The following is a 50814-nucleotide window of genomic DNA, read 5'->3' on the forward strand; positions in this document are numbered from 1 at the left end:
CAGTTGTTTTAAAGAAAGTTGAAAAGTATGAGATCCAAATTTGATATTTAAAAAGATACAAAACTAAAATGATGTCTAATATTTAAGTCATAATTTTTTTTAATTTTAAATTATAGTGGTAACACTCTGCAAACAGTCTTTAATTACTTTAAACATTTATTGAGTTACTTTATCTTTTAATTTTTGTATGTATATTTTAACATACAATAAGTTCAATCTTAGTTTTAATATGTATTTTTTACCATTATCGAAAAACGTGATTTTATAACGCTACATTTCAAACACTAATTTACTATAATTCCAAAATACTAATTCCAAAACTTATTAACTCAACTCATTTCAATTCTCCTAGCACGTGAAAGACCCCACCAAAACCTTCTTCTAAACCAATTAAACAACCACAACCATTAACTAAAATCACAACAACTACCTCTCATTCATCATTGATTGTGTCTTTGATATAAAAAGAGATTTGTTACGTGTGAATCAAAACGTTAGGTATAATAAACCTTCATTCAATCTACTGAAGGTCTTAATGACTTTCTTACAGTCCAAAAAGCCTAATTATATCTAGCCAATGTAGATCTCTCATCACACTAGTGTGGTAATTGGATGGATATATTATACATAGAAAAATTAGTTTTAACTTGAAGTTTTTGTGTATTTTGTATTTTTTAACCTAATGTGTTTACTGCTTTTGAAAAGTTAGAGATAACTTTTGAAACAAAAAGCTAGAGATGACATTTGCGGCGTTGAATTGGTTGTTATAGTTTGTAAGTTATAATAATCTATATTTTGGATGCAAATTATGTTGGTTTAAATTATAATAGTTTGTGTTTGACTGTATACTATTTTAGTGTAGATATATAAAACAATAGAGAAACAGTAATAATTAGGAAAAGACATAATATGCATGCATAGAAAATAATTAATACTACAATAAATAGTAAACATTGTAACAAATACAAAAATTTGAAATTTGAAATATTGTAATTAATTATTAGTTAGAATAGTTAGAAACATTAACTATATATTATTATAATTTTAACCTTAAACACTAATGTGAAGTTGATGCATGTCGTAAATACTTATTAATTGTTTCTATTTAAAACTAACTGTGTAGTAGTATTTTTAAACATGTAACAACATTTTTTACCCTTTAAAAAATTCAATGATATTTTAAATCAAAAATACTGAAACAAAATAGGAATATATACATGTGTCTATGTACCTACATCTACGTGTTTATAGATATACAATTTAGTGGTTTTTTTAACACCACGAGTTGAAGATAAGTAGATTAAATCCTAACAATAGTTAAAAATAATTTACCCAATATAACAAAAATTTCAAATTCGGTAAACAATAGATCTAAATAGAATCTAAAACTTTGTTAATCTCTTAGTATTTTAGTTCATTGGACTATATTTTGATTTCGGAACGTGAATAAAAAACTTACTAAAGGTTTAAAATTCTTTTTTTATTTGTTTTTTTCTTTTTGTTAAGAGGAAATTATTATTATTATTATTATCATTATTATATATATGTGTATGTACTTTGAATAATTTAAAATAGAGAGGGAGCATATAGTAAAAAACCATTGGAATAAAAGTCAATAATAATTAGAATAAACAACAAAAATTAGGGCACATAACTTCGGCTTCTCCTACCTACCACCGGTTCACCGGTTCACCACCACAACCCCAGACCAACTCTTCTTCAACTATGTCTCTCTTTTATCACATTGTGTTCCCATTTCACTCCCAATTCAAAATTTTATAATTAAATTTTAATTATATGTACCTTCTATAATTTTATTCATCACATGCATAACTCGTTTCTTTTTCTAACTTCACATTATTATTTGTCGTTTCTCTACATCACACCTTCTCAACAAATTAATTAACTATATATGAAGGTATCAGTGCTATATATGTTCAAATGAGATAATATCCTACTAATATTGAAAATGAGATTCACGTTATTGTCTCTTGTTCAACAAACTACTCTATCTACCACACTATTTTGATTTTGTAGGTGCGATGAAACTGACTCTCTCCTTACTACACACTCCATATGACCTTAATGTGTTTTTTACCTCATGTTTTATTGAGGCTAACATATACTGACGTTTCTCTCTAGTTAAAAATCTTATTATATATTGTCATGTTATTTTACTCAATCACTAATAATATATCTACACAATCGAGTCCACTATTTGACTGACGACTACTAAATTGCCTTTTTTGCTTGTTTAACTTTATCTCCTTTCGCTTCTTTTGTAAGTAAAGATTTGTGGTTAAGATGGATGATACTTTTATGCATGTTTTTCTTTCATCTTTTCACACATTTTCTTTATTTTGTTTTTAAATACTTTATCGATTTTCTTTCAACGTAGAGGAAGTTATTCTTACGACATAAATTTGTTCCTTACTGAAATAAGTGGTAACAAAAAGTTAAATGGCAAAAACCTACCAAAAACACAAAACTCACGTGTGAACTTTGTCTTTGGTTTAAAAGAAACCAATTCCTTTCAAAAGTTTTAACATTATGGAGGCTTTCCATAAATGAATCTAAACTAATATTGGAATATATATAAAAATTAATTAGAATATTGAACTTAGAATTTAAAAAAATGGAAATGGAAATGCAAATTAAACACTCACATTATTCCACAGTTCATTCCCACACACCTTTTATATCTCAAATTGGTATAAAAAAAATGTAGATACGCTTAAAGGAATAAAAGTACTTTTTATAACAAATAATAAAGTTTAGCAATGATTTATATATTATTTATAGTTTTGCCGAGTAAAATACTTTAACTAATTTTCTTTTCAACCATTTCCTATATACGAAATCAAGGTGTAACTTATGATTTAAATAATTTGATGTGATGCATAGAAGCAAATATTGAAATGCCTTTTAAATCTATATCTTGTTGCTTTTAACTTACAAAAAAAAAGATTTTGTTATACTCACACTTGTAGACATAGTTAATAATACATTGTTAATAAACTATGTAGTTTTAATTGATTTTTATTTGCTTTAAATTTTCCTTTTCATTTATTTGTTTTATTGGATTGTCTTGAATTCGTTGGAGGGTGCTTTGAACACAATCCATTAGTCTAAAGAAAATTGGAGTTTAAAACTCTCTAATCTAGTGAGGTTTATACTGTATTATGAAAAAAATATTCTATGTAATAATACTGTTATTATTTTGTTCGACACGTAAATTCGTGTCAATCTTTAATCACTATTAGTCTTTTTGTCATTGCTTAAGAGGCGATTTGGTAACGTGTTTAATTTCGTAACATTTTTTTTGGAATTGCATGAAAGCAATTTTTTTATTCGATTTACCCTCAATCATCTCAACCTACCACATCCAAGGCAATATATATACCACATTCATATACAACAAAGTCACACCCATAACCTCTTGTTTCTAATTATTACTCATTTCTCAGTTCTTCCTCTGTCCATGGAATCCGCAGCTCATGTTGCTCTTATTTCCAGCCCCGGAATGGGCCATCTTTTCCCCGCACTCGAGTTCGCCACGCGCCTCTCCACGCCGCCACCGTCTCACCGTCACTGTTTTCATCGTCCCCTCCCGCTCCTCCTCCGCCGAAAAACAAAGTCATCGCCGCCGCCCAAGCAGCTGGTCTCTTCACCGTTGTCGAACTTCCTCCCGCCGACATGTCTGATGTCACTGAATCCTCCGTTGTCGGCCGCCTCGCCATCACCATGCGCGCCGCCATGTCCCGATACTCCGCTCCGCGGTCTCCGCCATGACCTCCCCTCCCTCCGTCCTCATTGCTGACATCTTCTCCATCGAATCCTTCGCCGTCGCGGACGAGTTCGACATGAAGAAATACGCGTTCGTTGCCTCCAATGCATGGTTCTTAGCCGTCATGGTTTACGCTCAGGTGTGGGACAGGGAGATCGTTGGCCAGTACGTGGACCAGAAAGAACCGCTTCAAATCCCAGGATGCGAATCGGTTCGGCCATGCGATGTTATCGACCCACTTCTGGACCGGACCGAACAGCAATATTTCGAAATCTTGAAATTGGGGATGGGGATAGCATCGAGTGACGGCGTTTTGGTTAACACGTGGGATGAGTTGCAAGATCGCACGCTCGCATCTTTAAACGACCGGAATCTGTTGGGTAAAATCTCACCGCCGGTTTACTCTATTGGACCAATCGTGAGGCAGCCCGGTTCGAAGAAAGGCGGTTCGAGTGAGTTGTTTAATTGGTTGAGTAAGCAACCCAGTGAGTCGGTGATCTACGTGTCGTTTGGGAGCGGTGGAACGCTGTCGTTTGAGCAAATGACAGAAGTGGCTCACGGCTTGGAGATGAGTCGGCAGAGATTTGTTTGGGTGGTACGCGCCCCAAAGGTAAAATGTAATTAAGAAACTAATCATGTTTTATCACGGGGTTTTATTTTTTTAAAAAAATAGTTCTTTATAAAATATCATTTTGAAAGACACATAATAATTTGTTCCATATAAATTGTATTTGGCTAAGCTTTGTTGTTTAAAACAATTTTTTTTAATTAATTATTTTTACAAATTAATTAAAGAAAAATATTTGAATAAAATATATTTTTTTACAGAGAAGAATAATGTGTAAATATTATTATTCTTAAAAAAATACTACTCTTTATAAAAGCAAAATTTATGGAATATCAATTTGTGGTTGAATATTATCTGTCAACTGCACAGATATGGACAAACTCGAAGAAAAGTACTTAGTGTTACATCTATTTTGTGCAACTTATGTAGTTGTTCAAGTAAAATTTATCACGTATCGAACCATTGTTTTGTTTCAAGAAAAGATTTAATAGTTAGTTTGAAAGAAGTGAAAAGGTTGGATCAAAATTCTCGTTTTGTTTTATCTTTCCATGCGGTAAGAAAGTAGGCATACGAATTGGTGTGTGCCTAATTCTTGTTTTGTTTTATCTTTCCATGTGGTAAAAGAGTGGGCATATGAACTGATGCCTATTTTTTATTCTCATTTCCACGTGATGGGTTTGAATTAATTACCCACATACATCATTAAAAAAAAAACTATTTTTGATCATTAGAGTTTATTTAAATAAAATTTAATCTATATACTTTCAAATTAATATATAAATTTAACATTTTGTAATCTTATAGGTAAGATCGGACGGTGCATTTTTTACGACGGGAGACGAGAGTGAGGAGCAATCGTTGGCGAAGTTTTTGCCAGAGGGATTTTTGGAACGCACGAGCGAGGTGGGGTTCGTAGTATCAATGTGGGCGGACCAGACAGCGGTGCTAGGGAGTCCAGCGGTGGGAGGTTTTTTCTCTCACAGCGGATGGAACTCGGCGTTGGAAAGCATTACAAATGGAGTACCAATGGTGGTGTGGCCATTGTATGCAGAGCAACGAATGAATGCCACAATGCTAACTGAGGAGATCGGAGTGGGTGTCCGATCAAAGGAGCTACCAACGAATGCATTGATTGAAAGAGAGGAGATCGCAGCTATGGTAAGGAAGATAATGGTGGAGGAAGATGATGAAGGGAAAGCCATTAGGGCAAAGGCTAAGGAACTTCAAAGGAGTGCTGCGAAAGCGTTGGGAGAAGGTGGTTCATCGCACCACAACTTTGCTCGTGTTGTCAAATTGTTTGGCTGTTAAGTATATATATATATATATATATATATATAATTGTCTCTCGAATTTCACTGTTTGATTGCTAGTAAAAAAGTATATGTGGTTGTCACTAGTGAGAGTAATGTTTTAGAGTGGTTTTTCTTCTAATTGACTCTTTTGGTTTAATAACGTCGGGTAAAATTTCATAATATATAGTTGCGTACTGTTTTTGTATATGTATCACTTTAGATATATTTATATAAATTAATAATTTATTTTTAATTTGATTCTCACTTTAAACAATCTTATTCACTATTTGGAGTATTAACTTCAAAATCGTTTATCACCACACTTACTTAAAAAGATGAATAATAAATTGACATTTTCCTCCCAAATTTTTCCCACTTTCCAAAATGTTAATCTCTCATATTTATATATATATGTATATGTGAAGGTATATATATTTTGTCCATCACTCTCTTTTGACTTTTCTTATAACTTTAATTTTTAATCCTCGAAATTTGAAACTCATTTAAATACAAATATTGATGTAAGTTAGTAATAAATGCAAGAATTGATTTACATGGTATTGGTTTTTTTTTTTTAAAAGGAAAAAAAAAAGTATTGGAAGACATTTCATCTACTTGTTTTCCTCTATTTTTCTCAACCTATTCAGAAACTAGAAAGAATGACATGAGACTTGTTCTTGCAACTTCCCTAATGTTTTTTTTAAAGAACAATTTTGTAATGTTTTTTCTTAAAGAACAACTTCCCTAATATTTAACTTAGTTTTATATCAAACTATGTAAAAATAGGTGTAAATCATTATTAAACAATTCAAATTTATTTCCTAATTGAATAGGTTGAGAAAAATAGAGGAAAAAAAGTGAATGAAATGTCTTCCAAGTTTTTTTTTTTTCTTTTGAAATAAAAAAAAAAAAACCAATCCTATGTAAATTGATTCTTGCATTTATTATTAACGCACATTAATATTTGTATTTAATGAGTTTCAAATTTCGAGATTAAAAATTAAAGTTTTGAAAAAAGTCAAAAGAGAGTGAGATACAGAAAATATGAGAGATTCAACCTTTTGGAAAATGGGAAGAATTTGGGGAGTAAAATGTCAATTTATTATTTATCTTTTTAAGTAATGCATGGTGATAAATGATTTTGAAGTTAATACTGTAAACATTAGCTATAGGTTAGGTTGACAATCAAATTAAGAAAAAATTATTAATTTATAATAATTAAACACTCCTAAAGTCAAGAAAAGACATAATTAAAAAGAAAATAAAATAAAAATCAACTTTCTCCTCTCGACTTGTGCATTCAATTTATACATTAAAGTTTCAATTTCACATTTTAGGTTTGGATAATTGAAAAATACTTTGTTATAATAAAATAAACATTACAATTTTAACTTAAAATTATCATCATTTCAAAGGTTTTAATTTGCACTTGAAGATTAAAAAATAAGTATATCTCGTAAATTATAAAACACAATTAGTGCAGGGTATAGAATTGGCAAGATTTCAAAGAAAAATGACAATAAACTTTCATCTTTTTGTGTTAAAATTTGAAGATTTAGGTAAAGCTTTTGCCTGGTTAATTAAATTATTCATTATTGAAAACGATAAATTATTATGAACCTAAAAAATAAGTTTACGGTTTCATGAATACTTATTTTTATGGTAGGTATTTTTGAGCATCCATAATTACTTTAATTGAAGTGTGGAGATAGAATGTATTTTCTCACACACTCACTTTAAATTGAAAGGATCCATTTTTAATTAAGATTTAGGTGAAAATGGGGTAAAGAATTATTGGCATATTTTTCCCTATTGGAAGTAGCAGCAATTATATTCTTTTATTTGGGAAATGAAGAAAATACACCAACTTGGTGACTCTCCACCATTGTTCACTAGCAAGATGTAAAGAAATTGCAAAGGTTTCAAACTCAGTTGATGAATTTTTTTTTTTGTTCTTTCGCTAAATGCATGGTTTATTTGCTACGTGTTTCATTGTCTAATTTTGCTTTTTTTAAGTTCAACAGTAAGAATGAGATAATTTAAACTTTTAACCTTTTTATTAAAGGAATATTCGTCCTTCACCTGTTGAGCTACTTTATGATGTTAATGAGACCAAAAAAGAAATTCTCAATTTTCTCATTTAAAAGAATTTAAAAAGAACTACATGTTAGATAAGATTGAGTTAAGTTTATTTTGACAATCATTTAGAACAAAATTTAAAGATGAATGGAGCAAATTAAATTACACTACTTTTAGTCTTTGGGGTTTGAAGATTGATATTGATTTGGTCTCATTTCAAATGTGACATTTTAGTCTTTGAGATTTGTCAAATCATTCTAAATGGTATCTGTGTTAAATTGATCGTTAAAAAGTAAGATGACAATAATCAGTTTGGTAAAATTAAATGAATTCAAAATATTTATTAACTTCTATATTGAGTAATATTTTCTTCAACTTCTCTCTACCTCCTCCTATCATTTAGAACGATTTTGCAAATCTAAAAAACTAAAGTGTCATTATCAAAACTTCAGATACCAAATAAACATCAACTTCAACATTAAACATCCTATTAACTAGCCGCGTTGATTTGGTAATAAGATAATAAGGAATAGAAAAAAATTAATGGCTTGGATCGTGTATCAACAATCAATCCCCGGTCGAGGTAGAGGATAAGGTTTCATGGGAACAATTATTTATTTCTATTTCAGCTGAAAAGTAAAAGATATTATGTATTTAAATTCTTTTAGAATAATGAAATACTCTGCTTTGAAGCAGGTTACTTTCTCATTCTTAATTTTTCCCATGTCTGCTTATCAACAAACTAGTATTAGCCTCTACTTAATTTTTTTCTTAAAAAAATAAAATAAAAATTAAAAATGATAAACTTTTTAAGATTTATGAAAAAAGATTAACAAAAATTGTAAAAAAGATAACACATTTGACAATAATTACCATTTTTATAAAATGGTCTCTATAGAGATTCTCAAATGATTAAATTTAGATTTTAAGTTAAACCAGTATAATTCAACTTGCATAGTACTCTAAACTTCAAATCCATAAATTCGATTTCACCACCCTACATACTGTAATAAAAATATAAAAAGAAAAAACGAAACAAAATTTAAGATTTATCAAGAAATTAAGCTCAAAGTTGATTGAAAGTATACATAAAAATTCAAAAAATGAAAAAGTACAAAACTAAAATGAAACCCAAAGCATGAAGAGCTACATAATCTTTCCTTTTGATTTTATTCAGAATTTTATAAATGCTATTCTTTTATTAATAACTTTTGTTTCCATTTTGCCTTTTCCAAAGAAGGAAAAAACAGCAAAGAAAGAATTACTTGATTTTATCACATTATCAATGAGGATCCTTTTGCTTTTTCATTCATGCTGAACTTGCAATATTTCACAAAGCAAAGTAGATATACATATAAAAGGTAGTAATCATAACCCTCATATAGATACAAACCTCACATATTTCACCCAATTGCAAAACAAAAAATTATATTAAATAAATACACCCAAAAAGCCAATCCAATGAATGACAAAAAAAAAGAAAAAAAAGCAACCCCTCCAGGCCAGTTTTCCATGTATTCCTCATCCTTGTCATGAAAAAGACAGACTTCCCTTGACACACCTGAGTTTGTTAGTTTTCTTTTTCCCTGTTAAAGCCTTTCATTTTTGTGTTTGAAACCTAAAAATGGAGAAACCATCACCTTGATTATTATGTACGCCTTCTTATGGGTGAATCCTTAGACACAGCCTTCATGTTCTGTGAGTCTCTAAAGCATACAAAGTGCACAAGTGTTTTCCCATTCGGATAGACCGCGAAAACGCTCGTCCCTATTTTCTTCTTACAGAGAGAGCACATGCTATCACTGGTTATTTTTATAGCAGGTTTCCTTTGGCTATAGAGTTCGTCTCTCACCTGTTCCACATCAAAATAATCTTAGTATGTGAGATGATATCGTGGTTTCACATGAGACATTGTTATAATGAAGCTCAAATAGCGTAAGGATGAAGGGAATTCAGCAGACGAGTTATGGGTTGTGAGGAAGAATCTTGATTTAGGTTGGCTGATGCTGACAATAACTTCGTGTCACTTAGTTGTGGATGTAGTGTAAATGTGCAGCAGTCGAGACGTATGGGGATGATCATTGGGCTCATGTTTCAGGTAGTATGAAATTCGCTAGTGAAGGTGATTTTTCTTTTTTCTTTTTTCTCTCTCTAAAACGGAAGGTGTCGACCAAGTATCAAAATGGTAATAGATCACCATTTGAATGTCAATTGGAAGTTGAGGCTAATATCTTCCCAACTTCAAAATAAAAGCATATACCATGTTACAATAAGGTTGCGATCAAATCCAATGGATTACCATATGATTTGAAGGGTAGTAAGTCAATCAAATAATGCAAGGACATAAAAATGATGACATCAAGATATCCAATCTGGAAAAAAAATTTGATTTGCAATGGAATCACTCATAAACTTATTTTGATTTTTGTTCAGTGCATACCTGTAAGTTTTCACTTTGTCGCAAACTCTTTATCACTGAAGAATTCCTGTACGCCTCACTGGATTTCCTTAAAAGTGGTCCAATAAATTGTAGCAAGTTCTGCATTTTAGGATTAAAGAAGACGCTAATAATGATGAAACTAGAAAGAGACTTAGAAGCATAACTATCTGTAAAAGATATATATATGCATATAATAAGTTTAAGGAGAGAATTTGGTCTCTTAGATCTTCTTTTAGTTTTAATCAATTACATTCTTACTATTTAATTAATTCAAATTATTCAAAATCTGTATGAAGTTTAGAAAAAAATATTAACAATCTACATCTATAGTCTATAGTCTAGATATTAAAGAAGGCTTAAATGGTTCGATTTAAATCAGAGACAGTAACATCCAGAAGTAATTTGAGACAAGATTAGATAATTTAGGAGTGCACGCATAAGCATGGGGTGAGTTCTAGTGTTTTCTATTCAATCTTTATTTTAAGATGTCTAATGAAAGAACGATTACCTGTAACTTTGTTTCCTTGGGTAAAAGTTTGAGTGCCTGTGCTCCATTAATTCTGTCCCACCTTTGGCTCACAACAGGTTCAGAGCTTCATCAAGCATAATTGAAGAGCTTCCTTCTTCGCCAGGTTCATCAGTGTCGCCATCACTCCTGCTACTGTCAGTGTTACTAAGACTAACTTTCATGTCTTCTGCACCTTCTATTGCAGCAATTTTCTTAGCTGCACGACGACTCCTTTAACCTTGAATGACGGACCTAACCCAAGTTTTGGAGTCCCCATATTTTGAGGAGATGTTAAGTTAGTAATTCTCTTCTCAAAATTTTTTGTTGTTTCTGCGGGGATTGAGGTATATTTGTAAAAGAGTCAGGTATATATTGCCAGAAGATTTTGTTGGTTGCTGGTTAGCTAAAGATTCATAAACCCGGTCACAGTAGGATAGTGCCAACTCAGGAACATGGATCTAGAAAAAATGAAGAAAAATACTTCATTGTTTTGAATTAGTATAAAATATACTGCAAATAACAGAATTACAGGGAAAAAATGGAAGCTAGTCGCAACTGTTGTTAACTGAAATGAAGAGAAGGTTGACGGTGCAAATCTAGTTCAAACAGTCAAAGGTTACCTTATGAACATAGAGAGATAAGGCAAGCTCATGCTGGTTCATCTTCCCCAATAAAATTGCTCGTTCTTCAGATAATGCATCCGAGGGCAGGCGTTTTAATAGAACTTCCGGCTGATACCCTGAGATTGACTCTAAAGCAGACAACAACTTCTTTCTCGTGGAGGAGTAAATTTTTTCATCCCATTTGTTTTGAGCATTTAAATCAGCATACCACTCAAGAACTTCCGAAAGATATATTTGAAGCTGCAAGTAGTTTTATCAATCAGTACCATTTGTAATTAATTAAAGGACACCATGATCAGTCCAAATCAACAGTAAGTACAAAAAATCAGCTAGTGTAGTTTGCACATACTATTGTGTTAATTCTTATGTCATGAAAAGAAGTAAATGTCATGTAAAAGGACATAAAATAGAGCCATATCAAACTCAGCAAAGCAGGTTCTATGCCTCTGTATGCATTTACCATTTCATTTTGGAGATTTCCAGAAATTGAACTCTCGTTCATTGCAAGCATAAGCTCCAAATATGTTGCCTGCAAGTTTGGAGCATGTTGCTTCAAATAGGAATTAACCAAGTCTGCAGGAATATTCCCCGAAAGAAAGAGATCAATAGTTTGCGTGGGGCAGCTTTCAAGAACGGTCATCGAGAATTCCAGAACCAGCATGGGATCAGTTCCACAAAGAGGCTGTATGAAAAATTGTGTCAAAACTATAGAATAGTTAAACTGTTGAGCTTCTGAGATCAAAACAAGACAGGAATATTCTCCTCTTGGCTTGTGCTTTGTTAACAAATAAAATTGATTAAATCTTATCATGCTATATCCTATCATGAAAACATTTAAAACATCTACAATCTAAATCCAGCCATTACAGTTATCATGCAGTGAACACAAAAAAAATCCATCAAAAGTATCTTCTTCAAGTGGTTGTGAAAACTTACCTTAAGATAGTCAATGATCATTTCAGGTTTAAACTTTTGGAGTTCAGTTTGAGACTCGTTGACTTTTGACTCTTCTACTAATTGATGCAAAAGTTTTAAAGCTTCACGATGCATAGAATTGCACCTATACAACTCTAACAGAGCCGAATAATGTTTATTTTTCTGAAGGATCTCTTCACATATTTTTACGTCACAATAATTCAGGCCTTTCAATAATTCCAAAGCCGCAAATGATTGTCCAGTAAAAAGCAGAGCTTGAAGTAATGCTGTATCCAGTATAGCTGCCATCTCCCTAGCACCAGAGCTGATGGGAATATTTCCTCGTCCCTGTAGACAAAAGATAATTTATGATCAATTGATAAAAAAATTAGAGAAATCAGTATGGATTTTATTAAACATGTCAATCACTACAGACAAAGATGTACTCATTCCTTCCAAGTTACCCCAACCCATCGTGAGTAATATTTTGGGGGAATTGTGCCGATGATCCCCTTTTCACATGTTCTACTGCCAAGAAAGTTGGAACCCTATCGTGGAGTTTGGGTCTTGTACAACTTGGAAACTGAATTTGAATGATTACCAGCATGGCAGAGTGCGACCCCCATCTTAAGGTCAAATTTCTATCAGAAACCTCTACCCTGAATGTTTCCTTCTCTAACTTCTCTGAGCTCTTTGATCAAACTGGATCTAAAAAAAAATTCGTGGAAAATTGTAGGTGCAGTCAACAACAGATGGAACTTAGGCTTTAGGAGGCATCTTGTCTTACGTAAGAGATTATTAATTTTTCTGGCAGTTGGTAAATGCAGGAGATTCATATTCAAAATTCGTTTTCAAGCATTTCTAACCTTCTAGGACAACCAACAAATCCATCCTACCGACATTTTCTAGCAAATTTATTTGTCCAATTTTATTTGATGTACTGAAAGGGACTCTAGTTAGGTGATTTGCAGGGTGAATGTTCTCAAAAAGGGTGAAAACTTAATTAATGGACTCTCTCTCCAAGATGGCAGCACTGCAATTTCAATGAAGAAACTGCAATATAACAAGTATTCGAGGTACTAGCACCAACCCTCATGAGATCTCTGTTAGGATACTAACAATAATTTAGACTGAAAGGACTGTATAAATGGCTTAAACAGAGGCGGTACTCTGGTTTACTTTATTTATATATAAAGCCAAATGATCCAGATTCACAAGATGAAAAGAAATAACAAGAAACAACAAGGAAAAATGCAGAAAAGATCATACCAGCCTCTTGGTTTTAAGAGACCCTGGTGGCTGCTGTAGCCCTACCTCCTAAAAGTTAAAAATACCCTAGCTACTCCAACCTAATAATCCTATTTATAGACTCACATATTCCTCAGCCCAGTGGGCCCTACCACTCAGAACGTCCTTCCAATCATTTCTCCATAATAATTCCCTGTGCAGTTACTTTTCTACCCTTCCTCCTATAAGTATGGATAATTGGGGGTCTTACAATACCCCTCGGTTCCAAGTTCACCTTGTCCTCAAGGTGGAAGGTGGGAAACTGTTGATTCATTTGGTACACTGCTTCCCAGGTAGCCTCGTTCTCCGGTAGTTCTTTCCATTTCACCAACCACTCGTTGGCCCCCAAGTCCTTATTCCATCGAATGCCCAGTACGGTTTCTGGTTGTAGCTGTAGTTCAAACTCTTCCGTTAGTACTGGTTGTTGGATTTGTACTACATGTGTTTTTCCCAATTTCAGTTTCAGTTGGGAAATATGGAAGACGTCATGAATGGAAGCTTCGGGCGGTAACTGCAGCCTATACGCCACTTCTCCAATTTCTTCAATTATGCGGTAAGGTCCATAGAATTTAGGGGCCAACTTCTCCGACCTCTTTCGTGCTAGAGAATGTTGCCTATAGGGTCGAAGCTTGAGATATACCTCATCTCCCACCTTGAACTTAAGTTCCCTCCTCTTAGAGTCTGCCATTTTCTTCATTCGGTTCTGCGCCACGTTCAGGTTCTCCTTTAGAGCAATCAGTGCTAAATCCCTCTCTTTCAGCATTAGTTCCACCTCATTGTGAGGAGTCTTGTGATTGCCGTATGATAGCAGCGGAGGAGGTGATCGTCCATATACAATCTGGAAGGGATTTGATCTTGAGGAGGCATGGAAAGTTGTATTATACCATAGTTCTGCCCAGGGAATGAACTTATTCCACTTTGTCGGCTGCTCATTACAAAAACACCTCAGATAAGTTTCTACACAACGGTTTACTCTTTCAGTTTGTCCGTCCGTTTGAGGGTGGAATGCCGTACTTCTTTTTAGAAGGGTTCCCATGCTAGCAAATATTTCTTTCCAAAAGTTGCTTATGAAAATTTTATCCCTATCGGAAATGATTGACTTAGGTATTCCATGTCTACTCACTACCCGGTCAATAAACACTTCAGCCACTTGCCTTGCATTGAAAGGATGCCTCATGGTGATAAAATAGGAGTATTTGCTCAGCCTGTCCACAATTACCATTATTACATTCATACCTCCTGCTTTAGGTAGCCCTTCAATGAAGTCCATGGACCAGTCTTCCAAGATTCTTTCTGGAATTGGAATTGGCTGCAGAACTCCAGCTGGTTTAGTTGCTTCCAACTTATTTCTCTGGCAAACCTCGCATTCTTGCACATATTTTTTTACATCCGCCTTCATACCCTTCCAATACAATTCCCCACACATCCTTTTATACGTCCTTAAGAACCCGGAATGGCCTCCCAAAATGGAGTCATGAAATGTATGTAGTAAGGTGGGGATCAGAGTGGATTCTTTTGACAACACAATCCGCTTCTTATACCATAGGTTTCCATTCACCCATTGGAATTTACTAGGCTCATCAGGATTCTGTTTTAATTCTTCAATGATTGCCTTAAGCTCTTCATCTAACTCAACCTCTTTCTCTACCACCTCCATGTTGACAATACCCGTGGTGGACATATTCTTCATTTCCACTGGTTGTTCTATTCGGGAGAGGGCATCGGCTGCTTTGTTTTGTAGTCCGGGTTGGTAAAGTATTTCGAAGTCATACCCGAGGAGTTTAGTCAGCCACTTCTGGAATTGGGGTTGCACTTCCCTTTGCTCTAAAAGGAACTTGAGGGCCCTCTGATCTGAGATGATTGTAAACTTCCTTCCCAAGAGGTAATGTCTCCACTTCTGTACTGACAGAACCACAGCCATCAATTCCCTCTCATATATGGACTTGGTTTTTGCTCGGTTTGATAGTTTTTGACTGAAAAAAGCTATGGGATGGCCATTTTGAGATAGAACTGCCCCTAAAGCAATCCCCGACGCATCTGTTTCAATGATGAAAGGCAGGTTCCAATCCGGTAGAGCTAGTACGGGTAGGGTTGTCATGGCTAATTTCAGCTTATCAAACGCCTCTGTTGCTTCTTCCCCCCATAGGAATGAGTTCTTTTGTAATAATTTGGTCAGCGGTTCTGCCATCTCCCCATACCCTTTGACGAATCTTCTGTAGTAACCTGTCAACCCTAAGAACCCCCTCAATCCGGTTACATCTTTGGGTTGGGGCCAATTTACCATGTCCTTGATCTTGTCTCCATCAGCTTCAACCCCTCTACTGGATATTAAATGCCCCAAATACTGAATCTGTGAATGGGCTATTACGCATTTTTTTTTGTTAGCAACTAACTGGTTATCCCGCATTACTGCAAAAACCATGGCCAAATGCTTTTCGTGTTCTGTGAGATTCGTGCTGTATATCAATATATCATCAAAAAATACCAGTACACATCTCCTGAGGAAGGGTTTAAAGACCAGATTCATTAAAGATTGGAAAGTAGCTGGTGCGTTAGTGAGGCCGAACGGCATGACCAGAAACTCGTAGTGTCCTTCATGGGTTCTGAATGCTGTCTTTTCCACATCCTCCTCCTTCATCCGTATCTGATGATATCCAGATTTGAGATCCAGTTTTGAAAAAACAGTGGCCCCATGCAGTTCGTCTAGCAATTCCTCTATCACGGGTATTGGAAATTTATCCGATATGGTTACTTGATTTAATTTTCTGTAATCAACACAGAATCTCCACCCTCCGTCTTTCTTTCTTACCAGCAACACAGGACTCGAGTAAGGGCTGTGACTGGGTCGTATTATCCCAACTTGGAGCATTTCAGATATTAACTTCTCGATTTCTTCTTTTTGTGTGTGGCCATATTTGTAAGGTCTCACATTGATAGGTTTCTGGCCGGTTACCAGCAAAATACGATGGTCACACTCCCTTTTTGGTGGTAATCCCTTCGGTTCTTCGAATAAATCCGTGTACTGCTGGAGTAAGACTTGAATCATTGGAGATTCTTCCTCATCCCCCTTTACTCTCTGTACTTCATCCAATTCCCCATCTTCCTCTGCCTCATAGTTCTGCATTTCGAGTAAGAAGCCTTGGTCGTCCTCTTCCCATGTTTTTTCAATAGTTTTCAGAGAGCACTCTGCCCTAATAAGTGAAGGATCTCCTTTTAAGATAAACTGTTTTTTTCCCATCCGAAATGTCATGGTCAAGGATGGCCAGTGTATCTTCATGGTTCCCGTTGTGTTTAACCATTGCATCCCTAGAATCACATCTACACTCCCCAGTTCAATTGCTAAAAAATCAGCCACGATTGTGATCTCTTTAAGTTTTAGTTCTAACCTGTTACACACGCCTCTTCCTTGGCATCTTGTACCATCTCCGATAGTGACTCCAAACGGAGTATGATTCTCTAACTCCAGTCCCACTTCCTCCACAATTTTGTTGTGTATGAAATTGTGGGTGGCCCCACTGTCAATCAGTATCAATACTTCTTTCCCTTTAATTTCGCCTTTGATCTTCATCGTTCCTTTACTTGTTAGGCCATGTATTGCCTTTAACTCAATTTCGGTTCCCTCCTCCAGTGTAAGCTGATTCAACTCTAATACTTCTTCATTAGTTTCCTCTGTTCTGTCTTCGTCTTCCAGACTTTCTTCTTCATTCATGATAAACAGCATCAGCTCTCTTTTGTCCTTCATTTTGCATCGATGTCCAGGGGAGTACCTTTCATTGCATTTAAAACACAGACCCTTGTCAAGTCGTGCTCTGAATTCCGCATCCGATAAGCGTTTCACTGGTGGTTCACTCTTCTGGTAGTTGCCTTTAATGGGAATTGTCACCTGTTTCAAAGGAAACTCTGTTTTCCTGGTGATTCCCTTCTCCCCACCTTCTGGACCCTTGTTCGTGCTTCCTTCGCCTTTTTTGTAATTCCGTCCTCCCCCTTCTGCCTTGGACCATTGCAGGGCTAAATTTCTGTCGTTGACCAGCTGTGCCTCTCTCATACACTCCTCCAATGTTAGTGGATTGCGGCTCACGACTTCAGCTTGCAGGTTCGGCTCTAGCCCAGTCAGGAATGCATCCCTTAACACACTCTCTGTCATGTGGGGCAGGGGTGCTGAATAATTAACAAATTTCTTTACATAATCATTGTAGGAACCGTCTTGTTCAATCCTGATCAGTCTCGCCACTAAACTCTTCTGCCCTGTGTCTTTAAAAAAATCAAACATCCTTTCTTTTAGATCCTCCCACGACTCCACCTTCCTCCGATTGTGTGACCATCTGTACCAGTCTACCTCATCTTGTCCAAAGCTGACTACTGCTACCTTGACCTTTTCGGTCTCGGGTAGATTATTGATCTCAAAAAAATGCTCTGCCCTGTAAACCCAAGATTCCGGGTTTTCTCCCAAGAACATTGGCATCTCTAATTTCTTATATTTACTACGGTCACCCATGGTCAAGTTCCCTTCGTTATGAACATCGGTTTCCTCAGCTTTTCCCTTCAGTTTCATTACTGAACCGTCGGAGGTCCCAGATTCCTCCCTTCTTTTGTAGCTATGGTTCTCTCTTAGATCCTCAGCCATTCGTTCCATTGCTTTTTTCATTTCTAACAGCATCTCTTTCAGACCCATTATTTCCTTCTCAGTTCCATCCACTCTGTCTTCTATTTGTCTCTGCGCCATTAGTCTAGTAACCACCCCCAGTTTTTTCGGGCTCTGATACCAATTGTTAGGATACTAACAATAATTTAGACTGAAAGGACTGTATAAATGGCTTAAACAGAGGCGGTACTCTGGTTTACTTTATTTATATATAAAGCCAAATGATCCAGATTCACAAGATGAAAAGAAATAACAAGAAACAACAAGGAAAAATGCAGAAAAGATCATACCAGCCTCTTGGTTTTAAGAGACCCTGGTGGCTGCTGTAGCCCTACCTCCTAAAAGTTAAAAATACCCTAGCTACTCCAACCTAATAATCCTATTTATAGACTCACATATTCCTCAGCCCAGTGGGCCCTACCACTCAGAACGTCCTTCCAATCATTTCTCCATAATAATTCCCTGTGCAGTTACTTTTCTACCCTTCCTCCTATAAGTATGGATAATTGGGGGTCTTACAATCTCACCCAATCCTATTTCACTCACCAGATCCCCAAGTTCATCCCTACCCAGTCTTTCAATTTATAGCCACTCCTACTAATTACTTCCCAAACTAATTACTAATATACCTATATAATATCCCTAATTTCATTCCTAACATTATCGACCCCTGACAAACATATATCGTCCTCAAGGTGTGGGTTGTCTAGAAACCATTGAATTGCAAGCACTAAACAAAATACTCACTCCCAAATCCAATTTGAACATTAAAATACCAGCAAACCCGCTACTAAAAAATATCCAGCCCTTGTTCTTTTCCACTGGGCCAAGCCCACATTCTTGCAATCCCAGCTTAAGTGATGGCACACCCATTTGCCCTAAATGTTTTCCCCTTTTCGACTACATCTTCCTCGTTTGATTTCCTCTTCCACCACCAAGATTCCTTTGGCCTTTGACATCAACAATCTTGTAACAACCATTGACCTCAACCTCAGTCACTAACTCAATATTCTCCGCACAATTTTGTCTTCCTTTCAGTGTTTGATTTAAATCCTTGATCTCCCTCTATACCTCCAACAAATTCTTAACCACATGATTGAGCATATCTCGATCCAAATCCATAGCCAGAATGGATGCTCTCAAGATAAACATGCTCCAATGCCAATTTGTTAGGTATCCAAATACAGAAAATACACAATAACATTAAGAAACTACAATAAAGTAATTTGAGTTACTTGAACCCTCCCTCTTGAGATCTCCCCCAAGCTCTAATTCAATCATCAAATACCTAAGTTTATCCCCACCCACTCTCTCTACTGATAACCAACTCTCTCTAATCATAACCGATCTCCTTGACAACTTTCCTAACTAATTACTAATCCTTAATTGCATTCCTAACACCTAGGGATGAGGTCCACCCCCGGGATTGGGATACTCTCCTATAATCTAGTCTAACATTGCGAAAACTACTTTATGGAATTATTTCCTCAATGAGTCTTGCGAATCCAAGCATCTTTTCATAATTTCCTAAGCCCACGATTCCTCCCTCAAGGGAAAATGGTGTTCTCTACCAAAAAATTCGAATTTATTTTGTAAATACGTATGCTCTACAAAAGCTAACATAGTAATTTCAAGGAATCTCTTTCCCATTCATACTTGTGCAGTTAACACAAAATAACTGTAGTTTAACTCAAGCTTGGGAGCAGCCACCCTGGTATACTCTTACTCCCTTCAATGGAGTCAAATACATGATAATTCTGTAGGTGTATAAAGGTTCCTTAAAATAAACAGAGTAATCTTACAATGAAGTAAAAAACTTAACTAAGCTATAAATAACAACACACACTAATATACATGCAATATCGATATTATATTCATACAAGTTTTACTCATGATGATTTTATCTAAATCACCAGTTTATAGGGCCAACATACTTTGTTTCTCTCAACATCCATCATAGTCAAAGATAATGACATAAATATAAAATCCAAACATTTGAAATTATCTAATATTCAAAAGAACGTCGACCACTTTCCAGGAGTAAGAAAATGGAATCCTTCACGATCAAAACTCATACAAGAACATGGTGTCACTGTCCGAAAAATAGATAAATAAAGAGACTACAATACTACATGAGAGAGGCAAAGAAGCAAAGAAACAAAAATTTCGGGACTTTACCTTGTAAGATTTCTTAAACCGGTCTCCAACAGCATCTAAAACTACCTCTTCTGTCCCTTCAGCAGTGGCCTTTTCAATAATGTTGTGCCTTTTCTTCTGCAAAAACTTGATTAGAGCCATGAGAGTATTATGGTTCATTTTTTTTGACTCCAGTGATGTGTTCTCATCAGATTCCAGCTGGTGTAGAGGCGACTCCATGTCATCTGAAAAACCTGAAGAAGCTCTTGAAAGATGAGGATCATCCAAATCCACCAATTTCTCTGTTTCAGTAACCAAAGTTGTCTTTGGAAGGACAATTGAAGGATAAATGGGAAGCACGTAGGTTATATCCACTTGAGATGCCAAAAAATGTTCCATTGCCTCCTCATAGCTCCCATTATCAAAAAGATAATGAGCATATCTGAAATATAAAGACAAAACATATTTTGAAATAGTTTCTAACAGAAGTTGTTGAAAAGAACATAAAGGTCTTGCAAAATTCTCCTAGAAGTACTTAAATATTAACTGTGATCAGCCAGTGCAATATGTTCCAAAGATCTTCACTGTGAGCAAATGCAGGGAGGAGGATGGCTGCAGGCTGCTGCAGGTTTGAATGACAAAGGAAGATGATTTATGATCTTCACCCTAACCACAAAAGAAGAATTGGAAGATGGAGTTCACAAGGGGTCCAGCATCTTCTTCTACCAATAGTAAGGTATCCACACCTAACTGCCACAACAATGTCTCTTGAAGTTGAAGGTAATTGACTGAGGCTAGTTGGAAAGTTGGAAACAAGAAAACCCTAAACAGACTAAATTCTCTTGAAGTTGAAGCTACTTGCCCAGGAAACTTGTGAGATATTTAATCCTATATAAACGGCACCATGGCTTGAAGCCTTGAATGTACTCTCTAAACCCTATTTTTATTTATATTGATCCTTGATGACCGTTAGGTCAATCCGTGACAATTCAAAATTCCCCTGAACTATAGCAGTAATGGGTGTACTTCGAGAAATTTGGTTAGGTCGAAATCAGAGAAGTTTTAATGTTAAATATAGAGAATTCAGAATTGCGATTGAGAGAACATTGCAGAAACTTGCATACTCTGTCTATAAGTGGTGACTGTGATTCTTTGTTGATTTCGGTTTGTATCAATTTGAGCTCCTATAAGCTCGTGGAAAAAAAAAGTGGACTTTTTGGGGAGATAAAACTAGGCTGTTTCTACTTTTCATACCTGGACTAAATTATATGACTTCCTATTTCTTTTTAATAATTAAATGGATACTAAGTAATGATTAACAAACAATGCTTTCACTGCAAAATTGGAAAGAAGAAAAACCACAGCCACATGAGTAGGTTTCATGGTATGAAAACCCACCTGATATGGATTGAACTCTCCTTTGCAGATCGAAGGCTTGAATCTTCAGGTGGAAGCAACTTGCACAGAGCCAACGCTTCCTCAAAGTTACCAGATGCTGTTAATTGAACTATCTGCAACCCGAAAAAGGTTTCTTACATGTATGTGACATTGTAGTATGTTTGTGCTGTTTCAAGATTTTGGACCATATAACCAAAGAATCCTTCAAATTTATTTAATAACACATGATAGATGGAATTGGAAGTACCAAAAATACTGAAACTACTACATTCGTACTCAAATCATAAAACAATCTAATTTTGTAAATATTTCCCTTTTGACAATCAACAATGTGAACTAAGACAACCCAAACTACAACCACCCACAATTAACACTCTTGTAAATGGGCTGAAAATCACCTGTGCACCAAGAGGAACAGGAAAGAGGCCATAAGCAGAATTGTCTAATCCAACAACCAGAGCATGCTTTACTGTCAATAAGATGCCGGCCATTTCGAAGGACAATGGTTTGTATCAATGCATATGGAGACCGGAGAGACCGAATCTGCAAATTTAAATGATGGAAGTATGTGTATTTCAACGATGAATTGTTTTAAATTGCTTACAATGGATCGAGAATACCTCAACATATCTTGGCAACAAAGCAACTGCATAAGGATTTTGTATGACAACGACAGAAGGAGCCTCCGACCAACAAATCCGGCCTTCTTGAAGCAGTTTCCCATTTTGGTCCACGAAAACACCAATGTTATCCTAAAAGTGAGACATAAGGTGTCCATTACTGATACATCAAAGAGAATGAGTACTACTGGTATTCAATATTGTTTTGTCGTTGGAAAGAAAGAAATAGTAGGGTGTTTGAATACAAGTGCTCCTTTTTCAATCCTGTTTTTGGTGCAACACCTCTTGGTGATGAGAAAATTACACAGTAGTTTTTTGTCATTATAAAATTTTGATGATTATTAACCATTGGAAGGCTCTCCTTGTCTAACTCTTTGGAAGGGGTAATCTCAACCCCTTGCCCCTAGGTTTTTCGTTGTTGGTGCTTTTGATGAATGTAAACACCATTGTTTCTTATCCCAAAAACATTAATGATAATAAAGCAAAAATTTGTCATACTATGTTGCCTGTTGTTTTTGTTTCCAAAATGTAGCATAAACAAATTTTGGAAAATGAGCCAACTGCCAGTCTAGAATTAAGATACCAGCAAACAAGTCCAGCTGTCTACTACATAAAGTGCCTAGTCATGCATGAATAATCTCATATACAACTATCATTTGGTACAGCGCTGTAGTATACCTATTATGACATCCAAATTCTAAAACTTTCACTAATCTCCACTATCTCTCATTCTATGGTTTAAACGCTGACTTATTGTAGGAGTTTTCTGTAATCTTACTTGATTTGGGTTGAGCCTCCTCACCCCTTTGCAATTTCATATGTTCGGTGAAATCCCTTTACTACAAAAGAATGTACTTTTGGCCCATATCAGTTCCATTCACAAATGCACCTCCACTGACGCTTATACAGTCATTATGACATTACACATAATTTTTTATCGTCTCCTCTTCTCTTCCACATGTTAGCAAAGCTCACCCTCGGCATACTAACTAAACCAAGGAGTTCAAAAAATAAAATTTATTTTAGTAAATGCAAACAATGAAGTAACACTACCTACACTTAGTATGTGAGGGGCTGACATGGCAAAATATCGTTAGGGAGTAAGAGAAACCCATAATTCAAGTGATTTTTTAAGTTAAGAGTATCAACTTCACAACCATACTACTAAGAGGGTATGGATGTCCATGTTTCATCACTTTTTCTGTAAGCAAAACAAAAGATAATTTTTCCAAAAAAAGCAACAGCCTAGTGGCGGGGATGGTTCACGTTTCATTCCTTAAAACTGATTCTTTATATTCCATAGTTACCAATGATTTAATTCTATGTTCTACGTTAGAATGAAACTCTTTGTTCTTTTTCAAAGCAAACACCTGAGCAGAATAATGTAAAGAGAAAATTAGATGATGGATACATACCTTTCCAAGAAGAAGTTCTCCAGAAGGTAAGGAGACTACCAAAGGCGGGGCTAGCCTCCCAGAAGGAAATACATCAGTCAATGCGCCACTGGTAGCATTTAATATCACGTATTCTCTTTTAATTCCCAAACATATATTTTCTCCACACCAAGACATTGACTTCACTGTGTCAGGGACGCCAAACTCCTTTACCTCCACGAATCCTCGTCCCCCTACAATGCCAAAAACATCTTAAATTCCTTGCCGCAGATTATAATATATCTCTAAGATGGGTAACATTTATACTAAAATTCTTTGCAAATGTTCCTTCAAATTGCCGAGTGACTGAACAAGATTAAAAGAGCAAGAATTTAGACTCCATAACTAGATACTGATTCAGGTTAAATCTATTCCACGAAATAGAATCCAAGCTAAGCTAAACTATTTCTAAACCAAATCAAATTCAAATTCGAAGTATACGAACTGACTGGGAGAAAAAAAAAATTTGAGTGGATAGATAGTTACCGTCATGTCTGAAAATACAGACCCTCTTTTGCCTAGCGAAGCACAAGAAGCCTCGGCGATCATCCCAGGAATAGGCATTAGCACCCTTGGCCTTGGTAATTACAGCGAGAGTCTCCAAATTGGGAAGTTTGTGAAATGCGATTGATTCAGAGAGAGTCAAAAGGAGCTCCCTCGAATCAATGACCTCCATTGACACCAGAGATCGCCGGGAGAACCCGGACACGTTCTTCTCCAGTACATATTGTTCCTGTTGCAGCTCCGTCGACCTGGAGTGGAAATCAGAGGCGGAAGAGCGGTCGGAAGCGGAGGAATTCGGGGAGTAAATACGAAGGGATCCATCGGAGCAACCAATGAAAAGCTTGGAGCCATAAGATTCAATGGATTCGATTTTGGAAGGATTATCCTTGAGTAGCTCGAAGGAATCGTAAGCACTGTGCACCATTTCGTCTTCTCAATTAGAACATCTTCGATTGTTGAAAGATCAAATACATCTGACTTCATTTTCTATTGCGACAATTGCCCCTTTTCAAATAAAGGAGTTGAACCCTACTCAGTCAGCCTCGTTATTTTAGTTTATATTTTACTTAATTGGTCACTCCTAATCTCATAAAGTTATTACCTATTTGGAGTTGGTTGTTGCTACACTGATGTAAAAGTTGAAGGGAATTTGATCTTTTTTACTCACAAAAAAATGTTTGTTTTTTAAATTCGCTTTTTAAGTTCAACATTTTAGGGAAGGAATTGTGAGGTGAATGTACAAGTTTACCTTTTACATGCATTTAAACATCATCGTTATTTCATCTTTCCGATAGTATAAGGTTATCTTGTTTTCTTCTTGTGGTTAAATTAGTTTTTCTATTCACTGTACAACATCTATTTTCTCACTTACTTCCCATTTTAAGGCTCATCAATCTCTTAAGAATCTTCATTCGTGTTCATTAAACTTTGTTAGCTTCCATTTGTGTTTAACTTTGATTCAACTTTGACTAAATTTATGAGACAATTGTATTTGTGTCATTTGTCTCGTTACGTTTACTTAGTTTATTTCACGAATAAAATCATTGTTCCCACATTGAATCATATATTAGTAACCTTCATTTAAAAAAAGAATCCTTTATTTTTTATTTTTGCCAAAACTTTGACAACTTATTAATAATTATATGAGAAGCACGAGGATTTTATAGGTTATTGGAACTCTCAACAACTTTCCATAAGTAATAGAATTTTGGTCATAAAGTATAGCTCTTTTTATGTTATGTTATTGAACTATCGAAAGGAAGAAATTGTTCGTTTTAAGTTGGGACCATTCAAAAACCAATAATTTCTCTAACTTTGGACGTTGAAGTATGATTTTTTGTAGGTAAACAGAATGTAAAATCCAAGTTCAAAATTTATAACTCAAGATACATGTCTCAAGGGTTGAGTTATCAGTTAAGTAGGTAACTGAATAAGCGTTAGCAAATTTGTACTTTCATTATGTGAGTCATTTCACTTGGAAGTTTGAAAAGATGTTAAAAAATATATTTAAAATTCAAGATTACTTTTTATTTTTTAGATAAATATAGAAAGTTCTCTAAAAATTAAGGTCCCATGTTGTAACTATATTATTATTATTATTTCATTTGTTTGAATTAAACTTTGTTTGTATTTTTATCACGTGAGTTAAATTAGTTTTCAAACACTTAATTTTTTTTAGTTTTTATCCAGCTTCATTTGAAATATTAATAAGAAGTAGATGATAAACTAAGAAATTTAAAACAAGACACGTGTTTATCAACTTATATTTTAAAAAACTAAAGTATATATATCAACAACTACCAAATCATGGCTAAATATTTGTATTATTTTATCAACCTTGTATAAATATATAAAAAAAATATAACAACAAAATATTAAAACAAGCTCATATCAATTATAGCTTACATGAAATTCTACTCTAGAACTTAAAGGTCCGATGTACAGTTTAGTATTATCAATAATACATCATTAAATTAATTAAATATATAATCACTTCAAATACAAATAAACGAGAGTAATTAAACTATTAGAATTTAACCAATTAGGAATGTATTAGATGAAATTTATTAAGTTTAAAAGTATATATTTACATTTAATAAAACTTTTATAATAGGTTACAAAATATATTGTGATTGATATTTTATATCAAAATAAACATATTTTTACAAGAGATTACAAGAAAACAATTAATTTACACCAAAGGGTTTTATATATATATATATTTTAGAATTTTCGAGGATGATTTTTGTTTTTTCACTTCAACTAGAATATCAAATTTTCTATATTTTAAAATATTTCATTTCAATAATTTATTTATTTATACATTGAAGAAAAAAAGCGCGACTTGTACGATTTCTACTTTATCTCCCTCCTTTTATTTATTCTCTCTTCCATTTGCCACACAGCATTTTCACAACCCGATTTAAAACCTACGCCGGCACACCCTCGTCGCCACAGTTGAACCTTCGAAAGTCCACACTCTTTCTTCTCCAGCTCCACCCTATCTCAGTTGCCGGCTTCACTTTCTTCTTCTTCTTCTTGTTCTTCTGTCGGGTTACTTTTCCTTTCTTCAATTCCCCATTTGAAAATACGGTGAAATTGGGATGTGTTTAATCAACAATCCTGCCAAATCTGACCTATTTTGGGCGGGGTTTTTGTTTTCTGTTTGAGACGATACAGATTTCAAATCAGATTCATTTCATTTGTAGCTCGTTATCTCTTCCTCGCCCAATCAAGCTCTCTCTTTTCCTCTCTCTCTCTCTCTTTCTCTCTAGGGCTTTCAACGGTTTAAGGTCAAGTGCTCTTTCAAGGTAATTACGCATCTCTAATATCTGGGTTTCTGGATTTTCTAACATTAATTCGCTGTATATTACGGTTTAATTGCCTGCCTGTCTCTATGATTTTATTGTACTTTCATTTGGTCGCTCATGACTGTCGTATCGCTTTCGATTTCTGCCTTGAGGTGTTATTGATTTCCGTTTAGAAATTGTTTTTTTTCTCCCCTTGAAGCTTGGATGTTAGTCACGTAGATTTTATAGCTCTTAATATTGGATATTTTTATACTTTATTTCTGAATTTAATTTGCGGCATGCCTTAAGTTCCTAGATTTGTACGAAAACGGGTCTTGATCTCCTGTACTGTGCTGTAATTTTAAAAATGTTGATAACGTTCTTGTTTGGTACTGTGTTTTTTATTGTATACCTTGTGCAGGTAGGGGCTGTGCCGATGTTTACATCGTTGTCATTGATGAAGTTTTGAGATTTGTAATGTAGGAGACATTAATTTATAAATCTTAAACTTGGCAAAAATTAGCTTCCAGAGCGATGATTTTACAGGTTCACGTCTAACATATCTTATAAACGCCTGATCTGACTTAACCTAACTGGATCAAGTTTGTTGGGGCCTGGGGGTAATTTGGAGGTTTTATAACCCACCCTTACGCTAGTTTGATGAGATCATCTCATATTTGCTTTTACTTTTTTTTCTTCGGACACACTGCTGTCAAATGGCTTTTGTCTTTCTTTTACTAGGATCAACAAAAAAAATCAGACATAAAGGGATCGATAAAGATTGATCTGCTTAGGTTTCTGGGCTTTGTGACATTTCAATTTTTGGGTGCAATGCCCTACTCATACAAAGAATAATTGATTGGAGGAATGAATCCAAGGCAATGATACCATTTTACCTGTGTGAGTTTGGGGGCCCAGTAGTGGACAACGCTGCTGTCTTTTGACCTCTTTTGGATTATGATGACTGAAGTTCTAATGGCTGTTTAGGAGTTTTGACAATATATAATATCGTGTTCATCCTTGAGAATGAAGTGATACCTGAATCATTGGGTACGTGTAATGTTTGACATCAAAAGTAGTCATATAAGTTGGTTTAAGTAATACAAAGTTATGGAGGTAGCTATTGTCAGTAAGTAGAGTGCAAACTATGAGTACAAGAGAGGAGTTTGTTTTGTTAGCCTTCGGCAGGAGGTTATGTATACAAATATGGTAAGGTCATGAGTAATTTGGGAGATTTTGAGATTAGTTTATGGCAGAGAGATAGCCTACTAAATTTTTAGTACCCACGCTCTAATTCACCCCAACCATTGTGTTCTATCATAATTGATTGACTATTTATTAGAGACTATTCATTGATTTATGGCTTGAGTAATCTTGAGGAGGGGAATATTTCTCATAACTTCTGATGAAGTTCTACTGCCAATCTTAACGAGCTGTTCAGTTTCCAGTTTTAAATTGTAGTTTCTCGGTAGTCGGTTTTATTATCTTTATTTTATTTTTTCTGGTGATGTATATTATGTGTTTCATTTGAATGGAGATGTGAAAATCTTATGTTTCCTTGGAACATCTTGATTCATTGTCTGATTTGCAAGATGCTGACTATAGTTTTACTATTTTTTCAGGACAGAAGGGCAAGTCAAAGAAGTTAACAGATTTTGGTGTTTGAGGCTGTAAAACATGGCAGATTTAGAAAATTTACTTCTTGAAGCTGCTGGAAGAACTAATGCAGCAGGGAGAAATAGACACTCTCATCCACCATCGCGAAGGCAACGTGAAGGTTCATATTCTGATGCTGGAAGTGACTCTAGGGATGATGACTCAGATGATGATCGTGGTTATGCAAGCAGGAAGCCCTCTGGATCTCAGGTTCCTCTGAAGAAAAGGTTAGATCCTACTGAAAGGGATGATGATGGAGGCAGCCAAGAGGAAGGGGAAGACGAAGATGTTGGTTCAGAACGTGAGGGTGACAGCAGTGATGAATCTGATGTTGGGGATGATCTTTACAAAGATGACGATGATAGGCGCAAGCTGGCTGGTATGTCTGAACTTCAAAGAGAGATGATTCTGTCAGACAGAGCATCTAAGAAGAACGATAAGCATTTATATGAAAGTTTGAGAGCTAAAATGGATAAAGGGAAGAGTGCCCCATCTCGGAAAGAGACTCCACCTCTCCCATCATCTCGTATTAGATCGTCGGCCAGATCTGCTGATAGAGCAGCTGCAAAAGATGATGCCTTAAATGAATTGCGTGCAAAAAGGTTGAAGCAGCAGGACCCAGAGGCTCATCGCAAGCTGAGAGATGCATCTAGAGGAAATGCAAATAGTCGACGGTTCTCACCAACAAAACGAAAGCCCTTCACTGCTCCTAGTTTGAGTAGCTCAAGCCAAAGTGAAAGTGAAAGTAGGTTTCAAAGTGATGATGAAGGATCTACAGGAGATGGTGGAATGATTGACAGTGATGATGAGAGATCCATACCTGGGTCAGATGGGCCAACATTTGAAGATATCAAGGAAGTTACTATTCGTAGATCAAAGCTTGCAAAATGGTTAATGGAGCCATTCTTTGAGGAGTTGATAGTTGGATGCTTTGTGAGAGTTGGAATTGGGAGATCAAGATCTGGGCCTATCTATAGGCTCTGCTTGGTGCGCAATGTTGATGCAACAGAACCTGACCGTCAGTATAAACTAGAGAACAAAATCACACATAAATATCTTAATGTTATTTGGGGAAATGAAGCTTCTGCCGCCAGGTGGCAGATGGCCATGGTTTCAGACTCTGCTCCACTCGAGGATGAATATAAACAGTGGGTTAAAGAGGTAGAGCGAACTGGCGGTCGGATGCTGAGCAAGCAGGATATATTGGAAAAGAAGGAAGCTATACAGAAAGTCAACAACTTTGTCTACTCAGCAGCCACAGTGAAGCAGATGTTGCAGGATAAAAAATCTGCCTCAGCAAGACCGTTAAATATTGCAGCTGAGAAGGACCGGTTGAGGAGAGAGATGGACGTAGCAGTAAGCAAGAACGATGAAGCTGAGGTGGAAAGGATCAAAACAAGGCTGCAGCAACTAGAGGCATCCAGGAGGTTGCAGATGAAAGATGCCAAAGCTATTCGGTTAGCTGAGATGAACAGGAAGAATAGGGTGGAAAACTTCAAAAATGCATCAGAACTAAGACCTCTGAAAGATTTGAAAGCTGGAGAGGCTGGTTACGATCCTTTCTCAAGGAGATGGACCAGGTCAAGGAATTATTATGTTTCCAATGCTGGTGAAGCCAATGGAGCTGCTGAAGCAGCTGGAAACAGTGACAATGTAACACCTGCATTGGAGAATACTAGAACTGAAGCTGGTGGTACTTCAGATGCTGGAATGGCAGCTACCGCAGCGGCCTTGGAAGCTGCTGCTGGTGCTGGAAAGTTGGTTGATACTAATGCTCCTGTAGATGGAGGGACGGAGTCAAACTCGCTGCACAACTTCGAGCTGCCTATATCGTTGGCTATGCTTCAGAAATTTGGTGGTGCCCTCGGAGCGCAGGCTGGGTTCTTAGCAAGGAAACAAAGGATAGAAGCCACAGTTGGACGTCAAGTCCCTGAGAATGATGGTAGGCGGCATGCACTGACACTTACTGTTAGCGACTACAAGAGAAGAAGAGGGCTTCTTTGAGATTCAATACTCAGATCTTCCCTTTGGAGGATTTGGCATATGAATGTAATTCAGTCGGGAAAGTAACTGCTATAAACGCTTCCTTAATTTTAGCTTTAGCAAAATGCTGCTTGATTCTGGGAAAGATTGAGCCCAGAAGTCTGATTAGTTTTGCCTGTTGGTACGAGTTTGCTTTTCGTGTAGATGAAATCAGTACATGTTTAAAGATTCCCATGTGAAGATTATCTCCAGTTCTGTAGTGGTAAACACTCCTCTGTTACTTATTTTTGGGTAGTTTAATACACGATTTTAAGAATAGTTTTTATCTTAAATCTACCCTAATAGATCAGATCTTGTATACTACTTAGCGATGATAATTTTAGAGGTGTAAGGAAGCAATTTGCTCTCATACCATAATAATTATACACGCGTCATTAAGAGAAGTAATAATACTGTAAAGTTTATTAATCCGTCGGTAAATCTATTTAATACATGCGTTAATAATTGTTGCTGAGTTATTTGCCGCTAATTCAAAATTTTGGAAAATAGTTTGATCTTTTAATGCAGAAATTAGGAAACTACATGTTTGGATCAACTTTATAAGGGGTTTAAAGAAAGTATTCGTAAACGCTCAGGAATATGCGCAATATTGCATTGTTTTCTATTTGTTTTGCTGTTCTTTATTTATAATTGTTTTCTATTTACTTTGCTCTTTTTTAAATAAAAAACGCAAACAATTTTATTTACCATCTAATTTAACGTTTTCCAAAAAGGAAAAAGAAAAATGGCTTCTCAATCATGGCAAGCAATTGGTATCAAATTTTCTCTTGACATGGACACCTGGAGACGCTTGATAATTTCAGTAGAGCATTTAAATACAAATTGTTAACAAAATATGAATGGTTTGTTTATTAGTTTAAATAATTTATTTGAAACTTTTAATGTTATATATATATTTTTTTTAAATAACACAAAAATTGGCATTTTCTTAATATTTCTATTAAAGTTGGAACTCTATCTCTCTGTCAAATAAATTGAAGATTTGGAATCTGAGTTTATGTCCACTGACATTTAATTATATCTTAAAAATTTCAAAGGAATAGTTCAATATAATTCTACTAAAAAAGTTGCCTAATAAGATTATTTTTGTCAATAAATTACATAATAAGATTAATTTTGAAATAAAAAATAAAAAATAAAAAATATACATAAAATTAAGAAAAATTAAACCATTTAAGTAATCGAAATATTTTTGCTATGAAAATATTAAAACTACCTACAAAATATAGTAAAATCCATTTAATTCAAAAGCCTATTTAATTTTTTTTGGTGTAAATAGATTTTTTTTTTGTTATCTACCATTTTTTCTAAATTAAATTAAAAGCACGTACAAGAACCAATTTTTTTTATACATAAAAACAGAAAATAAAGAAAGATGCTAAATAAAAAATAAATATAAACAATAAACAATAAACAATAAAGAAACAAACAAACATAATCCCATTAAATAAAAATAGGATTTGAAGAATTTGTGTTAAAACAGTAATGAGTAATGAAGGGTCACGGGCATACATTATTACATTACATAATCAGCGGGAAACAATAGGGCGGCGAAATTAGAACCTTTTACTGAACACTCCTATACCGTTACGTCACCCATTAATTTGACCAAGATTCCAACAAATCACCATTACGTGCTTCTCTCTTACTGGACTGTCACGCGCCTTTTCCAGCGGTGACGGATATGTTTAATGTTTAAACTAGTTTAGTATAGTTTATAGTTTATACCCACTAGTCTGTGATTAAAACTTCACCGAAACAACAAGAAGGAAGAAGAAGAAGAAGAAGGGATGACGCTGGGGCTTATCAATGCGAATCCAGTGGTTCACGCCAAGAAGGAGCGGATCGCTCGCTCGGAAGACTTCCACGGTGACGACGCTGTTGATCCTCTTGAAATCTATGATATCCTTTTCTTAACTGTTTGTGTTTTTACTAAATTTTGAGTTCTCCTTTCATTTTATTTGAACTTCAATTTTCGCTGTGGTTTCTTGCTTAATTCTGATTATCAAGTTAATTAGATTCCGTTTTGTCTGTATGCTTTTGGAGGATTCTCTTGTTTTCTTTTATAATTTTCTAGCGCTTTCTTCGTGACCGAACGTGTAAATTTTTTGGATGATTTTGTGGAAATTGAGCTTTCGGAATCTGGTATTTGATTGTCAATTTGTAAATTTCTTGTCCTTGACTTCAATTTTGACACATTTCGTGAGGGATATTAGAGATCCGGAGCATCCGTATTCGTTAGAGCAGCTTAGTGTTCTCTCGGAGGAATCGATCACTGTCGATGAGAAGTTAGGGCGTATCCTGTAAGCTAAACTGCAACTCCTTTATTTTCTCTACCTCTTTGATTTTGAAAGACAATCTGAGATTATTGATTAATAATCGTATGGCTTGCACAAACACGTTCCTCGAGGATTTCTAGTGTAGCTTAAGTTTGATCGAAATGCCGTCAGCTTTGGATTCCTAAATTGTTTGCTGAATTAGTGTTTTTCTCACAGGATAACTTTTACTCCGACTATTCAGCATTGTAGTATGGCGACTGTGATTGGACTCTGTCTGAGAGTGAAACTTAAACATTTCTTTCCTCCACATTATAAGGTCAATTCACATTCCTTTCTTTAGCTACAAACTTGAAACATTGACGTACTGCTTCTTCAATTTCATTTCTCCACTCTACTTGATGCAATGCAATCATCAGATACTAATGGAATCGTGGCTTCTAAATTAATGTTCTCTGTATTCTCAATTTTAGGTGCCTGAACTTTGAAATTAATGTCTGATTCTCCGAATTTTCGGCCTTAATCTTTTAAGAACTCCTTAAATTTAGGTCCTTAACCAACCTGTTTTAAAATTTACTAACGAACTTATGAACATAAAATTGAAAGTTTAATAACTTAAGAGATAATAAATTGTACATCTTATGTACTTGTACATTTTTAAAAAAATTATTGAATAGGCTAAAGATTTGTTAGACATATAATTGAACGTTGAGTGACTTTTGGAGACCTATTAAACAAAACCTTACATTTAATGCAAATTCAAAGTTTAGGGGTTAAATTGGATGTTATTAGTTTTTGAGGGAAACGATCATGAGAATAGTGCCTTTGGGGTCATTTCACTTGCAAGGACTGCATGGGGGTAAATTTTAGGTGATTTCTTTTGGGGCTTAGTTTATAAACTTGGATTATATCAGGTTACCATTTAACAAAACTAAGGAGAAGCTTATTGTTCAAGAAAATTAGTTGTTAATGAAAATTGAAAACTAAAAACTTGTTTTCTGTTTTTGAAAATTGGCCAATAATGCAATTCTTTTACTTAAGATTGATAAACCATGGTAAGAAAATGAAAGAAAATAGACATCTATTTCAAAAATCAAGAATGGTTACCAATTGAGACTTTATATTATATATAAAGACAGATACATTCCCCATCTCTCAATCTTCCCGTCTTCAATTTGCCTTTTAGGTGATTTGATGATATTCATACAACCATGAAGTCAATTTGAATGTTTACCTTACTTGTACAGGATCTACTCTATAGGTTGTATAATTGTATCATTGAGTTTTCTGACATATTTATTTATATATATAACTCAAGTTTCGATTGTCCACTACAACTTTTTTATCATGGATTTTGCAGGTTGACATCAAAGTGTCTCCAGGATCACACGCAAATGAAGACTCAGGTGAGATTAAAACATTCTAAAGTGTTATTGGATCAAAATACCCCTTGGAGAAAAGATCATGATATCGGCGATTGAGCTTTTTAGAAGCCTTAAATATTTGATAACTATTACTTCTTACTAACGGCATTAATCTGTCGTTTTTACCCAACTGCTTGGATTGAACCAATAGTTAAATAGAGTTACATTTTAGTTATTATTTTCCTTTTTTGGAAGGAAATAGCTATTTGATTTAAATTATTATTGTCGGGTAAGTCTGTTAACCATTTGGTGTTTTTAGAAATTAAGCTTATAAACACATCGTTCCTAGAAAAAAACTAAGCACAAACTTAAAGAAGATTAAACTGAAAATGAAAGTGTCACCTAATGTAGCTTTAATAAACTTATATGAATAATATAATTAGAACGAACATGAATAACTGTTTGTTCTTTTTTTTACGATGAAAGAACAGTTAACAAGCAGCTAAATGACAAAGAAAGAGTTGCAGCTGCAATGGAAAATCCAAATCTGCGTCAGCTTGTAGATGAATGCCTTTATTCCAGTGAGCTCTGAATCAAATCAATTATCAACGTCCAACGGGCCAAAAATGAAGGTAGTCTTCCAATTTAATGAAATATAAATTACATTTCAACTTTGTCTTCTGGCTTATAATTTTTTCAAATAGAATACACATTAGTCCTGAAAAAGTTCTCAAAGTGCATCTCTTTAACAATAATTTTATTCTTAAAGTTCAAGAACATAATTAAAATCTATTCCAAAGTAGAGATATTCATATAAATTAACATACAATACATATGATTATTTACTTTTTTTTTTTTTGTTCTTTTGTTCTTTTGTTTTTGATTCTCACTCTCTGGAAATGAAACTCTTCATTGTGCAAAAAATCAAGTTCAACGCACTATTGGGTACTTCAATTTTGATCCAAACAAATCATCTTTTCATCAAATGGGGAGGTACATGAGTTTATTATATAATACCTGTTCATTTATTTGCTATTTCTGCCTGTATATGTGAATGAACTTTTATCTGAGTTACTAATATATTACAGTTTAACGTTTCTTCAAATTTCTGTGTTTGTATTAAAAAAAAGTTTTTAATTTAAAAAAATACGGCGAAGATTCTTTTACTAATTCATCTCTCCGTAAGAATTTTAGATTTATTGGTTGAGCCTTTACAACTTGAAGTGGGTTTGTGTTTATCAACAAATCCATTTGCCATGGGTTTGTTATTTGTTTTTAGCTGTGTGTTTTTTGGGTTGAAGAAATTTGAATGATGAGTTGAGAATTTTATTAAACTAAGGAGATGGTATTTTCAAATTGAAATAGAAAAATAAAGTGTTGTTTCTTTCATATGTAGGAAAAACTGAGCATTAGCAAATGAGTGTTTTGCTTTTCTTGCATTTAGTATTTAAGTCGTATTCCAAAAAAACAAGAACAAGTTTTTTTTTTTTTTAAAAAAAAGATATGTATTCTAATTTTCAAGATTTGAATGTAAAGCATTCATTCATTAGTACAAGAAGAATTGTAAAATAAATGGGATAAATTGATCGGACCTAGTCTAAAATCGATTCGTGTTAAATTTAAAATAAAGGTAGCAGTATAATTGATCATAAATTCACACATAAATTTAAGTTAGTCTAGTATAGATTAGTTTTTTTTTTTCCACTTCAAAAAGATTAAAAAAGACAATCAAATAGTTGTCAAAACTTTAATCTATAAAATTCACTCAATTTCTTCTTTCCTTTTCTATCTTTATTATTATCATTATTATTATTTAAATATCTCAAAAACTCCTATATAGGCCGTTTTGGTTGGCCTATAGACATGGTTTCAAGAGCTATATTGGTCTATGGCATCACAGTTAGTTACATCCTGTAGCTGCCGACGTTTGACATATGAGCTTTTGATGCATGGAGTTGAGTTGAGTAATAATTATGATAATAACATACTCTGACATTTTAATAGATCAAGTTAGGCCAGAAAAGGAATTTATGATATATGAAATTGGCTGTAATTCGAAGCCTAAACTTAAAGGCATGGGTCTCTCTAAGTTTACTATAAATGATACATGGAAAAAAATATGCAACAAAGTAAACAAATTATAGTAATTTTCTTCTATTCTAAAGAGAGACAGATACAAGAGAGAAATCAACAAAAGGTATCCCTCCATGTATTTATTCTTTTTTTTTTAGAAAACATTATTGGGCTCTCTTGATAATTCTACTGTGTAAGTTAACACAATATAATATAACAATAGTCTCTCATGGTTGGTTGGCAGAGACTAATTACTTATGGATATGAGCAAACATCATCTCCTTTGCATTAAAGAGAAGTTGATTATGATTTAACTTTCAAAATGGGCTGTAAAATGGGGAGAGGCGTGAGAGACATACCAGTTAGTTAGTTAGTCAGTTAGTTGACGTAACGGGCTCAGGTCCAACTTCTGGGCCAGAGGAAGGCCCATTAACACTGTGTTGGGCCTTCTCATCAAAGCCCCAGAATTGGGCAGCTTTAAGCTCGTCTTGGCCCATCATCTGGGAGAACTGCTGATGATCATATTCGAGTGTGGCTTTACCTCCAAACACACTGGGAAGATTTTCCATGTCGAAGTGTGATTTCATCAGCTCCACACTTCCTTTGTCTTTCGGATTTACAAACTTTACCTTTTGAAATGTCTTTGGATCCAAGAAGTACTTTATAGCCTATAAAAATTGGAACAATCAATCTACTGGTTATTTCATTCGTGACAAAATAGGAAGGAAGTTTGGAGTTGATTGTTCGATCGTGTCCACATTTTCTATAAAGATATTAATATTGATGATACTTGAAAAGAAAATCATGGGAATTAACTTTTACTATTTGAATTAATAAAGGCACACTTAAACTTTATCCTTAGTGTACATACTGATTACTTTTTGTTGGTATTCAGATCCATAGATTGTCTTGAAATATTACGAACTATTGAGAGAAAGCTAAAAGCAGTAGGAATATTCAATTGTATGGATGCATGTATATGAATGATGGCATTAAAGAGCACATACCTTCCAGAAGGCTTGAAAAAACTTGGGGGGATTGTAGAGGAAAGCAAAGGCAAGTCTCTCGGGGTAATGGTTCTGAAGGACATTGATAATATCTGCGGCTATTTTGACAGAGACATTGGTTTTCATTGTAAATCCGGTGAAATCTATTAACCAACACATTTGTTCCTGACCCTCACCAAGGTTCATAATCGCATTCTCTAAAAGATAGACCAAATGCCGCACACTGGCTTCTGATGGAGTTGTGTTCTGAGAGATTTCAAAAATAGGAACTGTCACTAAAATCAGAAAGTGAATGCAAAACACAAAAAAGATCAAAACTTAAATTTGCAAATGAATGGACCACTTCTATACTGTGTACTTTTTATTTTTCTAAAAATTTGTCTACTTATTATTTCTTTCTGATGAGTGGTGGGAGGATTTGATATAATGCCTTAGTTTAGTCATGTAGAATTTGATAAATATCTTATCTAAACCTAGATGATCATTCAGATGCTTCTCTCTATTCCAATTTTCATACTGTTCTTTTTATTGCTATAACGGAAAAGATTAAACAAATCATAGCCTTTTAGTTTAAGATCTTAAAATTTGGATCCGGTGATTTGAGATTTGTTATTATAAAGAAAAATGGAATTTCAATAGTAGTAATAATGGAAGTACGAGTTCCATTAATATTGATGGGGAGTCCAGCTCATACCTGCATTCCTGGTCTCATTATGAGCACAGATCTTCCATGTCGATCGTAAAAATTTGCTCTCGACACTTTCCCAGTTTCGCCTTCAAATGCTACTTCATCCTGTACGATAAATTAAAATTGCTTCTTAAACAATCTTTTGATTCCATAGAATGCAACCATGCATATAAGAGAGAATTTTATTAAGAAATATTTTAACAGTCATATCAACTTTCAATATAAATTTTTTTGGTACGTGTACTGTTTAAATGTCCATTTTATTCTCTGAACTATCAAAATGACAATTTTTTCTCTGAACTTCTAAAAACTAACCAATTTTAGGGACAACAATGATATTCTGAGACAAAAATGATATTTTGAAAGTATGCGAACCAAGGTGAATAATATATATTAACTGTTTGTGATAGATGTTTGAAGATATAAAATTATATAATTAATAATTTAACTTACCCAACCGATTTCTTCGGGCTTGTAAGCTGCCCTCCATTTGAGCGTCTCTTCAAGCATTTTTCTAGACTTCTCAACGTTCCAGTTTCGAGCTATCAAGTATCTCCTCAGACATGCATCGGTGCAATACTTTGAGCTTCGACTAGACAGAGGCCCTAGGGCAGCTCTAAGTTCATTGATCTGTATGAGAAACATAAATATAATTAGTCACACCTTCCTTAACTGATCCGGCCCTAATCTGTTCCTGGCGTTCAAAAATTCGAGTCATTAACTTTTTTTTTTTGTTTTTTATCTTCAACTAAATAGTCTAAGTTAAAAAGTTGGCAATCTTCTAATGAAAAAGATCTTTATATCTGAAAACTTGTTGTATTAACGCCTCATCAAAAAAAAAAAAAAAAAAAAACGGTGATGCAGGACAGAAATTAAGAAACGTACGTATGGCATCAATAATTCAAGAAAATTACTAATTTGGATGGGGTACGTGGTGCATTATTTGTTCTATTATTTAACGTATCAAGATAAAAACCAAGATGCTTTTGGTCTTTAAATGTTCAAAGCTACATGCCTAAAGTCTTAGATATTTCCTTGTAGACAGGCTCAAGTGTGAAGGCATGACCCTAGTTTATATGAATTGGGTCCTGGACTTCATAAATGAGAATTGGTTCTAAAATTTCCTTCAAGATGGTACGAAAATTAAATTTGAGATGGGATATATTACTTCTATGGAACGGAGTTATTTTAACTGACCCCAAAACTTCAGGATTATAATTTTCCCCGAAAATATCACCCAAACTATAGTTTGACTTCAATAGATAGAGTTCCAAAGATATGAGAGAGACTAAGAAGAATACATACACACATATATATCAAGTCACTCAAACTAACAAAATGAAAGCTGTTGTCTATAAAAATTGAATTAACTAGTACCTTCCCTTCTTCTTGTGTAGAATCGTTGTTTTGAGAATGTTTTTTTGAACGAAACATATCAATTAGCAATGGAGCACAATGTGCAGCACGATAACCTACAAACAAAGTCATTATTTAAACACTTCACTGGCTATTTGAGTGAGGACAAGATATATATATAAAAAACATCAGTAGCTAGACTAGCTATTATGCAGAACAGCATTACCTTATACTGATCATAATAGAATAAATAAAACCAAGATGCTAATGTTGAACGAAATCTTTAACCATTAAAATAGTTTGCTACATTGAGATTAAATAGGAACAAACAATAGCAAAATTATTCAAATTGGCGACATTGGCTAACTATTTGACACTATTAGATGACGGAATGCAAGGCTACCTAGAAGTTTTGTCGATTGGTTATTAGGGAGCATGTAAATCATTTTCAAAAAATGAGAAGCATTTGAAATTCTCAAATTAAAAGAACGTGACTGAATATTTCTCTATTTTCTCTACAAATAAGTTCGATTAAAGTTTTTTTAAAAATATACATTTATATTTTTACAATTAAGACGAGAAAAAAGCTGTCCACAATAAATTAAACTAGTAAAGTTTTCTTTAAAAAGATATAAATTATTTGAAGCCACGGCCCACCACAATGTTAAGATGATATATAATTAATTTTAGGCCAAGAATGATTTAATACATAACCAATTTGTTCCCTTGGGTATAGGACATGTCTGTCTGATTGAATCATTTTTCCACGAGTGCTTTTGTTAAAATTCTATTTAGTAAACGAGGAAAACTAAACTACTTCCTAATCAGTACCTAAATTCTCAATGATCTCATGATTCGATTTTAAGTGTGAAGAGAACAATTATTTGTTTATCAGCTCAATTTCTGGACGCTGCTATAAGTTTTATCCTCCTTAGGTCAAGATTCAGAACAGGCAATAAACAATCCAGTCCATGGATGGAATAGATCGTATCCTAAAAAACTATAAACTCTAAGACTGCAAAATTAATTTCCGGTATGTTGATAAATCGATTGGCATTCCCTATCTAAGTTCAATCAGCCAATACTATTGAAAAATGTAACTATCTAACGAACAAAATCAACGAGATCAATCTCAATCCTATACCAAACTAGAATCACAGAATCAGAGTTCAACACAAATGTCAAAAATCGAAACAACAAACCAACGCCGTTGAGTTTAAAGAACAAACGAACCGATAAAACAGGAAAAATTAAGAGAAAGACAGTAATTAGCGAATCCAATTCCAAAACGAGATAAAGTAACCAAGAGTCAAACCGATAAAAATCGACAATCACCAACGCAAAACTCGGAACTCGCAACAATCCGATCTACTCCAAAAACACTCAGACAAGATCACAGTAAAGCCCAATCATCCAAAAACACACGCGAAAGTAGAGTGGAAGCAAGAAACCTCAAGATTCCAACAAAAAACAGAAAAATAGAACAAAATTTTACAGAAAACTCACCAGAAGCAAGTAGAGGGATGAAGAAACCGAAAGAGAAAACTTCCTCAGGGAAAAGAAAAACGGATTTAAAATAGTGATAATTAAGAGAATCCACTGGTTGAATGCTTTTGTTTGTTCGTCTCGAAAATGGAGCAGGTGAAGAAGAACGGTGGGTGCAACCACAAATCTGAGAAGGCCACGATTATTTGGGCAGCGAAAAAGAGGGAGAAATCTCGCTTGGGGTTTATATAGAGGTTGCGATGGTGGGGTCCACTTTCTCTATCATTATGTGTTTACTTTCTTTTTGTTCATTGAAGGAAGCAAGCAAACATGAGTTTCACGCTAAACTTATGCGCCTCAAATGCAATTTTCGTTTCCCGCTCTCTTTATTCTCATTCAATTCTAATCTTCATCAACCATTCCCCATCAATCAAACATACATATAACAATGTATTTCTAGAAAAAAATTATTAAGTTTCTCCTAGGCAAGTATAAAATTAGCTCATCTATGCACCATATTCCAATTCCTATGATGTTGAAGTCTTTTCTAACTCTTTTGAAAAGAGAAGAAAAAAGGGCATATTTAGACTTTGCTGAGATTTGAGAGCAACCAGTGTTGTTATATAGTATGAACATTTAAAATAAAAGAAAGAGATTGGAATGGGGTTGGCTTCTTCCATTTTGGCTGCCTTTGCCTCTGGCAGACCATGACCGGTCAAAATAAGTTCAAATTTTAAAAAATTGCATTTACTTTTGGGCCATTATTATTATTAAATCAATTTCAAGACTGGGAATAAGAAGTGCATGGAACAGCATGAAATGATTGACCCTGTGCCTCTTACTATTAAGAAATATATGATTTTGGATTGTGTGGCTCCCCATCAACCTATTGTTCTAATTAAAGGTTTGCATCTTTCAGAATTATAATATGTTTAAAATGATTTTCTGGATTTTAATTTTGTTGATTTTTTCAAGTCGAGATTAACTATAAAGATTACTTATTTCTTTGTTTAATTTACATTTGAATAATCCATTCTAGTTGAATTACTTATTTCTTTGTTTAATTTACATTTGAATAATCCATTCTAGTTGATTAAAACATTTTCCAAATCTTATATAAAGTCCTATGAATTCTTCAAAAACCTCAAGTTTTGAGAAAGATCAAGTAATATTTTAAAAAGATTTATATTTTAAAAAGATTTCTCACCCTCATTGAGATTTTACCTCATCAAGATTTTATAAAACATAAGCTTACTAACTCCGAAGTCAAATATACTAATATTCGACTCAACTTAATTCGATGGATCAATCGATCCGTGTAAGGACAAGTTAGTTTCCTTCTCTATACCAAAGGACTCTTAGCAGAACTTTAAAATTATATTGAGTGTTTATCGATCCGTGTAAGGACAAGTTAGTTTCCTTCTCTACACCAAAGGACTCTTAGCAGAACTTTAAAATTATATTGGGTGTTTGCTGTGAAAGCATGATCGATTGACCAATTTTCTATGTTATGATATTATATATCCATGTCAAATGTTGGGTGTTTGCTGTGAAAGCATGATCGATTGACCAATTTTGTATGTTATGATATTATATATCCATGTCAAATGAATAGCTTGATAAACAATCGACTCAATTCATATCCATTAACAAGGTTATCGTAGCACAATTACATCTTGAAGATATTCCGATAAGTAAGACTGTCTAGCTCAAAGAAAAACAAATAATGCACCTAAATATAGGTTCAACTCTGAAAAGTATATATATAAAACAGAAACTCTTGGATACACAAACTACAGCATTGGAGAACTGCAAACCAATGTTCGCGAACATGATAATAGAACCAAGTGGCAATGACACAAATAAAAACTAAAATTTCATGTGTTGAACAGAGATCAGATTCAGCGAAACAATATGCACTTGAATAATGATAATATACAGTAATAATTAGTATTATACTGAGCAGTAACACAAAGGACTTGCATATTGAATAACTACAACCAAGTAGAAGAAATATTATAGCATTTAAAAGACATCTGAGATAGAGTCAGATCTGGATGGATTCGAACCATCACCCTCTCAAATCCCGCCAAGGAAATTGAGCGCTCTCCCAAGTTTGAGCTTACAGACCTATTCTTGACAAAGTGCTACTCCATCTCCAAACACAGTAGGCAAATATAAAAGGACATTCTTCTTCTAAAAGTTTAGATGGTATTGCAAAAAAATTGGATTATTAAACCCACAATGCAACAAGGTAGATCATGTTAATTCACAGTATGTTAGAAAGGAGTAGAGAACAATAACATACTTCAACTAACACAAACTCAACAACACATTGGTTGCAATGTTAGTTTAATCTCCAACTTCTCCCACAAACCCAGGACTCTTACGGTTCTCTTTCATTACCGTGTTTGGTCAAATAAATAAATTTACGGAATTTTCTCTAGAATTAAAAAAAAAAATCATCATTTAAATTCTCTACTCATTCCTTGATTTTTCTAAGAGCATTTTGCAAAAGGATCTACTTTTCACAAATTATATAAATTTAATGATGTTATAAGTATATACATTATGAAATTTAGATAAACAAAACTATTTCAAGACCCTTCAATAAAACTACAGTAATTTCACGCGACTCCAAAATCCCTATTTTATATAATTTGGTCTTCGTTACAGCCACACTATTTTACAATCTAAAGGGATTCCAAGCCCTGCCACATCTAATAAAGTTACCATCTCACACTGTTACAACACAACTTTACAACCCAATTATAACAATTATAAAAATTTACAATAAAATACTGCTTTATTATATATTTACATTTATATTTTATTTTGATCAGTGATAATCCTAAGTATTAGCCTTCAGTAACCTTCCAAGTCGGTAAAAATTTAAAAAAGAACCATCCAAAATCTTCGACAAATTTCAATAGAAAAAAGTTCCCCATACTACTAAAAAATTATCACGCAAAACAAAGAACTATCCTGCACGACTCTCGTGCGAAGAACTTCGTTTCACAACACAACATACAATACCAAAGCATAAATGAAAAACTGTAATTTATAACAAGAGACCTCTGAGAATATCGAGTAATAATAGAACATAGTATTCCAAACTTCGGTGACAAATCAGTGAGAAAACATAATTAATTAGACATCCATCCACCCTAAACCCTAAATAGAAACTTTGTCCAATCACGTAATCATACTAAAAAAAGACCTCAATAGATATAAAGAATTAGCACTGCATAATGCAACTATTGAAAAAAATGCTGAATTCAGAAGCGAATGAAAAACAGAAATAATACAAGACCTTCCATTAATGAAAAGACTCGGCAGAGACGAGTGATACTTGTTCCAGATTTTATCTTCCATTCACCCACGAGCAATAACCATTCTCCAACGCCAAGTAGCTTGTAAAATCCTCGATTAATCTTGGCTAGCGAGCAAGCAGTGTTGAAATTTCCCCAATCTAATAATAACAAACATCTAACAAAGCTAAACTAATTATACTGAATTATCTTACAGGACAGACCAATGGAAGATCTAAAATACAAACCAAATCTTCTACAACAAATTGTTCTGAAAAAGTCATCCTTGGCAAGAAAAAGAATCCCAGAATAAAATGCACAAAATTGATAGTTATATGACGAATTGGATAGAAGATATGTATTGTGTAGTAAGTAGTCGAGAATGGCCGCATTCACGAACGGTAAGAATCAAAAGAAACCTTGCTTACAATCGCGATTAGAATATATGTTCTTACACATTTACTTTTAAACTTTAGAAAATCATGAAGGCATTAAATGTTATCAGAAAAGACGAATAACCCGAAAGGCATAAATGCAAAGGTGTATTCTTACACACATTTACTTTTAAGCTTTAGAAAATCATAAAGACAATAAATGTAAAGGCATGAATGCAAAGGTGAATCATTGTGAATTTATTATCCATATGACCCTGCACATCAGAAAATTACTGCCGAACAAGTTTAATAAACAAATATTTTTTTGGCACTAGGCCTAAAATCTTTGAAATGAAAATTGGTAATTAGAGACGATACGTATTGATTAGAAAAGCAGACGATGGTTGTGTTCATTATACAAATAATAAAAAGTGTGAAATTGTGAAGATAAATAAAGAGAATATTTAGGAATTGATTGTTAAGTATTGATGCAGATAGTGAATAAAGATTTTCTTTCTCGTGAGGTTTGTTCAATATGCAAAAAAATCATTAGGAATTACCTTGGCTTAAACGGCGCGAAATCAGAGAAATCCGAGAAGCAGTTGATGGCGGTTGGTTGAAGATAGACGAACTGAGAGTAAGAGAGAACGAGAAGAAAACACAGAACAACGAGGAAGAAACCCCGGGCAAACCCCGTGCGGCTTCTTCCTCAAAACAAAAACGATGCTATTTTATTTTTTTTCCGATGACCTGCCATGCAAGCGCACCTGTCATGGCAAAGGTCGGATGACAAAGAAACATAAAGCTTCATCCCCCACAAGGAGGATGTTCTCCCGATACCTTTCACATCCAGAGCAACACTAAACTAATCTTTTCCGACGCGCTCTATATTAATATACAGAGTTAATGCTTCAATCGAACATGAATATAAGTCTCAACAGACTCTTTCATCGCTTCTTCAAACACGATCAACAAAGTCTTGATTATATAGACATCACACAAGACGACGATGACAAGCGGCCACGGCTCCAGAAGGAGTTCAGAATGGAAGAGATCCAAGATCCGACTTCATTTCGTTCGTACCTGAGTAAAAAAAAAACAGATTGCAAACCAGAAAAGCGAGCACGTGATTTTAGAAACCTAGATCTAAGACAAGATTTCAAATCATGAAAACAGAGCAGGACGTAGAACAAGAAAAAGAAAAAACGAACCGATCTGGAAGTTGTACCTATCAGATCTGGATCATTCACCAGACTCCGCCGCCGAAACTCGCACAGCAGAATAATTACAGGAACGAACATCGGGTTCAGACGTCCACGGATCCATTCTCTGGCAGCGTTCAACAGAAATCAACAAGATCACCGTTGAGAGCTCCGAGCATAGACGCAAAATACAGAGATATGGAACCCTAAGGAAGTCCGCCGATGAGTTGAGAATGAGGATACACCGTCCTTTTATGGAGGGAAGGAGCGGGATGGATGGTTAAGATGAAAGTTTGTTAAAAGAAATCAACGGCACAGAGAGAACGACGTGGATTAGTTATTATCGCTAAAACGTAAAGAATAAATGCGATAATTTCTTGGCTTATTTTAGAAGGGAAGTTTCGACGTGTCATCCTAACCATTGCTTTATCCGAAAGCAAAAGAAAAAACCAATTTGAACACGATATTTGGAGAGGTTATTATATTCCGAATAAAATATATAAACGTTTTAAATATTATCGTTCCCTTTTATATTTTATTATTTTCGAAAGTTTAGAATAACAACTTGCAACTTTTGACATATTTCCTTTAGAATATTTATCTATATATATACTTCACCCCATTCTAATTAACAAAATCTTAAATATTATTTCTCATTTAAATCCTATTAAACCGAATTTGGTAAGCAAATAATAAGAGTACCAAAGAGAAAAGTAGAACAAAGGTGAAAGAAGCGAATAAAACAAGGATTCTTATGCGTTTTATATATTTTAATATATAAATGAAAATGATATTCAGATAAATACAACGATTCTTATAAACAGCTTGTATTGGCATTTAAGAAAATAAAAAATGAATAAATAAAGGTAGATCATTCTAGAGAGTCCCAGAACAGAACAATTTTGAATTACAGAACCGTTCGATCAGTGGACCGCCCTTCAATTTTGAGTAACAGACCGCCCAATCGGTGAACCGCCCAATCGGTGAACCGCCCATCTTGGCCAGAACCGCAAGTGGACCGCACTTCTTCGTCAGTAGACCCCCTTCTTCGTCAGGTCTGGCAGGGAATTTATTCCAAATATCGAAGGAGAGGGAATTGATATAAAGGGTAATTGTAAAAGTAAAAACAGCAGTAATTAATTAACATAAAGCAACATATTTAAAAATTGCCCATCACTACCTAACACCTTTTCAAGACTACGCTTTACATACAATTTTGGTACATAATTAATTGTTATCAAGTTTACCACTTGTAAAATAATCAGATCTGGACGGATTCGAACCATCAGATTCTCAGATTTCGGAAGAAATTGAGCGCTCTGCCTTACTGAGCTTACAGATCTATCAAAGCAACGAAAATTTTAATTTGAAGGTTTCCCGAATAAATTTTAATGGAAATCGGATCAAAACTATACAAAAAAGTTATGAACTTACAAAACTCTAGGTCTTTTACAAATGACAAGGATTTAGAATGGGATAAAATAGAAAAAATTACAAAGCAAAACACACTGAAAAGATGGAACTTAAATGCAATAAATTTTAGGATGGAAAATAGTTCGTTTTATATGCGTTCTTGAAAACTTCATCAGAAAAGAAGGTTCAAGAAAACCTTTTTTCATAGAAACATAAAATCCAATATTGCCTTCAAATTCAATTTTTGAGTGGCCCCATTTGGGAAAATCTTATATACAATAGTCTACGACAGAAAATAATTCGATAGATTAATCTGAATGCAACAACTGACCGTTTGAAGTAGTAAATATCAACTAATACAAATGTTCAATTCTGCCTCACGGACACGAAGGCGCAAATTAAAGGCGAAAAAACAGGACTGAATGAACAAAACCATTTCTAACAAACTCGTTACCATATATCATCAAAATTACAGTATCATCAAAATTCAGTTATTGCAAGAAGAATACTATCGATTATCTGAAACACAAAATAAGATACGGAAACGTAACGATTGAATCTCATCATATGTCACAGTGATTCGCTCACTAATATAACACGAGGATATCATTAGAACTACAAATTTACATCAACTGTATATCTATCAGGGAATTAATTCTAAAATAGTTCTAAATGAAACAGTAACAGCAGTTGAAACTACGAAACCATGAGACTGTTACAACAGCTAAGTTGAAACTATTAAACCATGTGACTGTTACAACAGCTAAGTTGAAACTATTAAACCATGTCACTTGTTACAACAGCAGGCTCTTTCGGAAAAAAAGATACTTCGCACAATATATTATTAACACTGTAATGTGTCTTCATACCAACTAAACAAGCTTCAAAAAAGCAATTCTAAAAACCCTTGTGTATAAAGGATGTCAACAATATTAAAACTAGGAACGCAGAAAAACTTTAGAAGTGCAAGAATCCATAGATAAGGCAAAAAAACTAGTAAAATACCATCAGATTACAGCATATTTCCAAACTGAGCCGCTGAAACTGCACCCATGTCTCCATCATTTGGGAATCTTCGGTGCAAAGCATAAGTTAACCTTCGTGGACGGCATTCAAAGTTGCTTTCTACACAATCTACTATCATCGAAACAGCCGGGAGTACGTATACATGACCCAAATACATACCCCTAAATGGGGTTCAATTGATAATACTAATAAAATGATATCAACATACTGTTCGACATTACATATCAAACTGATAGAGAAATTGCAACTACCTACAGTTCTATTTGAGAAGCATTTCATTATAAAAATACAGAATATAGGATAAAAAATTAAATGGTTTATATTATTATCAAGCTCGCTTCATTGTGATAGGGAAAAGAAATAGAACAGTATTATGAACACAGTATAACTTAATGTAAATAATTTTATACAACTTAAATATGATATGAATATGGCGACGTGGGTTACAGTTCAAAATGTAAAAATTTGTTGCATGTGAAACCTTTACTTTACCTTTGCTAAGACTGTAGAAATGACATGAAACTCCTCATATTGCAAAAACTGTCATTCGAAAATCCCCAAAAGATAGCATTACTATGGATTCAAAACAAGTTCGAAAAACGATACTAAGACCGAAAACGCATTTATGTTCACGACAAACATGAAGTACGAACTAGAATCTTTCTTGTTATCCATACCGGTTTTTTCCTTACGAATTTAAATTGTAGGATTGCTTTTTTTGTTACGAGTCTGAAATGAAAAGTCGAGTACCTTTGGATGTCGCGATTTGGATCAGGTCATACGCTATGACCATAGGTGTGATTCTGTCGGTTGAAGTTGCAGGAGAGAAAGAGAGCAAGAGGGAAAACAGACCACAGTGAGGGGAAGACCCCGGGCAATCCCCGTGCAATCCCCCCTCAAAACCAAAACATACTATTTTTTTTATTATGAATGACCTGCCATGCAAGCGCACCTGTCATGGCAAAGGCCGGATGACAAAGAGCTACCAGAATTCATCCACCTCAAAAAAGAGGATAAATACCGATATCTTTTACATCCACAATCACTCATCTACTCTTTCCCATGCTTTCATAATTATGATACAAGATGATACAGCTTCCATCGAAAATTTGTCCACAGATCTGCTACATCGAATCAACGAACAAGTTTCAGACGAGATCCACTACATCTACAGCACCGTGCCGCTTCATCTCCAGCTTCGACACCACGCTTAATCGCCTTCATGAACATCCACCACCGACTTTGATTCCATACCTGTTCGAATAGATCGAGACGCCTTTCGTTGCATAATAATTAAACAAATAACCAATATCAAGAATCAAACCCGGATTTCCCCGTTCTGGAACGATACTTGCTCAAACGTCGTAGAAAAGGATGTAGCACCATGAAAGAAAATAAAGAACAATATAACAATCCAAAAAATCGTCGTGAGAACATGATCCAAAAAGAAGAGAAGTCAGATCTGGTGTTGAACCTGTCAGAACAAAAAAGAAATGAACAAAATCCGTCACCGGAGGCTAGATCGGGAAGAAACCGCAATCACCGTGCAGATCTACGACCACAAAACAACCAAGAACCGCAGTCAAAACAGGAACGGATAGGATAAGAAATCAGATGATGTTGAGCTGGTCTGAATCAGAATAAACAACCGAAACCTGTCACCAGAGACCGAATCGACAAGAAACCACGATCAACGTGTAGATCTACAAAAGATCTATCGATCTACGAACTTCGAAACATCGACAGAGTGGAAGACGGAGCTAGATCTGCGAAAAATGAAATCAAAGAAACTTGGAAAGATAGGGTTTCCATCGGAGGCAGATGGAAGAAATGAAAGCACTCTTATCGTTTTAAAGGAGAAGCAGATGAAATGAACGGCTATGATTGAGAAGTGCCGGAAACGATCGACGGTTGAGATTAATTTACGTGTTTGAATTAGTAATCGTTAAGGCGGTGGAATAAATAGGAAAGTACCGATACGTTGGTAAAGGGTTGGATGGGAAATTTCAGACCTAATTACGTTTTTTTTTTTTTCTTTTTTAAAGAGAACAGCTAATTGCTTTGGTGTCAAGAAACTGAGCGACGAAATTAAGAAGCCATTGGAAAATAATAAATTTAATATGATATTTATATAAAGAAATTTGTTTCAAAGTTTAATATGGTTTGAAAAATATTTGTGTATTATGCTGAATTATTCAAAATCTTTGCCCAAGGTTTCATTTCTTTTTTCCTTTTGAATGTATTTGAAATAATTAATAGTGGTTTGTATGTAGAAAACGTGTTGGTAGGAATTCTATAAAAAAGAAGGTGTTAGTACAAAGCATTTTAATTTGTATTTTATAATTGGTAAGCTGTTTGTTTTATAAGAATTATCACAGGCAAGCTAGATTTATTTTTGTTCTTTTAGGAAAATCTGTATGGTGATTTTAGGAAAATCTGTGTGGTGATTTAATTTTGAAAATATGATAGAGTAAAATTTTCAATTCATAAACTCATATTATTGTCTATCAATGTACTAT

The 50814-nt window shown here is 34.5% G+C and overlaps 5 protein-coding genes and 1 long non-coding RNA gene across 11 annotated transcripts; 3 read left to right on the top strand and 3 right to left on the bottom strand.

Annotated features, from left to right (window-relative positions):
- Positions 1-3622: 3622 nt before the first annotated feature.
- On the top strand, positions 3623-5854 carry LOC116403185 (anthocyanidin 3-O-glucosyltransferase 5-like). The gene is made up of 2 exons (XM_031883730.1): positions 3623-4397; positions 5160-5854. Exons 1-2 carry the CDS (start codon positions 3789-3791, stop codon positions 5661-5663), a joined length of 1113 nt encoding a protein of 370 aa, XP_031739590.1. The 5' UTR covers positions 3623-3788; the 3' UTR covers positions 5664-5854.
- A 3124-nt stretch (positions 5855-8978) lies between these two features.
- On the bottom strand, positions 8979-24732 carry LOC101209397 (vacuolar sorting protein 39). The gene is given in 14 exon segments (XM_004149101.3): positions 8979-9578; positions 10167-10265; positions 10675-10743; positions 10746-11132; positions 11295-11537; positions 11758-11979; positions 12234-12560; positions 20320-20719; positions 21676-21788; positions 22074-22142; positions 22144-22218; positions 22296-22427; positions 23711-23922; positions 24215-24732. Coding segments are annotated over 14 exon segments (2994 nt in total). The 5' UTR covers positions 24657-24732; the 3' UTR covers positions 8979-9374.
- Positions 24733-26609: 1877 nt separating this feature from the next.
- LOC101209641 (protein RTF1 homolog) lies at positions 26610-30992 on the top strand. Of its 2 annotated transcripts, none has more exons than XM_004149102.3 (2): positions 26610-27042; positions 28644-30992. In XM_004149102.3, exon 2 carries the CDS (start codon positions 28699-28701, stop codon positions 30679-30681), a length of 1983 nt encoding a protein of 660 aa, XP_004149150.1. In that variant the 5' UTR covers positions 26610-27042; positions 28644-28698; the 3' UTR covers positions 30682-30992. The 2 variants fall into 2 exon arrangements, with proteins under 2 accessions (XP_004149150.1, XP_011653135.1); XM_011654833.2 differs by having other exon boundaries at positions 28649-30992.
- A 1449-nt stretch (positions 30993-32441) lies between these two features.
- On the top strand, positions 32442-37835 carry LOC101210134 (protein AE7-like 1). Of its 3 annotated transcripts, XR_004216135.1 has the most exons (7): positions 32442-32622; positions 32918-33023; positions 33216-33315; positions 34357-34402; positions 34852-34992; positions 35290-35353; positions 37329-37835. XR_004216135.1 is itself a non-coding variant. In XM_031884397.1 (6 exons), the coding sequence occupies exons 1-5, from the start codon at positions 32511-32513 to the stop codon at positions 34950-34952; spliced, it is 465 nt and encodes a 154-aa protein (XP_031740257.1). In that variant the 5' UTR covers positions 32442-32510; the 3' UTR covers positions 34953-34992; positions 37329-37835. The 3 variants fall into 3 exon arrangements, 2 of the variants coding, with proteins under 2 accessions (XP_031740257.1, XP_004149152.1); XM_031884397.1 differs by lacking the exon at positions 35290-35353; XM_004149104.3 differs by lacking the exon at positions 37329-37835 and having other exon boundaries at positions 35290-35530.
- LOC101209886 (phosphatidylinositol transfer protein 3) lies at positions 36371-41205 on the bottom strand. Its single transcript, XM_004149103.3, has 6 exons — positions 40991-41205; positions 39506-39600; positions 38582-38758; positions 38135-38233; positions 37441-37686; positions 36371-37101 (listed from the first exon to the last, which is right to left on the bottom strand). Exons 2-6 carry the CDS (start codon positions 39560-39562, stop codon positions 36808-36810), a joined length of 873 nt encoding a protein of 290 aa, XP_004149151.1. The 5' UTR covers positions 39563-39600; positions 40991-41205; the 3' UTR covers positions 36371-36807.
- Positions 41206-44052: 2847 nt separating this feature from the next.
- Positions 44053-50382, bottom strand: LOC101211037. Of its 3 annotated transcripts, none has more exons than XR_004215895.1 (3): positions 49951-50245; positions 45883-49847; positions 44053-45737 (listed from the first exon to the last, which is right to left on the bottom strand). It is a non-coding gene; the product is annotated as an uncharacterized LOC101211037 (long non-coding RNA). The 3 variants fall into 3 exon arrangements; XR_004215894.1 differs by having other exon boundaries at positions 45883-48835; positions 49046-50137; XR_004215893.1 differs by having other exon boundaries at positions 45883-50382.
- Between the last annotated feature and the right edge of the window lie 432 nt (positions 50383-50814).

This window comes from Cucumis sativus, chromosome 4 (assembly GCF_000004075.3).
Source record: "Cucumis sativus cultivar 9930 chromosome 4, Cucumber_9930_V3, whole genome shotgun sequence".
Taxonomy (NCBI): domain Eukaryota; kingdom Viridiplantae; phylum Streptophyta; class Magnoliopsida; order Cucurbitales; family Cucurbitaceae; genus Cucumis; species Cucumis sativus.

Coding starts and splice junctions, on each gene's coding strand:
- LOC116403185 (XM_031883730.1), top strand. CDS start 3,789: ATGACCTCCCCTCCCTCCGTCCTCATTGCTGACATCTTCTCCATCGAA. Junction 4,398..5,159: donor GGGTGGTACGCGCCCCAAAG/GTAAAATGTAAT, acceptor GTAATCTTATAG/GTAAGATCGGACGGTGCATT.
- LOC101209641 (XM_004149102.3), top strand. CDS start 28,699: ATGGCAGATTTAGAAAATTTACTTCTTGAAGCTGCTGGAAGAACTAAT.
- LOC101210134 (XM_031884397.1), top strand. CDS start 32,511: ATGACGCTGGGGCTTATCAATGCGAATCCAGTGGTTCACGCCAAGAAG. Junction 33,024..33,215: donor GAGAAGTTAGGGCGTATCCT/GTAAGCTAAACT, acceptor TTTTTCTCACAG/GATAACTTTTACTCCGACTA. Junction 34,403..34,851: donor ACACGCAAATGAAGACTCAG/GTGAGATTAAAA, acceptor ATGAAAGAACAG/TTAACAAGCAGCTAAATGAC.
- LOC101209886 (XM_004149103.3), bottom strand. CDS start 39,562: ATGTTTCGTTCAAAAAAACATTCTCAAAACAACGATTCTACACAAGAA. Junction 38,759..39,505: donor CTACACAAGAAGAAGGGAAG/GTACTAGTTAAT, acceptor TTTCTCATACAG/ATCAATGAACTTAGAGCTGC. Junction 38,234..38,581: donor AGCCCGAAGAAATCGGTTGG/GTAAGTTAAATT, acceptor TTTATCGTACAG/GATGAAGTAGCATTTGAAGG.